Source organism: Coenobita brevimanus, chromosome 26 (genome assembly GCF_032717465.1).
Source record: "Coenobita brevimanus isolate Jiangsu-jjx chromosome 26, ASM3271746v2, whole genome shotgun sequence".
NCBI lineage: Eukaryota > Metazoa > Arthropoda > Malacostraca > Decapoda > Coenobitidae > Coenobita > Coenobita brevimanus.
The window spans coordinates 37,620,162-37,692,250 of record NC_136979.1 but is presented as its reverse complement, the minus strand read 5'-3'; the positions used below and the strand labels follow the sequence as shown (position 1 = coordinate 37,692,250).

Here is a 72,089-nt window from a genome sequence, read left to right as displayed (position 1 = left end):
TAGGGGAGTGTTACAAAATGAAAAATTTGATATATTAATATATATATATATATATATATATATATATTTTTTATATATATATATATATATATATTTTTTTTTTCTATGCGAGGAAGAAGGAACCAAAGGCCATGAGCCCGCAATAACAGTTCCCTGCAAGAGAAAAACAAAATACCAGAGAAAGCCAAATTCAAGATCCGATCATTTTGAGATGCCTGGACACACTGCGTTTGAAAGACTGGAGATCATAGGCAGCAGGAAATACAGACAGAGGGAGACAGTTCCAGAGTTGAACTGTTGCATAAATAAAGGTCTGGGAGTAACGGTTAACTCTTGCATTAGAGAGTTGGACAGAAAAGGGATGAGAGTTTGCTGCCAGACGGGTGTTACGTGCCCGTCGTAGAGGTGGAGGAATGCATGCAGACAGTTCAGAGGAGCAGTGACCATTAAAGTAGCAATAGAAAAGAGATAAAGATGCAACAGTGCGGTGAAGAGACAGAGGTTGAAGGGAGTCAGTAAGAGGAGGAGAGGAAATGAGACGAAAAGCTTTTGACTCCACCCTATTGAGAAGAGCTGTATGTGGGGAGCCTCCCCACACATGAGAGTTGTACTCCACACAGGGGCAGATAAAACCCCTGTATAGAGTCAACAATTGTGCAGGGGTAAAGAAAGAATAGAGTCGGCTTAGCACACCCAATCTCTTGGAAGCAGATTTTACAAGAGATGTAGTATGATCTTTCCAAGATAAGTCCCGAGTAAATGAAACCCCAAGCATGTTGAAGGATGATGCAGGATTAAGCTGAATATTATTAAACATTAGTGGGTGTACCTGTGGAAGATTTTGTCGGGTTGATAGGTGTGAGAACTGAGTCTTTGATGCATTAAAAACAACCAAATTATTTTTACCCCAGTCAGAGATACGAGCCAAGTCAGACATTAGGTGTGCCATAGCCTCATCCCTTGTTTGCTGAAGTAACTGCCAAGATGGGCATTGCGGGAACCAAATGAGGTGAAGGGTGGAGTCATCAGCGTATGAGTGGATAGGGTTAGATGTACAGCTTAGAAGGTCATTGATGATCAAGTAACATACAGTACATTGTTATTTTTCTAATGCTCCTTAGTGAGTTACTTTAATAAACAAATTTTCAAGGCAATGTTCTAATCTGAAAGAAACTATCCAAAGAAAATTTGTTTGTCTTTTTTCTTTTCTTTTCTAATGTGTCCAACTCTGGGTACAGGCTTCACAGCCTGCTCCCTCCCAAAACCCTGCAGTCCTCCTACATACCATACACCTCTACATGTCGGCACTTCGGCACTAACATCCACCATCCATACTGAATACATGCTAGGGCTGTCCCATACAGGACTGATGTACTGGCATTAACAGGGGTATTTTTACGACAAGTCAGCGGATCTGCTGGTAGATCAGTAAAGTCTGATTTAATGAAATTCAAATCCTTAAACTGTTCCCTGCCCCAGCGGGGATTTGAACCTGGGTCCGGTAGGACTGCAGGCCACCTCTCTACCAACTGAGCCACCAACTCCCCCAGTGCACAAGTCTTGCAATAATGACATGGGTAACTTTTCCTTACTATGAATAGAAATAGAACAGATCTTACATTCTGTCTACCATCCAATCCTCTTCTATACCAACAGGAATGCTGGGGTCTGGAAATAGGCTACTTAGTCCAGACACTCAAGTGGCACTATATGAGCAATAGCTCAAACCTTCCTTGGATATAAAATGCATATATCAAGCTTAAACGCATTAACTCACACCACCACCAGGCATCCATTTGGTCAGAATGGTGTCAGTTGAAAGTAGCATTACATCTACTACTACAGCTATGACTTACAAATTAATAAAGTAAATAAATATAGAAAGAAATGCAAACAAACAACCTAAATGTAAACTGTATTCTGCTTTTCAGAAGTAGAACCACCTTCTACAGCTGCAACTGAGAGTCCTGATGCTTTACATGAACCATCTACCGAAGGTTACACAGTAACAGATACTACACATCATGTTGATGGAAAAACAACTGAAGCCCCAACTGATGATGAACAACCCATCACTGAAGCTCCCACTGATGAACAACCCATCGTTGCTGAAGCTCCCACTGATGGCAAACAACCCATCAGTGAAACTCCTACCGATGGTGAAAAACCAATCACCACTGAAGCTCCCACTGATGGTGAACAACTCATCACTGAGGCTCCCACTGATGGTGAACAACTCATCACTGAGGCTCCCACTGATGGTGAACAACCCACCATCACTGAAGCTCCCACCGATAGTGAACAACCCATCATTACTGAAGCTCCTACTGATGATGAACAACCCATTACTGACACTCCTACTGATGGTGAACAACCCATCACTGAAGCTCCCACTGACAGTGAACAACCCATCACTGAAGCTCCCACTGATGGTGAACAACCCATCACTGAAGTTCCAACAGATATTAAAGAACCGATCACTGAAGCTCCAACAGATATTAAAGAACCGATCACTGAAGCTCCAACAGATATTAAAGAACCGATCACTGAAGCTCCAACAGATATTAAAGAACCGATCACTGAAGCTCCAACAGATATTAAAGAACCGATCACTGAAGCTCCAACAGATATTAAAGAACCGATCACTGAAGCTCCAACAGATATTAAAGAACCGATCACTGAAGCTCCAACAGATATTAAAGAACCGATCACTGAAGCTCCAACAGATATTAAAGAACCGATCACTGAAGCTCCAGTTGATGCTGAACAACCAACTGTCACTGAAGCTCCAGCTGATGCTAAACAACCTACTGTCACTGAAGCTCCAACTGATGTTCAACAACCCACTGCCACTGAAGCTCCAGCTGATGGTGAACAACCCATCAGCATTGAAGCTCCAACTGACGGTGAACAACCCATCATCACTGAAGCTCCAACTGATGCTGAACAACCCACCACCGAAGCTCCAACTGATACTGAAGAACCCGTTACTGAAGCTTCAACTGATGATGAACAACCTACTATCACTGAAGCTCCAACTGATGCTGAACAACCCATCATCACTGAAGCTCCAACTGATGCTGAACAACCCATCATCACTGAAGCTCCAACTGATGCTGAACAACCCATCATCACTGAAGCTCCAACTGATGCTGAACAACCCATCATCACTGAAGCTCCAACTGATGCTGAACAACCCATCATCACTGAAGCTCCAACTGATGCTGAACAACCCATCATCACTGAAGCTCCAACTGAAGCTGAACAACCCATCATCACTGAAGCTCCAACTGATGCTGAACAACCCATCATCACTGAGGCTCCAACTGATGCTGAACAACCCATCATCACTGAAGTTCCAACTGATGCTGAACAACCCATCATCACTGAAGCTCCAACTGATGCTGAACAACCCATCATCACTGAAGCTCCAACTGATGCTGAACAACCCATCATCACTGAAGCTCCAACTGATGCTGAACAACCCATCATCACTGAAGCTCCAACTGATGCTGAACAACCCATCATCACTGAAGCTCCAACTGATGCTGAACAACCCATCATCACTGAAGCTCCAACTGATGCTGAACAACCCATCATCACTGAAGCTCCAACTGATGCTGAACAACCCATCATCACTGAAGCTCCAACTGATGCTGAACAACCCATCATCACTGAAGCTCCAACTGATGCTGAACAACCCATCATCACTGAAGCTCCAACTGATGCTGAACAACCCATCATCACTGAAGCTCCAACTGATGCTGAACAACCCATCATCACTGAAGCTCCAACTGATGCTGAACAACCCATCATCACTGAAGCTCCAACTGATGCTGAACAACCCATCATCACTGAAGCTCCAACTGATGCTGAACAACCCATCATCACTGAAGCTCCAACTGATGCTGAACAACCCATCATCACTGAAGCTCCAACTGATACTGAACAACCCATCATCACTGAAGCTCCAACTGATGCTGAACAACCCATCATCACTGAAGCTCCAATTGATGCTGAACAACCCATCATCACTGAAGCTCCAACTGATGCTGAACAACCCATCATCACCGAAGCTCCAACTGATGCTGAACAACCAATCATCACTGAAGCTCCATCTGATGCTGAACAACCCATCATCACTGAAGCTCCAACTGATGCTGAACAACCCATCATCACTGAAGCTCCAACTGATGCTGAACAACCCATCATCACTGAAGTTCCAACTGATGCTGAACAACCAATCATCACTGAAGCTCCAACTGAAGTTGAACAACCCATCACTGATGCCCCAACTGATGGTGAACAACCCATCATCACTGAAGCTCCAACTGATGCTGAACAACCAATCATCACTGAAGCTCCAACTGATGCTGAACAACCAATCATCACTGAAGCTCCAACTGATGTTGAAGAACCCATCACTGAAGCTCCAACTGAGAGTGAACAACCTCTTATTACTGATGCCCCAACTGATGCAGAAGAACCAGTCACTGATATGCCAACACCTGGTGACGAGGAGGATGAGAGTGTGGGTGTCATTGAAGGATGCCTGGTTGATTATAAACTATATAAGGATGGTGATACTGTACCTCCATCTTCACCTTGTGATACATCGTGCCGGTGTTACAATGGCACAGTTTTGTGTCTTCAACCATCTTGTCCTGCACCCCCACCAGCATTCCTTCGCTGTTCTCCCACACCACCCGTAGCCCCATCTTGCTGTCCATCCTATTCCTGCCGTGAGTAGAACCTGTGTTTGGTAAGCGTTATTTTGAAACTATGGGCCATATTCTTAGAAGAGAGTGTAAAAGTACTCAGGCCCTTAATTCTGAATGGTCATTTGTGGAATAGTTGCAAACTTTAAATGTACTGTACTGGACATCAGTAGCCTAACCTTGGACCCTAACACCTCAGAGGGGTAAAATGGGGTTGACCATTACTATTTTGGATATGATTAGCTTCCATATCATGTTAAAGAGCTTACTCTGCTGCACAGTAAAGATTGTAAACACACTTCATTCTCACCCATAAGTTTTGAATACATGTATTGCTATCAGAAGCTAGGGGCTCGACTTCAACATCACTGTTTTAAGAACATGGTTCTAGGTGTGCCATGTAAGGTCACTTACGAGTAAAATAATACACAACTTTCATTTTCATAATCTTGAAGCCTGATAATCATGTGGCCCATAAACAGAACCCCCCCTCTTTTCAGTTTTAAGCTCAAGATATTTCATCCATCCAGCCATCATCCAAACCTAAATTGCCCCATGAGAAGCGTAGGAGCCCGGGGCTAGGCAGTTGGTCCTGACATTTAAGATGAGAGTGACCAGCCTCACTCATCCCTGAGTGGCATTACATGAGCAATCAACCCCAACCATCCCTTGGATATAAACCTTCACCGGTTCAATCCGACTGGAGTGCAATAATTACCCACTAAACTCATTGCATTTATTTGGCCATCCTGTATTTTCATTCCAGAAAAATATTAGTAAAGTATTATGTACATGACCTTTTTCATAACACTGAAACCAGTGTAAATCGTTAAACTACTTCCTGTGTAAATTGTTAAACTACTTGAGGAATTCTTTTGCACAGATAACTGAAATTGCTCTATGTATCTATTGCCAGGCGCCATAATACCGTGATGGGTGGCCATTTGATGTTGAGTTTTTTGTTTTACAGGGAGGGGCACTAACCCTCCACCAACCCACTTGTTGACACGTAGGGAGCTCATATGGTTTGGTTATAGGGTTACCACCCAGAGTTGTAAATGGTTTCTTGGCTTACAGGAAACCATTTGGCTTGTCACTCAATGTAAAGCCACCTGTAAAGGAAAGAAAAGCAATATTTCCAGGCAAATAAGTGGAATTACATTATGCCTACAAAATTCACCAGGGTTAAGTTTCCCAAAATCTAGTAAATACAGTTCAGTAAGCTTATCTATAATGCACTAATTTAGTCGGCAGCACACTGAGTACTTGTATCATGGAAAACTGTACTATGGAAAGTGGAGTCTATGGGGAAAAAAAGAATCTGGTTGGTACCTTTCTCAGTACCATGCTTAATGACCCTTCTAAGCCTGCCCCAACCATCTGCAAATTGGCCCTAAGAATACCATATATATCACTAGGATGTACAACACCGCACTAGTACACATTGTGTAAGTACACTGTTCTTATACCTGTATCTTTGGGTGAGAGAGGAGAAAGAAGATGTGCTGTGGGCCTCTGCACTGTCATGTGCTACACAATGGGAAGCAGAGATGTATGCAGTGGCTGGAAATGCCATATTTGGCCATTTTAGAGCCCAAGTCCTGTATTGTGCCCATTCTACTCACACAGTGCAACCTTTGTGGCTTGACCAACAGCAGTGCATGCTACAGGTGAATGGTGCTAAGGAAACAAGTGTTATGAGTGACCTGACCGCACTGTAACCCATGCATACCATACTTCTTGCAGAGTAGATTCATGGTGCAATTTACTTATAACTGAATAAATGCCATCTGCAGTCATTATATTATACACGATATAAAACGGCCTAAAGCTCTTTCCTTACTTATAACAACTTGAACTGTGGTGCAATTTACTTATAACTGAATAAATGCCATCTGCAGTCATTATATTATACACGATATAAAACGGCCTAAAGCTCTTTCCTTCCTTATAACAACTTGAACTGATGTAAAAACATTTTAAAACATACACAGTACAGTGCAGTATGAATAACATGATGCAGTAATAAGAAATAAATGTACTATACAGTAAAATTATAATGGACAGTAACTTCATCCTTCCCATTCCAAAAATGTACAGGGCAATACACCAGCATAATAATTCACACTTATTCTTGGAAGTAAAGTGGTGACTGTGAATCCATGAACAGTAAATACAACAGATAATACACTGTACCCATAAACTTTGAGGTACAATGTGCTATGCTGTGATTTCTTATTACCTCTGCCAAGGAGGTCATGTTTTCACCTCTGTCCATATGTTTGTTGGTTGGTTGGTTGGTTTGTGAGAAAGATTACACAAAAATTACAGGACGGATTTCCACGAAACTTGGTAGAAGAATGGGCCTTGGCCTAGAATAGACTCCATTATATTTTGGTGTGGATCCGGATAAAGGTGCAGATCCAGGAATTTTTTTTTCACTTTCTTTAACACTGTGAGATAGGATGTTTTTCAACATTTTTGTAAATTTTTCAGTGAATATTGCATGGATCTTGATGAAAAAAATTAGTCATATTTAGGATGTTGGTATCTACAAAAGTGTACAGTTTGGCATGGGTGTTACAACTTGTAGGGTTATGAGTTTGATATTGGATTAGACTTGGTTGAATTAAAAGGAACTGCATGTTGGGCCTTGGCAGGGGTATGTGCCATACTGAGTGCCATTCTGGTTGGTTGTTGTTGTTGTTCTTGCTGAATTTTGGTCATAGTAACCTGACCCAAGACCTGTCAACTGCAGGCAGGCAACTGCCCCTATGAGGTCATCCCAAAAGTTCCCTACGTTGCTGATGTGTCCATGTCGTAGTGTAGCATGTGTTATGCAATGCTCCATAATATGGGTTTTGTTGTGTGGGCCAACTCCACAAGCAGTGCATGTATCATCTCAATTGGTAAAAACTCATGGTGGTTATGTGTTGCATTTCCAGCTGAGGAAGATGATGCCACAACAACAGCCACTCCACTGTGTGAGCATGAGGGCATAATGTACCCTCATGGTGCCTTTGTCCCCTCATCAAGCCCATGTAAAGATTGTCACTGTCTTAATGGGAATCTTGTATGTGCTACACAAGAATGCATCAGTCCTGCCCCTGACTGTGTAGCAGTAGCCACCTCACCTGATGCCTGTTGCCCAACTGCATATGAGTGTGGTAAGCTCTCTCAGCAGTGAAACAGAAATTGTGACTTCTGTGTATATACAGTATTTTGTTCAGGCAGTACAGTATTACATAACTGTAAAATTCAGGCTAAACACCTTCAGCATAGGGACATCATTTTTATTCCTGCTATCTCCTGATGATTTTCTTAGCCAAAGATAAACTTTTTGAAATGTATAGGTTATATATTGCTGCAATCAACTCTTTTACTACCATACTAGGGGATTCTCCTAAGCTGAAAAAAAAAAAGAAAAAAAGTAGGATCATGAACAAAATACATAAAGATGTCAGTTTACTGAAGTGGTTAAGAAAAGTAATGTTCTGTAGCCATCAACTGGCAAGTAATGTTCTGTTGCCATCAATCTGCACTTCCCAGAAAAAAAATTTAAAAAAGGCACTTCCTCGCCTGTATAACTGTATGGACACATTACTCTTTTGTATAGTATGAATACAGCATAAACAAATAATAAGAAGCCTGGAATATCATAACAACTGCTTCTTTTGTTTTTCAGCTGTTGTGACATCCACTACCTCTCCAGTTGATGCTGCAGTGACAAGTGATGCAAAGACTGAGACTTCTGTTACACTACCTGCTACAGAAGCTCCCAGCAAAACAACACTTGATCATGACGTACCCACAGATACTCCAGGCCCAGTCACAGATGCTCCTGGCACATCAACAGATGCTCCCAGTACAGTTACACATGCTCCCAGCCCAGCCACAGATGTTCCAAGCACAGTCTCAGATTCCACTGGCACAGTCACAGATGTTTCTAGTCCAGTCACAGATGCTCCAAGTCCAGCCACAGATGCTCCAAGTCCAGTCACAGATGCTCCAAGCCCAGCCACAGATGCATCCAGTCCAGCCACAGATGCTCCAAGCCCCTCCATAGATACTTCCAGTCCTGCCACAGATGCTCCAAGCCTAGTTACAGAAGCTTCCAGCACAGCCGCAGAAGCTACAGAGACAGCAACTGATACAACAGCTGCAGCCACTGTTTCTTCAACTGCTCATCCAGATATCACTACTAAGAGCACAGTCGAACCTGATGGTTCAACAACAAAGGAAGATGAATATATTACTGAAGCATCTATGGCTACTGATGGACTTGATGAAGTCAGTCATCCTGGGGCAACGCAACCTGCCATGATGACAGAGGCTCCTGATGCTATTATTACAACTGACAAACTTCCACATGCCCCAGTAACAGATGTTCCAGACACACCTGCAGTGACTGAAGGCCCAGACACACCTGCAGTAACTGAAGGCCCAGGCACACCTGCAGTGACTGAAGGCCCAGATACACCTGCATTGACCGAAGGTCCAGACACACCTGCAGTGACCGAAGGTCCAGACACACCTCCTGTGACTGAAGGCCCAGACACTGCCACCATTGTGACTGATGCTCCTGCTGTACCTACCTCCACTTCTGCTCTGCCAAGTCACACAGAGGGTGAGATAACTGAAGCTTCCATTGCCACAGATGGCCTTGATACTACTGAGGAACCCAGTGCTACTGTGCCTTCTGCATTCACAGAAACGCCATCTTCTATGACACACACATCCAAAGTACCTCCAGATGACAGCACACACACAGCCACTGAAGCCACAGATACTGCAGTGTCTACTGAAGTTACAGAGGGAGTAAGTGAAGCCGGTACAACTGTCAAACCAATTACTGATGTACCTCATCATGATGGCATCACAGAGTCTACTTCAGTCACTGCCCAAACCCCTACTTCATCAGAATCAACTATGGCAGTAACAGATTCAAAGGAGGAGACTGAGGATGGCAGTGAAATTTCTAAAGTTACAGGTGATGACTCTGTCACTACAGCAGCTTCCTATTCCACAACAGTTTCACCTGACATTACAACAGCCTCCACTACTACAACCTCCTATGACACCACCACAGTCTCGCCAGATACCACCAGCTCTACTAAAGAAACTTCAGTCACTCCTGCAGAAGAACCAATTAGCAGCACAACAACATCACCATTCCCACCATTCCCCGGAGATGATATTACATCCATCACTACAACTGCAGCACCATGGAAACCTTCCACAACCACTGAAATGTTGTTTGGCCCTGGGGCATGTGTATTTGATGGCAAGGTATACGTTTCTGCACAACAGATACCTCGGAATGATCCCTGTGACTTTTGCTTCTGCTTCCGGGGTGACATCATATGTCTACAGCAATCATGCCCCCCACCAATCCCTGGGTGCTTTGAGGAGCCAATTCCTGGATTCTGCTGCCCTCGTTATGAATGTCTGGTTACCCACACTGTAGTGAACGTAACTACCACCACTACCCCAATTCCCACATATCCACCAGTTCAAGTACAGAAAGAGGTGGTAATGTGCGAGATTGGTGACCGTTACTATCATGAAGGGGAGCTGGTGGATCAGGCATCTGGACCATGCATTGAGTGCAGGTTAGTATACAAGTCTTCTGGTGTTTTACTGGAATAATATAATGTAGATTCATTGGTCTGAATAACTCACAGCTTACTGACATGCAACACTTTAGTAATCTTATTGTGGTTTCCTTGCAACCTAAGCTGTCACACTTCTACCTGAGAAATATTTCTCCATAACTTATGATAATGCAACAAGGAGTATGGTTGTGCCAGTGGTGCATTAGTCAGTATAACCAATCCACAACTGTAGGAACCCGAGTTTAATGCTTGGGCCAGTCAAACAGTTAGTCAAAGTTTGATTCCCCTAGTCCCGGTTCAACGAGCAGTATAACTGGGGACCTGAATGTAAATCAACTACAATGCATCATATTCTAAGAGGAAACTGAGACCTACCAAAATCTGCCTGCCTTAACTGGAATCCACAGAAATAGACTCTTGAGATGGGTGAGTCCAGTCTCACTGAGTGACAGACCAGAGAATACTGTACTGCAAGACAGATCTGACACAAGATATATCTGGGGCTATGCAGATTAGTAAGTGAGGTGATTTGGCATGCTGAGAAAAGGGTGAGGTTGAATGATTATGATGAGTCACAGGTGTAAATGTGGATGGATGTGTGCAGAAGGAAAACTAAGAATTACCACGAGATGAGGTTCTATGGGGAAACCTTGTGTAGGCTATGGCTTTGAGCAGAATAAATGGCTCAAGATCTTGACACATGGATTGTTCCCATATATAAATATTAATCTAAGCCTCCTTCTTCAGATGCGTGCTGATAAACAACATTGTGTTCTGTTACAGGTGCGGACATAATGGCATGATGGAGTGCGAGCCAAAGGACTGCCAAGCTGAGCCCATGATAAGGAAAATTCTCAGTAGTAAATATGGACGGTGAGATACCGGATAGGATAAGGGAACCAAGAGATGAAATATAGCCAAGATTAATGGAGGAGGGATGAGAGATTGTAAAACAAGGAGACTGGAAGGAGAAATGGGGAATGATGCAGTTCCAATTCTGATCCTTATATGCATTTCTCCTCATTACCAAAAATCTCCTTCCTTCATAGTCCTTCCATTTCCCTTAACCCCATGTCATCTGCCCCTCCCCTCATCCTCTCTCCCTCCTCCCTACACCCTCATCCCAGGGTAGCCATGTTAGTTTAGTTTACACAACGCTCAAGCAGTAAGTCTGTGTTAAGGGGTGGTAACATTTATCCAGAAATACAGGCATTTTACAGAAAAAAAAGAACACAACAAAAACAGAGCATTACATATGAATGAAAGATTTGTGAACATCATCATGATACTGCAGAATGGAAATGTGAATGGTTAATGATGGTGAGAGGAGCCTGAGGTGTTGTGCCAAGTGTTATCCCCACCCCATTCCCATATTTTATGTTGTGTAAGCAAGTGCCACCACATCAAGACACTTCCTTCAGTATTACTTGACTTATAAGATACTCTCTGGAAAAAGTATACTTAATCAATTTTTTCTCACCAAGAAAAGTCTCTGCTCAAATACTAACACATCCAGTATACTGTGAGGCATTTTTCCTTTGTGAAAATATCTCAAGCCTTCCATGGCTTTGATCAAGTTACTGGGTTTGTGTGGGCCTGTTTAGGCTTTTTTTTTATTTTTATAGTATTTATTTTTACTCTTATTATTATTATTTTTTTTTTTGCCAATGCTTTTATGGTAGTTCACTTAATTAGTTTTCCCATTTCCTTAAAGCTCTGCTACTGGCATTTTACTGGGCATTTCCTGCTTACAACTGGACATATTATGCGCAGTCTTCTAAATGAAATAATACATTCAACCCTTTGAGTGGGTACAGGGATATAATAAAGTCAAGGGAAATACCAGTACAGTATATATATATATATATATATATATATATATATATATATATATATATATATATATATATATATATATATATATATATATATATATATATATATATATATTTTACAGTTCCCGAGTAAGAGAAATAGTCACTTTTTAATTCCAAATACTTTTTCTCTTACCGGTACCTCTGGAAAACAAGAATCATTCGGTTTCCATGCTAACCGACAGAAACACAGTGGATGCAACAAGAATCAGCTGGTCTGATCAAGCAACTAATAATAATATTGGATGATGATTCTTGCATTTCTCCCTATAATTATGGACTTCTGGATATTATCTAGTGTTCCATGCATATAACAGATGGTGTGTAAAGCTTAAAAAGATATGACATTTTGTCTCATGATTTTCCATTGTCAATAAAGCTATAATACTTAATTATGGTGAAAGGAAATTAAGATACTTGGCACTGAATATAAACAAGCCTTAAAATCTACTGATCCACTCAAAGGGTTAATTAAGCAAACTTAACACTATATCCTTAAACTGTGTAAGCAACTTACATCATTAAGCACTGATGCTCATGAAACAATTTGTAATGTGGCAAGTACAGTAGTGACAAGAATATCTTTTAGGCTAAATACTAATGTGGCATTAAGATTGGCATTCTCCCATAACCCCACCTGAAGATGGCACTTGTGACATATGGAGTACACATTCACAATAAATTGATAACTCACACCTTTGCTTTGCAAGTCAAATGGGAATTGTAAGTTCTGCTTACAAATGAAACTCTTCAGTGCTTCCTCAAACTCACTTTTAATGAAGGTTCATATGTTTTCCATTTTCAAAGTCAAGAAAATGGTATGGAAACAAACTGAATTCTCGCTTGATGCTTAATTATGTGAACCTCAAGTGTTTGAGCATGAACCAGTACTTACAAACACTTTCTAGATAAGTTCTCTCCCATTTCACAATTAAATTATTTAAAAAAAATAGTGTAAGATTCATAGATAAGGTCCCTGTAATCCTAAGTGCTCTTTATATTTCTCTCTAGCGCCTCTTAACTCACACATTTTAGAATGGTTGTTATTAATAAATGCCTTGTAACTGTATTGTAAAATGAGATTAAATGATCAAGAATTACCACAAAAACAAATACAAAAAACTCCAATGATCATGAAATTATTATTGTTCATATGCAGTAATATCACAGGCTGTATGAATCTTGTTTGCAGAAATAATAAAATTTACAGGTAAATTGGGCATTAATAATAAAAGAAAAATACTGGAAGACAACAAAATCTGCAATATTATCCGCAAATCATTAAAGTGGATCAGTTTCTAAAAGAATTACCGTATCTGTTAATCATTCCAGTGCAATACAACACAGTACTGTGTACAGATCACAAAACACATTACAGTACTCAGCTAAAATACAAGAATATTAGCATTCTTTCAATATACAGTACTGTGATGCATAGTAAACATGCATCACTGCTTTATCTGGGAACTGCACCTGCTGAAGAAATTAAAGTATATTACACCATTCCATTAAAGTTCTATTAACACTGGTAAAATTTGAATTTATTGTATATTCGACTTCAGATTTATGGTATGATGGACATACTTCCCCACCAATAATACATTTTTTTTTTTTTTTACATGTTTTCATGTATCTTTGACTGCATGCAGGCATTTGCAATACATTCCTATTTAATTATGGTTTTTCCTCTTCATAGGTGCCAAACCACTTTTATGTATTCTTTTAGTTTGGGCTACCAGTCTCCCACACTGGCTCTTATAACAGGTCACAATTAAACTTTTAACATTTCCATAAAAAACACTGTACAGTAAATGGAGCTGGTTTTTTGTCTGCAGCACAGCAGCAATGCTGATAAGGTGGAAGTGACATAAGTAATCATCACAGAAATGCTGAAAGGGGCAACTTTCATATTTACTGTTTACACACTCATGTTGTCCCCATTTGTGAGCATTTGTAATGTTATTCAATTTCACTAACAACTGCATCAGATAAAATACAAAATTAACTCCAGTGCCTTATGAGAGATCTTGCCCCCTATTTTCTTACTCCCTTCCTTGTCAAATGGGACAGTTTTTTTTTTTGTAATGCCCTATTCTTCCATAGTGACAAAGAAAGGGTAGTAGCTCCAGTATAAGAATTAAGTCTGGCATGTGTAAGACCAACCGTACATTTTACACATATTAGTGCCAGAAGTCTGTGAATAGTACGAGAGGAAGTGTTGACTGCTCTTGGCTGACTTCCTACCCTAGCTAATAACAGGGTAAGGACAGAAGGTCTATGGGACTTATGATGTCTCCAGCCAATGGGCAAGCAACCTGATATGTCAATTACCTAGTCGCTTCCACAGCCGACTGAAAGGCCAAGCGATGCCTTAGGTTTATGGAGATCTGCTGCACAAAGTGTATTTTGTGCGGTGGATAAAAGTATATTGTTAGGAAAGAACTGCCATGGTCAAGTCACTGCCCTGGCCTACAGTGCTGGGAGGACAGAGACTTTGGTATTGTGCAGTTCAGGAGAACCAAGAAGCAGCAGTATTCTTGAAATGTGATCTTTTTTTAGATTAACTTTTTTATCATTATTTATTTTCATAGGGAATTTTTTTTACACACATATTTGTCCCTCAATGTTTTGCCTGTACAGCCCTTGTAACAGTATCTTGTCCAAGCTTTTCATAATTTGTATAAAATGTGAATAAAATAATAAAGCTCAATAAACAGCAGTATTTATCCACTCTTAACTCTAGTTGTTACTGTAGTTAGAATACTGAAAATATTGTATCATACACTACTTTCTGGAGTCTGTTGTTGTATTGTACATTAAGCTCTGTTAAATAATGTACAGTATTAATAATGTACCATAGTGCTCCAGTAGAATCTATCTGCCCTGTAACCTCTGGCTCAGACCATGCACCAAGCAGCATATCACATCTGGAAACCACAAGTTGACCTTGCCACCAAAAACACATAGCCACCAGCAGGCATAAATTTTTATCAATTTTTGCCTAAAGTTGATGTCACTGCACCGTTAGTGACTCTGGAAGATCTAAGAAACGTGTGTATTTACTATTTGTTATAGTCTGAGTCTTAACTTCAACTTACGCTTTTTGCTTCTGTGATTTTCTTTTCTTTTTTTTAACAAAAGATGAAGACAAAAAAAAAAAAAAAAAATCCATTCTTCAGATTAAAGGCATCCTCCATTCATAAGAAATTTGCAACGGTTGGACTTGAACTGCTGTACGCTGGAGTTTGGAGGGAAATTAATATGGGGAAGTGAGTTCCAAAAAGATGTAGATCAGAGCACATGGAAATTCTGATATGCGCATGGAGGGTGTCCCTGCAGCTGTCCTGGCAGGGTGCCCCGAGGCCACTACCACAGCCACTGGTAAGCTGGTGGGCTGGGGGTCCCAGATCCATTGCCTGGACCTGGGGTTGTGCAGTGAGTGGGACCTGTGCTGTGTCTGTCCCCATTAATTAATACTGAAGATGACAAAACAAAAAAGGTTTCAAAGCAAGCCTGAGGACAGTAAATCACCCATGGGGATGAGGGTGGGTTCATGGAATGTGGGAAGTTTGAGGGGAAGAGCAGGGGAAGTTGCTGAGGCATTCAGTAGGAGGTGGGTGGATGTGGCGTGTTTGCAGGAAGTCCGGTACAGGGGTGGATCAGCCAGAAAGATTGTTGGGAAGGACTGTTGCTATAAGTTGTTTTGGCAGGGGGGGACAGACGGATATGGAGGTGTTGGTGTGATGGTTGCGGAGAAATGGGTGGAATATGTTATGAATGTTTGAGAGTAAGCGATAGGATATTGGTAGTGAAAATTCTGTTGGGAAGAAAGATAGCTGTGATTATGTCGGCATATGCTCCACAGGCAGGATTGGATGAATCAGAGAAAGGTAGATTTTGGGATGATTTAATATGTGTAGTGGGTGGTATGCGGGATGATGAGATAGTGATTTTGGGAGGGGACTTAAATGGTCATGTAGGTGAAGCAGCACAAGGTGATGAAGGAGTGCATGGGGGATGTGCATATGGTCTAAGGAATGCAGAAGGGGAAAGGATACTCGAGTTTGGGGAGGCAACGGACATGATTGTGTGCAACACATATTTTAGGAAAAGAGACAGTAGGTTAATCACATATGAGTCTGGGGGAAATAGCAGTCAGATAGATTATTTTCTGGTTAGGAGGGCCGATAGGAGGTTAGTAAGGGATGTTAAAGTTATAGGAAGTGAGGAGTGTGTGCAGCAGCACAAACTATTGATTTGTGATATGGTGCTTAAAGAACAAGTGATGAAAAAGAGGACTTATGTACCTAGGAGGAAAATATGGAAGCTGAAAAACCAAGTAGTAAGGGATGCCTTCTATAGCGAGTTGAGGAGAGTGGTGGCTGAACAGGGAGCTGTAGACAGAGGCGTTAATGAACAGTACAGAGCCCTCAAGAACAATTTCTTGAGAGTTACTGATGTAACATGCGGCTGGACAAGAGGACCACCAAGACATAAAGTAACTTGGTGGTGGGATGAGGGTGTAGAAGCTGCAATTAAGGAGAAAAGAAGGCTTTTCCGGGAATGGAAGAAGGGTGGTAGCAAAGAGGAATATTTGGCTGCCAAGCGTAGGGCTAGGAGAGAGGTATACAGGGCAAAGTCTGAGTCACAGAGACAATTACTTGATAACCTAAATCATGGGGAAAGGAAGAATATATTTAGGGTGGCAGGTCAGGTGAAGAGGGATAATCGGGATATCATAGGTGAGCAGTGTGTGAAGAATGATGAAGGAAGGGTAGTGGTGAACAGTGAGGATATTAAAGATGCATGGAGAGAGCATTATAACTGGTTGTTGAATGAGGAGTTTGATTGGGACAGGGAAGGTTTGGAGCCAGCAGATCCAGTGTCTGGCCCTTGGCCTTTGATTGATACTGCTACTGTGAGTGAGGCAATAGGCAGGATGAGGGTGGGGAAGGCAGCAGGTGTGTCTGGGTTGACTGCCGAAATGTTGAAGGCCTCAGGCGATATAGGGGTGAGTTTAGTCACTGACCTGATAAATAGGATTATTTATGAGTGTGTTGTCCCAGATGATTGGCTGAAGAGTGTTTTTGTAAATGTGTATAAAGGGAAGGGTGATGCCCTGGAAAGAGGAAATTATAGAGGTATAAAGCTTTTAGATCAGATAATGAAGGTAATGGAGAGAGTTTTAGAAGGTATGATTAGAGAAAGAGTGAATATTGATGAGATGCAGTTTGAGTTTATGCCAGGTAGGGGGACCACTGATGCCATATTCATTGTTCGACAGCTTCAGGAAAAATATATTGGTAGGAGAAGGGATCTTTATTTTGTTTTTGTTGATTTGGAAAAGGCCTTTGACAGAGTCCCTAGAGAGGTGGTGAAGTGGGCAATGAGAAAGCTTGGCTTGGAGGAGTGGCTGGTTAGGGTGGTTATGGCCATGTATGTGGGTGCTCACACCCAGGTGAGAGTGAATGGAGATTTGAGTGATGAGTTTTCCATGAATGTTGGTGTGCATCAGGGGTCAGTCTTGAGTCCCATGTTGTTTATCATGGTACTTGAAGCCCTTTCACGTGACTTTAGAAACGGACTCCCGTGGGAGTTGTTGTATGCTGATGATTTGGTGTTGATTGCAGAGAATGAAAGGGAGGCGGAGGAAAGGTTTAGGAAGTGGAGAGATGGTATGGGGCAAAAGGGTTTAAGGGTAAATGCAGATAAAACAAAAGTGATGATAGATAGGGTTGGTGGCGGTGCTGTCAAAGACGAGGGAGAATGGCCATGTGCAGTTTGCCACAAGGGCGTGGGAAGTAATTCCATCTTGTGCAGTGTGTGTGATAAATGGGTGCATAAGAGATGTAGTGGTATCAGAGGTAGACTGCGAGATAATGCTGATTTTATGTGTACGGCGTGCCGGGGTGAGCAGGTGGAGATCGTCAGAGGTGAAAAGATTGAACTTGCTGGTGAATCTCTTGAGTGTGTGGAAGAGTTTTGTTATTTGGGAGACATGTTGTGTGCTGGAGGTGGGGCTGGAGCTAGCTCTGTGGCTAGGGTGAGAAGTGGTTGGAAGAAGTTCAGGAAGCTCTTGCCTCTCCTGACATTGAGAGGGCTCTCCCTACGTGCTAAGGGGTCTTTGTATGCAGCATGTGTTAGGAGTGTAATGCTGTATGGCAGTGAGACCTGGGCAGTGAAGGAGGAAGACATTCGCCGGCTCAGACGTACAGAAATGACAATGATTAGGTGGACATGCAGTGCGTCCCTGCGTCCAAGGCCTGGAGTGGCTGGGTTTACAATGGAAGAGTTGAGAGGTAGGATGGGACTGGAGTGTATTGGTGTTGTGATGAGGAGAGGTAGATTGAGGTGGTTTGGACATGTGGAGAGGATGGGGGATGATAATTGGGTGAGGAAGGTGAGAAGTGTTAATATTGGGGGTGGGGTTATGAGGGGTAGACCGAGAAAGACATGGGACGAGGTCATTAAGTGTGACCTTAGGGTTAAGGGACTGAACAGGGAGGCTGCAATGAATCGTGCAGCGTGGAGAGCCGCCATTAGGTGACCAAGGCCGACACATGCAAGCATGTTGGAGCCTTTAAAAACGAAAACGAAGTTCTGCAATATGTGCACTACCAGATGCCCATGTAGCACAAGGGGAGACATGGAGAGGTGGTACAATGGATACAACTTGGTCTGGGCATTTGCCATAAAAGTACTGTATCTGCAAAATAATGAAAGGGAGATAACATTCCACTTTACTTGTAGTGGGGACGGGGATAGTTCACTTGTAATTTTTGAGTAATTAATTACAGTATTATTAAAGGCTTGCTTTGTTCTTTATTCTGTCCAGTTGTTACTGTGCAACCTCTCCACATTTAGTCCACAAAGGTGAGCAATATTCAAACTGAGAACACCCTTGACTCTAGAACATTATAGCTAACTGCTCATCAGTGAAGAAGTTATGGGTTTTGTACAATAATCCAAGAATCTTTGAGGCAATTTTAGCAAGTGATATAGCATGAAAGGTCTAACTGAGGACACTGTTAGGCAAAACACAGAGAATCTCAATACTTTTACAGAGGAATATTGTTTGTATTGATGGCAATATAGGAATTAGCCAAGATATGTCCACTAGTAAATTGGATATATAGTATTTGGTTTTCCTAGCATTAAATGAAACCATGTTATTTTGTCCCCATTTAAAGATCTTAACTATGGTACGTCTTGATTTAAGGAGACTATCTATCTATCTATCTATAGCCCGACGCCCTAATCCCGCAAAGGGTGGCCGCAGACAAAACCCCTTCAAGTCACTCTGTCACCCACCGTTTGACTACCCTCCCCCAGCTCACCTCCCCCTCCCTCATATACCCCTCAATTCCATCCCTCCACCTCATCCTCAGTCTACCCCTCCCTCTCCCTCCCTCCACCTCACCTACATACACCCTCTTAGTCAGTCTTTCATTCTCCATTCTCTCTACATGTCCAAACCACCTCAGTGTATTTCTCCTAATTTTCCCAACCACATCCACATCCACCCCACAACGTTCCTTCACTTCTTCATTCGTCAACCTGTCCCTCCATGTCACTCCACATGCTCCTCTCAAGCAACTCATTTCCACTGCTCTCACTCTTGACTTGTTCCCCTCTTGCAAGGTCCATGCCTCGCTTCCATACATCAGGGTAGGGATCACAATACTATCATGCAGTGACTTCTTAACTTCCATACTCACCTCCTTATTTCTCATCACTGCTTTCAGTGAGCCAACAACCTTCCTTCCCTGCTGTACCCTTTCAAGCACTTCATCCCCCAAAGTTCCATCCTTACTCATCACACTACCCAAGTACTTGAATGCACTCACATTCTCTGTATCCTCACCATCCAGCCTCACTGTACATTCTGTGACTTCATTCCTCTCAAACACCATAACTTTTCTTTTGTTTACATTAACTTTCAGCTTCCTCCTCCTACACACTGTCCCAAATTCATTCACCAATCCTTGCAACTCCCATTCATCTTCACTCAACAATACTGTATCATCAGCAAACAGCAACACCGGAATCTTCCAAATCTCACCCTCATTCATTAGAGCCACTCCCACATCCATTGCCCTACCTTGCACCTCCTTTACAACCCCATCCATGTGCTGAATTGAGAGTTAAAGATATAGAAGTTTTTGAACAGGTAGCTAGATGTAAAGAAGCTGTGAAGTGTTCAGTCATCTGCACATGAGTGAATGGGATAAAGGGTGACAAACAAGAGATCATTAATATGAACGAGGAACAGGGTTGGAGCCAGGGTTGATCCTTGAGGCACACCAGCATTAATCATGTGGAAATTGGAATATACGTCATCTACCTTTGCTCATATCTTTCCATTGCTGAGATAATATGAGATCAGTGAGACAAAAAGATGATATGCTGTAGCAAGAGAGTTTGGATAAAAGGGAAGTACCAAATGTTGTTAAAAGCTTCAGAAATATCAAGCGCTACTGCATGGGTTTCTCTAGGTTTTCAACCGAGTGATGGGTTGTATGAGTATTAAGACTGACAATATCAACAGTGGATCTTTCATGGCAAAAACGATACTGTCTCTCACTAATCATGTTGCTGGAAAGGAGGCATACAGAGCAAAATCTGAATCTCAGAGACATTTACTGAAAAACCAAAATAGCACTGAAAGGAAGGATATGGTATTTCAGGTGGCAACTCAGCTGAAGAGGGAAAACAGGGATATCACAGTTGAGCAGTGTGTGAAGAATGATGAAAGAAAGCTAGTGGTGGACAGTGTGCATAATAAAGACCCTGGAGAGAGTGTTACAATATACAGTAACCGGCTACTGAATGAGGAGTGTGACTTGAACGGGGAAGGAGTTAGCAGATCCAGTGTTTGATCCTTAGCCTCTGATTGATGCTGCCACTATGAGCAGGGCAATAGGAAGAATGCAGTTGGAGTAGGCAGCACGTGTGTCTGGGCTGACTGCTGAAATGTTGAAGACCACAGGAGGTATAGGTGTGAGCCTAGTTACTGATTTGATAAATTCAATTATATATGAGTGTGTTGTCCCAGATGACTAGTGAAGAGTGTGACTGTAAATGTGTATAATGGGAAAGAAAAAATTATAAAGGCTTAAAACTTTTGGACCAGTCAGTGAAGGTAATGGAGTGTGATCTAGAAGGCATGACAAGGGAAAGAGTGAATACTGATAAGATGCAGTTTGAGTTTATGCGGGCAAAGGAACCACTAATGTCATATTCATTATCTGCCAGCTTCAGGAAATATATATAGAAAAGAAATGGGGACTGTACTTTGTTGATTTCGAGAAGGCTTTTGACAGAGTCCCTAGGGGGGTACTGAAGTGGGCAATGAGAAAGCTTGGGATCATGGAGTGGCTGGTTAGAGGGGTCATGGCTATGTAGGCTTATGTGGGTGCTCTCATTCAGGTGAGAGAGAATGGAGGTTTGAATGATAAGTTTTCCATGAATGTTGGCATGCATCAGGGGTCAGTATTGTTTGTCAAGGTGCCTGAGTCTCTTTCAAATGACTTCAGAAATGGACTCCCATAGATGCTGTACACTGATGATGTTGACTGTAGAGAACGAAAGGGAGGTGGAGGAAAGATTTAGTATGTGAAGAAACAGAATGGGGCACATGGGTTTGAGGGTAAATGGGGATAAAACAAATGCGATGATATCTAGGGCTGGTGGTGGTACTGTCAATGCAAAGGGAGGAGAAGCATTATTATAGGATGAAACACTGAAGGCCAACATAAAATGTCATCACCATGAGCCAGTGTGCTGTAATTAGTGCTTGTATGGTTTGTGCATCACAGTTCCAAGTGACTATTTGAGTTTTAACAAATAAAAACTGGGAGAAATGTGTGAACAGTAATTTAAAAGCATCCAGCCCTCCAATGTCTAATCACCTGTAGTGTGTAGTTGCAAAGTAACCCCACTCTGTCTGGTCAAACAGACCCATCATCCACAGGAGTGCAATCATCCCTGCAGGGCCATCCTGAGTGGTGCACTGATGTTCCTTTGCAATGGACAGTGGGAAGAGTATGGAGGTTTGGTTTCTGGATGTTACATTTGCATCCCCCACCCAGTTAACGGAAGAATCACAGTAGGCTATGTATCACCCATTTGTTTTTGGTTACATGGTTACTACCTTGCACAGTAAATGGTTTCCTGGGTCAGCTACTGTACAGGAAACCATTAGGCTTGTCGCACAGTGCAGTCACCTATGGAAGTAAGCAGTACTAAACTGTGAATGGATAAGGGTCACTTCCACCTACCATTAGGCTATGGTACTTAGTGAGTGTGTGTGTATTTACCTAATTGTGATATACACGAAATGAGCTATGCTCATGGGGTCCCGTGTCTGCCACCTGTAAAGAAAAGTAATAAGAAGTGACAGGAAAGATGGGAAAAATAGGAAGAGAGGAAGGCAGGTACATAAAAAGAACGATAAAGGCTAAGGCAGAAGTAGGCAGCACTACATCAAGTAAGTGGATGATGGTCGCCACCACCTACCACTACGTGTACATAAAATACCCGCCGCCGCCAGACCATCCACCCCGCCACCCCCCACCCCACCACCAAGCTGCTACCACACCACCACCCCAGGAGGACACCACGCCGGGGCTATTGACCCGGAACAAGAGGGTCACCGGGACACTACTGTCCTGAGTCCCTCTTCCCCGCAACACTCCCAACACCAGGTAAGCGGGAAGAGACAACAACCTTGCGAGCAGGGCAGCCATCACCAGAATCGGGGTTGGACTGAACTAGAGTCAGTCCCAGGTGACACCGCGTTCATGGCCAATGTACGTGATGGGGAAGGAGCGGCCACTGTACACCCTTCAGTTACCTCCCGAAGGGCAGGCAGGCCCAAGGCTACAGCCAAACTACGTACCAGGGTAGACAGACCCACGGTTACGGCCTCTGTACGTACCGGAGAGGGCGCGGCCTCTGTGCACCCCTCTCCTGCCTTTCTCTCCTACGGGAGCAACACCGCGTTCACGGCCACTGTACGTGTCGGGGAAGGAGCAGCCACTGTACACTCTTCAGTTGCTTCTCAAAGGACGGGCAGGCTCACGGCTACGGCCGAAGTACATACCAGGGTAGATAGACCCACGGCTATGGCCTCTGTATGTACCGGAGAGGGCGCAGCCTCTGTGCACCCCTCTCCTGCTTTTCTCCCCTATGGGAGCAACATCGCGTTCACGGCCACTGTACGTGACGGGGAAGGAGCGGCCACTGTATGCCCTTCAGTTGCTTCCCTAAGGGTGGGCAAGCTCACAGCTACGGCCAAAGTATGTACCAGGGGAGATAGACCCACGGCTACAGCCTCTGTACATACCGGAGAAGGTGCTGCCTCTGTGCACCCCTCTCCTGCCTTTCCCTCCTACGGGAGCAACACCGCGTTCACAGCCACTGCACGTCACGGGGAAGGAGCGGCCACTGTACACCCTTCAGTTGCTTCCCAAAGGGCGGATAGACCCACGGCTACAGCCGCTGTACGTACCAGGGTAGATAGACCCACGGATACGGCCTCTGTACGTACTGGAGAGGGCGCGGACTCCGTGTACCCTTCTCCTGCCTTTTCCTCCTTCGGGAGCAGCACCGCCAGCATGGCCACTGTACGTGCGGGGGAAGGAGTGACCACTGTATGCCCTTCAGCTGCGGGCTCTAGGAGTCACGAAACTGCACTCACGGCCACTGTACATGATGGGGAAGGAGCGGCCACTGAACCCCCTTCATTTGTGGTTCCAAAGGCCCTCCCGACGCAGGAAGTCCCTTGTGCGGCCGATCCTTTTCCTCTCGGCTGCGTGGGCCGCCCTTTGTCCCCTTCCAGGAGTGTTTCCCCGGAGGTGCTGCCAGAGTGGTGGCGTGGCCCAATCCAGGCCATACCACCTACCCCTGGGAGATCCCTGCCCCTGCCGGACACCCGACGGAGATGGTGACGCAGCTCACCCCTGTCGGCGCCTCCCCCTACAGGCGGCTGCAGCCCCAGGACCCCCAGGCCTGACCAGCAGCCCCCAGGGCCGGGCAACCCAGGCTCTCTCTCCCCGGAGCCAGAGGCGACAGGCCCGCCTCCTACAGCTGTTTGGCCCCAGTCCCCGAGGGCCACCTCTCAGGTCGAGGCCCCCTGACCGGAGGGCCTCCCTGCACCCCACCGACAAGGCTACAGTACGAGGGCCTCCTCCCAGGTCGAGGCCCCCAGACAGGAGGGCCTCCCTGCACTTCACCGATGACCGAGACCCGGGCAGTGACTCCCCTGGGGGCAGTGCATTGCCCCCTGCAGGAAGGCTCCCCGTAGGGCCTCCCCCTCACGCCCGGACACCGTAGCAGATTATACCTAAGAACCATGGGTAAATAGTGACATTAACGCCTCTTGTGTCGTGAACAGTCGAGACGGGAATATAACAGTGACCAGTGACAAAGTAAGGGCCAGAACAATACAAGTGACAGTGTTACCAATAACCTACTAAGGCCCGATACCCAGCAGAATAGGAAATGTCCTAAATCCGACAAAAGAACTTATAGAAATCGTGGACCAAGACCAGGGTGCGCGGGAGAATCAAAAGACTGTGAATAAGTGTCGTCGCGACTAAGTGACTCCAACAAGTGTTGCGACCCGCACCCTATCCATTTATAGTAATATTCACCCCACTAACTCTTGGCCCTGTCCACCCTTAGTGCATCGGACTCAATATATATAATACCAATTCTGCCTACAAACGAAAAAAAAAAAAAAATACACACACCACAAAGCCAGTCAGGTGACAGGACGTGTGTGCTGGGCAATCCCCAGGTCCTGTCCTCCCCACTTACTATTTTTTAATCAGCCCATACCCCACTGACCGGGCTAATGTATGGCCCGGCCTGCACTATATGTGCAGGAAATCTTCAAACGAACGAACTATAAACGAAATACAGGTATCACGATATTGTAATTTATTATCTAAGTGTAAATGAAGAATACTGTGTCTTAAGTGTAACTGTAAACCTTGGTGTTAAAGGCTAACTCAGTGTCCCTGTCCACAGCATATCCAATACCTCTGTTTTGTATTGTAACGGTGTAGGAATTAAGACAATAGATGTGTTAAGGTGTACTGCCTGGTTTTTATGTCCTGTTCCTTTGTGGGTGCTTTACTTCCGGTCCGGAAAGAGGACCCAGCTCAGTCGCTGGTGTTCTTAGGACGAGAGGTCGGACTACAAACACCCAGCATAACATTACACATCATGGGCTTAAATCTGGGCGAGGAGGTTAGGGACGAGGGGATCCCTACTACTAGATATATCACTCCCCCCCCCCCTCCCGAATTTAAGTAAAATGCAAAGTTAAACCTACACCCTCAGGATACCGTATCATCTTTACGTTGGAAATTCAATTAAAAAAAGAAAACTGAAAGTGCAGGAAATACTAAACTGTTGCAAAATATAAGTTGATGCGGTTCGATGAAGAGGTTTCGGTTCGGCTGCTAGTTTTCTTGTCATCGTGCTAACTAACCTGGCATTTCTACAAACAGTTGTATCAATTCACTATTCTTGGGGTTGGTCTTATCTTTTCTACATTTGAACATTTTTTTCTTCTCTCTGAAGTCGTATCTCCCCCCCCCCCCGTAATCGGAATATATCTAAGCCAATGGTACAGATTTACCTTGTCAGTTATACACATTCTCCCCTCATAAGGCTGTTTCCATTTTCTGATCTCTTCCCATCTCCTCTCATGCACATTCCCAGTTTTCCTCCACTTTTCCTCGCAGTTCTCAGTGACACTCATATTCCACTGCTGGTCAAGAACTGGATTAAGATACCAAATTTGTATGGATATTCATGACGTTTAATTGGTATGATCTATATGATCTATGTGCTCTGAAATGTTTCGAACTTTTTAGGATTATGCAAAAGATTATACTTCAGTATGTTGCATGTGGATGGTGGAAAAGTCTGCTTACCTGTTCATGTAAACTATGCACAGTGCTGGCAAATTTTTGCCTCCTCTGGGTTAGGTTTGGCAATGCGTGAAATGCTGTAGTCTGAAAGCCGTATTGATGCTTCTAACTTTCTATTCATGAACAAGACGCGGACTAATACACAGAATTCATGAAGGTGCCCTTACCTTGATCGGGGTACGTTAGCATACTTGTAAAATTTGTGAATTTGATAGCTCGTTTTCCAACATCCTAAAAACGCACACACACGTACTTTTAAGTTTTAGAACAGTCGTTTGTAAGTAGGCTTACTCCTACATTAAAGGTAAAGAAGAGCGATTTTCACATTTCGAATTACTTAGCACCATTTTCAAGGTTCCCGCCAAGGACTGCCTACTTACACACCAGAAAGTAGTTCTCCGCCACGTTGTTTATGTCACATTCATACCAAGTCAGTCCATATTCGGCAAGAATTTGGTCTTAGTCGCGCATAACGTGATGATGCCTTCAAATGCTGGGTTCGTTAAGGGGCTGAAGTCAGTTTTCACCGAGATAGTGTAGGTTGCAGGTTGCAGCACGTTGCACATAACCCTATAACCTGACAATTCCCTGACTGTTGGTGAGGATGACTGATAAATATGGTGTTTATGGCAAAATAATGTGGTAGTGTGATAGGTTTACAAAAAACAAGAAAAACAAAAGAGAATTACCCAAAACTTTGGGGTCGCATCCATATACAAGTTCCCCCTTAATCCGTTGTTAGTGATATCGGAGCCTGAAAATACAAGGATATGACGTCACATATAAGCCCCGCCTTCCTGCGTGCGGATATAATTTTAGACTCTGAATTAGGTTTCACGCATTACCTTACTAACCAGCCAAAATTAATGTAGACGAGACAGTATATGACTAAATTTTAAATATAGCCTGCAGTGTACGCATTTTACGAGAAGATAACTGAACATAATCCACATCTGCATATGAAAATACGTAGCAAAATCCTTAACTTCCGTATAGTTACTGCATCACAATCATTGCAACTTATTCACCCACAAATAGGCCACTTGGGATTTGAGGGAGAATCCAGACGTAAGACTTGAGCACAGAATTATAACTTTTCAACCAAATGCTTACGGAGCTCATACTGTATATTAGAAAATAATGCTAGCGTGCCATATGCAGGAACACGTTCATAAAATACCTTATTAGAGACTATTTCTGTATCAAGGTTTAAACCGTCATGAAAGAGGTGACCTCACGAAAATATGGACCATAAGAAAGAGTTTTTGTTGTTTTGAAGCTAATATCGATGGTCATAGTCTTTTCACCCCATTAATTAGTATGCAGCAGGGTTTGTGAGATGGGTTACAGCCGAACACTAATTCAAGTAATTTTATTCTCTATCGCTTCTGGAGCAGGGGTGAGTGTTTGACAGTTTAGATGATAATGGAAAGGTCTTCCATCATAACTGAATCCATGCGCAGAGGCTGAAATATTCATTGATAAACCGTCGATTATATGAGGTCCCGAGATTACATGTTCAGAAACTAAAACAATGGTCTAATGATTATTTGGTGTGGATGTGGATGTGATAGGAAACGTTAGAAGAAACACTCTGAGGTGGTTTGGCCATGTGGAGAGGATGGAGGGCGAGAGACTGACAAGGAGAGTGTGAGTAAAGTGGAGAGGGGAGGGGGAGGCCAAGGATGAGTTGGAGGGATGGAGTGGAGAGGGATATGAGAGAGGATGGGTGGGGGTAGGGCAGTGAAATGGCGGGGGACAGGGCGACATGGAGACGATTTGCTTGTGCCCACCCCTTATGGGATTAAGGCGTCTGGCAATAGATACAGATAGACTATCAAAATCTCTTTTCTACAAAGTCTGATATTAGTCTATATTATTGTTCGGCTATTAGGTAAACTGTGTATCCCTTTGTCCTCGGGGAGCTTCCCATTAGTCAGTATAAAAATGAGGATACATCCCCTAGGATTGGGTTATATCGAGAAAGTTTCTTAACCCTCAAATCTCGGACGGGTTTCCAGAGGCGAGTAAAATATCTATCGCTGGCCAGAGAAAAATGAAAGGTCACCTTATTTTATTTTATTTCATTTTTACTCAATGTAGTGCTGCTCTCTGGTGTCCACCCTTTCCTCTCCCCCATCCTTCTTTCCTTCCATCCCCCTCTGTTTTTCTTTCCTTCATTCTTTCCTCCTCCTGCCTGTGGGTGACTCTACACTGAATGACAAACCAAATGGCTTCCTGTACACCAGGAAACCATGTACTACGCTGAGTGGTAACCATATAACCAAATTTCGGCGCCTGGTAGTTTAGTGGGTAAGTACGGCGCTCCAATCGGATTGAGCGGGTGAAGATTTCTATCCAAGGGGTGGTTGGGGCTTATTGCTCACGTAATGCCCCTCAGGGATGAGTGAGGCTGGTCACTTTCATCTTAAATGTCAGGACCAACTTGACCAGCCCCGGGCTCCTACGCTTCTAATGGAGCAACGTAGGATTGGATGATGAATGAAAAAAAAAATGAATGAAACAGAAAATGTACGTGATTTCTAAAGATAATAGCAAACATTACTGATCTGTTGGAGTAACAAATATATAATGGCGTAGTACCAAAGCTTTCTGTTCACAGTTCCCTTCCTTCATTTCCCCATCCCACTTTCTTCTGTTCTCCTTCCTTTCTCACCTTCCCCCTTCTACTGTCTCCCTTCCCCTGCCTTCTCTCTCTCTCTCTCTCTCTCTCTCTCTCTCTCTCTCTCTCTCTCATTTTACTTGTTTCAAAATGGAATACACCTTGGTTTGCCACGTTTTATCAATATAACCATAAAATGAGTAGTCCCTATAGGCCGGGGTAACAGCGATTTTCCGAGCTCTTGACATGAAGTACTAGTTAAATGTAATTGCCAACCCCTGTCCTAGATGAACTGGCTAAAAATTCTTTCCCTTCGTGAGGAGCTCAAACGAAGGATTTTTACTTTCAGCAGCAGTAGAAATCATTGCAACTTCAAAAAAGAAAAAAGTATAGATAATTATGTACAGCTATATGTCTAGATCAGAATTCAATAGTATGGGAAAGTAATCCAGACAGCTATGCAGTGCTATTTGCTTAAGTCAGAACTGTATGGTGTGGAAAAGTTATCCACACAGCTATGGAAGGCTATGTGTGTAGGTCAAATTTCGGCTTTATAGAAAAGTTACCCAGAGCAGCTGTGAGGCTACGTGTGAAGGTTACAATTCTTTGACAGATAAGGTGACCAAGACAGCTATACAGAACAGTGCCAAGGTCAGAATTCAGTGGTATCCAGTACCAAATCCGGTAAGCTACTCTGTAGGAGTTTAGGGTCGATTTCTAGAGAGGTTAAAAGAAGTCTCAAGTCATAACGACTCATAACCAAATTACTAAATTCCCTTTCCACTGAAATGATTCTGCTACGACATTTATGTAAGGAATTTACTGCATGTATTAGGTTTAAAACATTTTGTTGTTGTTGTTGTTCTAGGGAAACATTGGTCTCCAGAAAATAGGTGAAGGGGGTGTACACCTCCTTTCCCCCTCTCGAAATCCGTGCCTGCTTATTAAAGTATGTATGAAAGTATGTAATTAAAAGGGCCTCTAAGCAGAATTAGCCTCATATCCCAAGCATTCTTATTCCACCAGATAATAGGGGTAGATTGGGACTAAGAAAAAAATGATTGTCCGCCTTAAGCGCTTCATTGTCAGAGCAACTTCAGTATTCTGTTCCAGCTAACAACAGACGATTATATTAAGCTTAGTAAATCATACCAACCTGTGTGTTAAGAATATCAGTTACCCTCTCATGGTCACTTATTTTCTAGCGGTCTTGCCGGACGATTTTATTCATCTGAGCATAACAGAAGCCTGCACCATTAAGCCTCTCCCGTTGGGGTTTCTCCAGTGTTTTACAAACCTGAGAGTCATCAGGCAGCAGTCTAACACTCCTCCACCACCACCACCTCCTCCTCTTCCTTCTTCTTCTTCATCATCATCTCCTCCTCCTCCTCTTCTTTTTCTACCTCCCCTTCCTCCTCCTCTTCTTCTAGGGGACAAACACCACCCTTTCTCTCGACAGTTATGGATAAACAAAAACAAGCCTCTCGCAAATAGAAGCTCTTATTTTAATTTCTTAACACAATATTATCTCAGGCAATGTACAAATAGTCATCATAATATACAGTATACATTTACAAAAGCACTCGCAGGCTGGGGAATGTTGCGACCTCGGAAGGTGCGAATTGTAGACAGCATGGACTTCCTAGCACCTTCTCCTTACCTATTTACAGTATTTGCCTGTTACACCCTTTCTCCACTTGTAAGAACCTAGGGCAAACATTGTTGATACAGAATATATATATATATATATATATATATATATATATATATATATATATATATATATATATATATATATATATATATAGAGATATATATATATATATATATATATATATATATATATATATATATATATATATATAGCACAGAACAGAGTATCATGGTATAATATATTTGATAACTCGCCAGGAAGAAAATGCTGCGAACCCTCCAATTCTACTCAATACGGCCCTGCTTTTATCAGCAGCCCGCATTCGTGTTGGGGTAGGAAGCTCCCTATCACCTCTTCCTAAGCGATTCATTGTTCTTAAAATTACGCCTAAACTGCCCCTCCCAGAGGGCGCATTCTTTATTTTGTTCTTTATATCTCTAGACGCTTTCATTCAGTTTTGAAAAGATTTTTGGAACAACGGGGTTAGATTTTGTTTTTTACTCGCCGCACCACTACAAAATGAGCAGTAATAATAATAATAATAATAATAATAATATACACGAAAACATCAAGGTATAACAGGCAAGATAAATCATAAAAAAAAGGGAATGCTAAGGAGTCTCTAACGCCTACAACACGACCCCAATAGAGAAAGAGTGACTTGCGCTTACTTAATCTATAATACAATACTTGAGCAGCACGTAGAATATATATCTGTAATCTATCCATCAGTCACTTCACAAACACACATGATTTCTTCCTTTTATTTCCGTGGCCATGAATTTAGCGCTGAAACGAAATAAGGATGAAAAATAAACCCAAAGTATTCCAATTTTTTCCTTATTAATTCCGTGGCCCACAGCTTTGTTGCTGCAAAATCCTTCAGTGTCTACCATAACGCACTCACTTCCTTTTTTTCTTTTAACTCTTAGCTAGGACGACGTTTTTAAGTTTATTTCACTACCAAATAATCTTATTTATTCAAAAGAAAAACCTCCAGTAGAGATGGGGGATAAGCAATATTTATATCTTCTTTACATTATTTTGGATTTTAGTCTTGCTATCCCCAAATTCTCTTATTCGGCTTGGGAAATTATTACGCATAAAATTGCGTGGTCCGACTACTGTAAACTTCAACAAAAATACATCGTCCTCAGTATGTCAGTTTCATTTAAAAATATTTTAAAAAGGGAAAAAATCTATACAACAACTATTATAATGAGAAAAGCTGACATAACAATCTCGGAAGGAACTGCAGTAAAGAAAAAAAAAATTTCGGCAGTTTACTGGAAAAAAAAAAAAAAAAATACTAAGGACTTGCTGTACACCACATTTTTTAAGACTAAACAGAGTCTCACTCCCCTGTAGCGGTAGAAACACATCCAATCCAGTGTACAGTATAGTTTTTCGGTCTTTCTATACATTAACCACCATTGCACAATGGCCTATATTTTCATTAGATCTATTGCCACAATACTTTACTCAGATAATGAAACACCCATAATAATGACAATACGTTTGGGATAAAGAAATACCGTCGGTACTGAAATATGATTCAGTAAAAAAAAAAAATCAGTCAAGGACAATATGATCCCTACGTGTCAAGTGGGGTTGGTGGAGGATTAGTGCCCCTCCCTGTAAAACAATTAACTCTAAGCCCTTGGCCACCTCGTTTGGGATACATGGCGTCTGGCAATGAATGGATGAATAATCTGGTTAGTACTTGGATGGGTGACCGCCTGGGAACACCAGATGCTGTTGGCATCCCTACGTGTCAAGTGGGGTTGGTGGAGGATTAGTGCCCCTCCCTGTAAAACAATTAACTCTAAGCCCTTGGCCACCCCATTTGGGATACATGGCGTCTGGCAATGGATGGATGGATAAACAACCACCATTAAGGACTACATGGTTCAGTAAAAACAATCGCCGTAAAGGACAATACATTTCAGTAAAAGTTATTTCCATTCACGACACAACTTTCAGTAAAATATCTCTCATCAGAAATAATTGACTATTATATACGCGATGCGGTATGCTTTATTTTTATCAATTTCTGAGGTGCCACTAAGACAAAAGACAAAAACAACCTGGAAGTGATCAGACAGATGACCATTCTTCCGTGTCCAGCTTCATCACATGAGCCTCTTGGTAATATTTACAACTACGAAACATTAGTGGCCATAACACTGAACAATACATAAATGATTAATCAAAGCGACAACATATATTAACAACAGAAGACAGCCTAAAGCTCACCATGAAAATGCGAACTCTTCAGCCGAACCGAAATCACATTCTCCTGGTACTCGTTTTGCTCTTCCGTGGTTCGCCAATTGTACAGTCTAAAGAAGAGTGAATGGAAAAACAAAAAAATCCAAATCTTAATAAAAATTATTTCGTGGAGTAGTAATTCTGAAATTATGACATACAATCAGTCATCGAGCATTTGCGTTGTACTTTAAGTGCTCAAGTACTGTTTTTCCTTCATCGATTCTCATTTCGACTGTACAACATTCGGGTCGTATCCTCATCAGCATAGGGAGCTATAGCACATCTTTCTACTAGTTTATTTATTTATTTTTTTGGCAAGCTAAAAAAAAAATCTGTTGTAGATTTTTACAGTCTATATCACACAACTGGTCAACTCTGGAACTGTCTTCCTCAATCTGTCTTTCCTTTTGCCTGTGGTCCCCATGCTTCTCGAAATAAGCAGAGTTTGATTTTGGCTCTCGTGTCCAACATTCTCAGGGAGTGACAACTTTTGGTAGGTTTCCTGCCAATGGTTCTTAAGATGTAGCCTAACATACAAAGTAAAACGCTGAAGAAGACGTGCTGGAAAGCCACTTAAGCCGACGAGCACACGACCCTACGTTGTCGTTAAGCCGTGACGTTATGGGATACGCCAACAGGAAGGCGGGACTAGACACAATACCCTTGAGTCTCTCTCGTCTCGTAAATACTCCAATCACAGATAATTATTCTTTTGTGTATATATACACACGGCTATTTACATGACAATTCTGAATTGTTTTGTTGTACCGGGTATATATGAATTTGAAATAATTAATCCATATTATTTTGTGTATGAGTGAGATAATCTGTCATGGAACTAATGAGCCTAATTTGTTTTAAATAATTTTCCGATAATTTCAATAGGTATTGCTCTATGAGGCAAAAGCAAATGACAAAAGACTGACAAATTTGGCACCTTAATATTAAGCAGACCAGAATGGAATAAAAAAAATAAATGCACAAGAAAATAAAATAACTTATGTACATTGATAATTTTGGTCTTGATAATAATGCAGAGTGGTGACGATGATGATGATAGTGAATACTGATAATGAGGGTGATGTGAGGTACACGTCTTGGAGGAAATAACACGATCTTTAGGAAGGGAAGAGGGGATCATGAAGCAATAATTTATACACCCGGAGAACAGAAATACAAAGAAAAAAATCCAGAGAAAAGAATGCAACAAGAATAACAGGGAAAAGATAAAGGAAAAATTCACATAATCGGAGTACCTAAAGCTGGAAAATTAATGCACATTTACTTCTAAGCGGAGGCTAACGCCCTACGAACGCTACCCTAAAGGACACCAAACGATTTTATTCTGCACAACGATGCCTCCCGTTGCTGAAGGGTTAAGGAGACAGAGATAAAATCCGGAAAAAAGGGAGAAATCAAAACACCCAGAAACAGAGAGCTATGGTAATACTAATGATGACACACACACAAAAAAAAAAAAAAAAAAAAGACAAATGGAAAAAAGAAAAAAAGCAATGCGAAGAGACTACAGGTACTGAATTCATGGAGAAATTGTGAGAGGAAGAGAAGTGGAGGAATTTATACATCAGGATGGAGAGTTACGACTAAAAGAAAAGTTCTTAAACTAAAGGCAAATGCAAATGGAATAAACTGGAAGAAGCAACGTGATGAGAACACAGGCACAATCTACTTAAAAAAAAAAAAAAAAAAAAAAAAAAAAAAAAGGAGGTAGGGAAGAATCTGAAGTTAACTGGGCGGTTTAGGCCCTTGAGGTACTTCTGTTCTTCTTTAACATTAATTAGTTTGTTTTATTATTTTGTGTCTACCTCTTTGTACTTTGATAATAATCACTTCTCAGTATTCTTCCTTACTTTGCCTGTCCTTTTCTCTCTCCCTCTTCCTTGTCTCACTTTCGCTGTTCTTTGCTCTTCACTTTTTTTTTCTCTCCTCACTCTTCTTTCATCCTTCTCTTTTCATTGCTTTCCTCCATTTCTGTTTTCATTTCTTCTCTTCTTCACCACTTCTCCATTCTCTTGTCTTCTTCCAAAGTTTACTTCTATCTCCCCCGATTTTCTCTTCTTCTTCCGCTTCTCCCTCTTCTCTCTCCTTCATCCATATCTTGTTCTTCTTCCTCCTCCACTTCATCCTACTCTTCTAGATCCTCCTCTTGCTCTTCCTCTTCCTCCTCCATTTCTAGATCCTCTTGTTCTTCTTCCTCTTCCTCCTCCCTCTCACCCTCTAGTCCTGACAGGAGCCCCCCAGTCCTCCTTGATCATATCAGCCGCCTTCTCTCCGATCATAATGGCAGGCGCGTTGGTGTTGCCCGTCGTCACCATGGGCATTATCGAGGCATCCACCACGCGCAGGCCTCGCACGCTCCGCATTCTGTATGAGGGAACAGCGCTTTAAAATGTGAAACTGAAATTAACTAATTTGCCATATCGTGTGAGATAACAGTAGGTCAGAAATTATATCAATCTAGGGTGGATACAGAATATAGAACAGGATAAAAAAAGGCCATTATTCTACCTTGGTCAAACTGGACCAAACCCCTAATTCTCTCTCTCGCTGTGTGTGTGTGTGTGTGTGTGTGTGTGTATATATATATATATATATATATATATATATATATATATATATCCCACTGGCACCCAGTGTCCTCGATATAGGACGAAACTGGGCATTTTCAAAATTGAATAAAGAAGGGAACCCCCAGGTAGGGACCTATTAGCTTCGCGACTATGAGCCAACAGGCGAAGGGCGGTATGCCAAGCACCCTTCCAGCAAAATCCCTGGTACATGAGTTCCAGGACTCAATGGGATATATATATATATATATATATATATATATATATATATATATATATATATATATATATATATATATATATATATATATATATATACAGTATATCCCAGGTGAAGAGAGTAAGACAGGGTGGCAGTGAAGTTAGTAGGGGAGTGAAAGATACAAATGGTAGATTACTAGTGGAGAAGGGAGAAAAAGTGAGCAGATGGAGAGAACATTTTAAGGAATTGTTGAACATAAAGAATGGAAGTAATGCGAGTATAAGTGGCTGGGAAATGGCTGGGAGAAGGAGGGAGGTGAGAAGACTGGAAGAAATCAGTAGGAGAGAAGTTGTGGAAGCAATGAAGAAAGTTAAATTGGGGAAAGCCCCAGGAATTGATGGAGTGTGTGGTGAAATGCTGAAGCATGGGGGAGAGATAGTAGTAGAATGGATGTGGAAGATGTGCAGATTGGCCTGGGAGGAAGGTAGTGTCCCGGAGGATTGGAAGTCAGGTATAATTATTCCCTTGTACAAAGGAAAAGGGGGAAAAAGAAGTGTGTGGTAATCATAGGGGCATTTGTCTTCTTAGTGTAACAGGAAAAGTGTATGGTAGGATACTTATTGACAGAGTTAGGGAAATAACAGAGGAATTAGTTGGAGAAGAACAGGGAGGCTTTAGGAAGGGAAGAGGTTGTGTAGATCAGATATTCATTCTTAGATCTTTAGTGAAAAAGTTTCGAGAGAGGGGAAAGAAGTTGTATGCGGCCTTCATGGATTTGGAGAAAGCATATGACAGGGTGGATAGACAAGAATTGTGGAAAGTATTAAGAATATATGGAGTAGATGGGAAGTTGCTGAATGCTGTGAAGAGTATGTATGATGATGCTAAGGCTGCAGTGAGTGTGGATGGTAAACTAAGTGAATTTTTTTCTTTGAAGGTTGGGTTGAAACAAGGATGTGTCATGTCTCCATGGTTGTTCAATCTGTACATGGATGGGGTAATAAAAGAGATACAAGGTAGGGCAGTGGATGTTGGAATGGCCCTAGTGAGAGAGGGTAGTGTTTGGAAACTTCCTATACTGTTGTTGGCAGATGATACTGTGTTGTTGAGTGAAGACGAAGGGGAGCTGCAAGGCTTGGTGGATGAGTTTGGGAGAGTGTGTAAGAAACGGAATCTAAAGGTGAATGTAGGGAAGAGTAAAGTGATGGCCTTTGAGTGAGGGGAAGTCAGTGAATGTACAGTGAGGTTGGATGGTGAGGAAATGGAAAATGTGAGTATGTTTAAGTACTTGGGGAGTGTGATGAGTAAGGATGGAAGTTTGGAGGGTGAAGTGCTTGAAAGGGTACAACAAGGAAGAACGGTTGCTGGTTCCTTGCAAGCAGTGATAAGAAACAGGGAAGTAAGCATGGAAGTGAAAAAGTTACTACATGACAGTATTGTGATACCAACTCTAACGTATGGAAGTGAAGCTTGGACGTTGTTGGAAGGACACAAGTCAAGAGTGAAAGCAGTGGAAATGAGTTATTTAAGAGAAGCCTGTGGAGTCACACGGAGAGACAGGCTGACAAATGAGGATATAAAGGAGCGTTGTAATGTGGATGTGGATATGATAGGAAGCGTTAGGTGGAACACACTGAGGTGGTTTGGCCATGTGGAGAGGATGGAGGGTCAGAGACTGACGAGGAGAGCGTATGTGAATGAGGTGGAGGGGGGGAGAGGGAGGGGGAGGCCAAGGATGAGATGGAGGGATGGAATGGAGAGGTATATGAGAGAGGGGGGTGAGTTGGGAACAGGGCAGTGAAATGACGGGAGACAGGGTGACGTGGAGGCGATTTGTTTGTGGCCACCCCGTACGGGATTAAGGCATCTGGATATATATATATATATATATATATATATATATTCATATTTATATTTATATATACAGTATATATATCAACCAATCTCCCCCTTCTTCCCCCAACTCACTTCAAGGTATGATCCACTACACTATAAGGATCGGATGCAGGCCCCATCTTGCAAGTGCCTGACGGGTGGTAGGTGGTGCCGGTAAGTGATCTGGCGTAACATTCCAGGTAGGCGTCGCTCATGGTGGGGTAGTGCTCACAGCCAGGCAGCGGCTTGTCGTAGAATCGGGCACCGAAGTCGTCTCGAAGCGCAGGCATCGACCCCACCTGAAGGGCGAACTTCATGCCTACCGAAGTGGGATAAATAAACAAATAAATAAGTAAATAAATAAATAAATCTGTGACAGCTAATCCCATACTACCCACTTCGAGGTGCAGGGTTCCGATGCTAGACTAGCGTAGTTCAATTCACTTACGAGTAGATGACTAGCCTACTTCCCTTGAGGCCACTGCATGATCGAGAAACCTCCAGCCACCTCTAGGGACCTAACCTGTGCGAGGTCGTCTCTCCAACTGGGACGTTCTGACCACTAAATCACCAATAATATACCTTCAAAAAATCCTCACACAGCTTTCCTTTCTACGCTTATCAACGCATCCACCACATTACTCACTCTCGGTCCACTTCAGGCTCAACTGGTCCCACGTTATATATCATCCCTCTACTAGTCCACACCACATTATTCCACCACTCTGACACACACACACACACACACACACACACACACACACACACACAAAACCACCACCACCATCACCCCGCCACCCACACACACTGATCTCCATTATCTAAATAGGGATCAGTGTAGCCTTTTCTCACTTGCCCTTATCGATGGCCTCCGCGTTGCCTAAAGGACGGTGTGGCTGGCACGAGGTTTGTTATCTGCAGCTCAGTTTCTAATGGCTCTCATTCATTTGCTGCTTCACACACACACTTTTTTTGGGGGGTTAGCATCGGACTTCTCCACTAAGGACAGTTAAGTGAAAGTCGAACTGATGCAATGATTATCGTATGTTTGTGTGTCTGTGTATATTTGAATATCATCGGAATGAACCATCCACCCATACTCATCCACACTCATCTGCACGCATCTAAACCCACCTACACCTCCACCCACTAATTCACCTTCTATTAATGTCTTTACGCCACCCAGGTGATCAAACGTATTGGTAACCTGGGACTGTTTAATGGGAAGGGAGCTGGTGCCATTATTCCTATCCCCATCATCCCACACCCACACAAATTTCATTCACGTCCATCTTCATCCATTTACACCCAGAGGAAGTTACCATACCCATCTACACCCACACCTATCTACACCCTCTGCCAAATCCATCTACACCCAAACCCAAACCCATCTACACCCTCTCCTACAGCCCTCAGCCTTCTAAACCCTCCACCCACCCACTCACCTCAGAAAAGCGTCTTCATATAGTCGGGGTGATCGAAAAAGTTGGTGTGTTTCGTGTTGTAATACAGGAATACTGACTTTACCCACACCCATCTATACTTTACCTATGCTCCTACGTTCACCCACACCCACTTACACCCACCTGAACCAAACCCATTCTTACACCCACCTGAACCACACCCATTCTTACACCCACCTGAACCACATCCACGCCGACCTACATTCCCACTCACCTCTAACAAACGCCTTTATATCGTCGGGGTGGTCGAAGAAGTTTACGTGAATCTTTGGCGCATCGAAGGGGTTGGCTGACCTAAGGGAGATGGTGCCCCTGCTCTTGGGTCGGCAGAGGAAGGGGCCCATGGAGAACCCCTCAATGCCACCCAGCTGACGGAAGTATTCTTGGTACAGCTGAGGGAGGAAGGAAGGTGGTGAGGGATTGGACGAGGAGGAAAACCGTGGGGAGGGAGGGAGGAGGAAGGGAAGGAGGTGGTGAAAGAAGAGAGTGTACGATTGCCAGAGGAGTTTGGCGAGAGAACAGCTGACAGAGAGAGAGAGAGAGGGGGGGGGGAGAAGAAGAAATGTGTTAAGATATTAAAGTATCCTACTGATTAGTGTACCAAGAACGGAAGGAAGGGAATAATTTGGTAGGTGAGGAAAGGAGAAAGGACTATGAAGAAAGTGAAAGATAAAAAGCAAATTTAAATAAGCGCTCAATAAATACAGAGAGGGCAGAAGGGCTGTCGTAACCCGAGCCTCGCTAATGTCAGCCATTTTCAATAAAAAACAAGAAGCCGAAAAAAGGAGAATGTAAACGTAATGATGAAACAAACGGTAAGTAGATCAGTGAGTGAAAAACAAGGATCCTGAACTGGTTCTTGTTAGCTAGAACACAAGCAAACCTGAATGAAAAAACAATAAACCGAAAAAAACATGAATGTAAAGATAATGATGGAGCCAGAAAAATAACCAAAGAGGTTTGAAAAACAGGAGTCTGAACTGGTTCTTGCAAGCTGAAGCACATAGCAAAATCATGAAGAAAAAACAAAGTGAAAAAGGGGAAAAAAAAAAGGATTAAAAAATAAAAAGCTCATAAGTGAACGGGAACTGTTTGTGAAAAAAAAAAAAAGGGAAAACTGAAATATCGGTGACGAAGAAATAATGGTGAAATGGATTTAAACAAAAAAGGAAAGGAAAAGAAAAACTTACAGCATCCAATACATTACCAATCCTTGTAGGAGCAGGAAGGCCCGGAGCTAGGAGGACCTGAGGCTAGGCTACCGCAGTCTAGATCATTTAAACTTAGGATACTTACTATCTTACGTCCCTGGAAGAACCTTCAGCAACTTTTTGGACTGCTCACACCGTGCCTGGTTATCGGTGCCCAGTACAAGTGAGGTGATGAAACGATAATCATTGTGTATGGCGAAGTGTGTGAGAGACAGGAGAACAATAGATGGGTAAATCAACAGGCAGACAGATATACTGTACATACATAAAGAAAGCAACCGAAATAACATCCCATCCTCTCGCATACCTGGTTATCGATGCCCAGTACATGTGAGGTGATGAGACCAAAGTCGTTGCCTATAGTGAAGGGAGTGAACCCAATCTGCACCTCTGGCCAATAGGGGTCGCCTTCACCGGATAGGGGCCACGCGTACCCCTCGATGGAGATGGTTCCTGTCAGACGACCTGGGAGAAGAGAAGGGGGGAAATTAAGAACAAGGAGGGGAAACTGAAGATGGGGAGGGGAACAACGACAGACATGCTGGAATGAACTCTGCGATGGTCGGGACAACTCTGTTGTTGTTTCACCGTAACCTGGCCCAGATTTTCATCCTTTTTGCGGTTTATTTAACATATTTATCTCAGTGGCAAAACAGATCAAACTAAAGCTCTATATCATTTCCATAGCATTTCTCGGCGACTGTCAACTTATTGTAGTGTTAATCTTCAGACCAAGTTAAAGTAAAAAGATTATAGTAGTCTATTCTTGTTAACGCTAGACAATCATTCAGCTGGGTGATTCATACGAACATGAAAGTTACAAAAATGGTACCACTGACACTCATGGTTGGAATTTTTTTTTCCCCTCGCCACCGGAAAGTCTCCAAAGTACGGAAATTGATGATGATGATTATGATGATGAAATGTGTTACAATAATTATGCAATTCGTGATCTGAGTGCCAAACACTAAAAGAAAAATTGTATGTCAAGCTATAATCATTGCTTTGACTAATTTCTGTACGTTTATTTTGTCGTTCATTTCTATACTAATTTTTCGTTGTCATTATTTTTTATTCAGTTATTTTCTAATTTCCTTCGTCACGTAATTCTGATACCATTTCCTTAATAATAACTCACTGTGTATTTCATTTTCTATTCACTGTTTAAGCGGTTTTCCTTTCTCTGCTTGCTAACTTCATTTATTTATTTATGGGTTCATTCATTCATACTCTCATTCATTCATTCATTCGTTCATTTATTCATTCATTCATTCATACATTCAATTATCTATTTTCACTCGTGATTTAGATTCGTTCATGTGTTTTGCACATCAAATTAAGAGTGGCGTGTTGTCACTTTTTGGTTTCTCTCTTCCTCTTTTCTATTTTCGTCTTTTATTCTTTCACTTTCTCTTCCTCTTCTTCTTCTGATCATATCTTTCCCTTTCTCTTTTCCCTCTCTCCTTCCTTCCTCTCATTATTATAATTTTTTCCCTTTCTATTCTTCTTATATTCTTCTCTCCGTCTTTGTTCTTCTTTCTTCTTGCTTACATCGCGTTCTCACAGTGCACATTTCATAGCATCCTTCCTTTTTTTTTTATCCTTGCATTTCTTCAGCCTTTCATTTCATTCTTCCTTTCTTCATTTTCCAACCTTACATTATCCATACTTTCATTTCCGCTTGCAGTCAATCATTCTACTTTAATTTTTCTAATTCTTCACATTCCTCCTCCTTCACCGTCCTCGTCGTAGTCGTTGTCTTCTTCAATAAGCATATAATTCCTTCCGTCTTTCACTTTTTATTTATGCCCCATGCCCATTATTCAGTATTTTCTTCCTTACCTTAAGTTTTGTATATTTCTTACCTTCATTTAAAACTTCATTTCCCTTCCCCACAGGCTCTCCAATTCGCATACATTTTTTTTTTTTAATTCCTTTTCGATTGTTTCACTACGATAACGTCTTCTATACTTCATTCTTCCTAAATTAGACGGTTTCAAGGTAAGGATGATTGCGAAATTGAGGGGTTAATTACAGCCTTCGTTAACCTCTCTGGAGTAAAATCGTCTGGAGGCAGCAGGAATTAAAGAAAAAGTCACCGTACTGAAAGCGTTTGAAATTACGTCCATTAAGTCTTAAACATGACATCTTTTATTTTTTCCATTTCGCTTCAACCAGACGATTTAATTCATCTTAATGGATTAGATAACGTTTCCCAATCTCGCCCTTTCACTCAGCTTTTCTCTTGCTTCCCGACTGTTTTATTTTTCACCCGACCTTTCGCTAATTCCCTCCCTTTCTTCACAGTTCCCACTGCCAATGAACGATAATCAGAGAACGTAAGTGATTAACGAGAAAATAACATTGATTTATCTGTCATTCATGTCAAATTCTCCCCGTGCATGACCAAATCACTTCGCGGATTTCAGTTTCTCGTGACTCTTAATCTGGAGGTTCATTTCTTACACTTCTTTTTGTTTGTGTTTATTAGTTGTGTGATTAAAATGCATCGATATGTTAATTACTTTTCAAACTCAAATGTGTTCTCCAGTTTCTTTTCGTGCTGTGGTTAATTTTGTTTAGCTCTAATTTCGCGAAATTTAAGTACATTTTAAGGTTTATGTGTTTATTTTACTGCACCTATTATTTTTTATTACAGGAAAAGCTATAGCGAAAGCAGCTGATATGACAAGAATGTGAGTTTTCTCCAGTCTGACCACCTTCTGTACACCCACGATTCACACGGCCGCCCAATGGTCAAGAGAGGGTGACGTCACTGATATCCTTCCCTCCTATTGGTGCTGGGGCATGGCGTCACTTTGAATCGCGCTCTTATTGGTTCAGACAGCGTGTTGTCATCGTTGCATCATCGTTGGTCTATATTCTTTTCGCCGAAGGGGTCATATTATAACTAGTTTTGGAGATTTCGTAACACATTTGCCTTACCGATTTATTCTCTACATAACAACTCAGTAGCCCCTTGTATGTTACTGAAGCATAAGTCTATATTACAAGTCCATAAATAACATACAAGAGTCTAATGTGTAATGAGCAAAATGAATCGCTTAAAAAAAGGTGATACGGTCTCCTATGTCACTTAGAACGCAACCTAAGGAGCCCCCAAACACATCCTCCTCGTCAGTTTATTTCTGGACTTGAGTTGCTATTATTATGTTGCATATTATTTTTCGAATATTTATATACTACTACCATCAGACGATTTTATGTAAGTTTGGATAGATTTTTCGAATTAGAGAGGATAGGTATGGCCTTCATTAACCCCTTCACTGCCAGATGCTTTTCCTAAGATGAATAAAATCGTCTGGAAGTATCAGGATTAAAATACCACATCGAACTGAAGTGATTAAGGAAGATTGTTAGAAAGTCTGGTCAGGTCACTCTAATACGCCCTCTCACCTTCTCATTGGTCAAGGGGAGTGTGACGTCATTGGTCAAGGCGTTGTGACGTCACTGCTACACGCCCCGCTGAGCTATGTGCCGATTAGTTTCTCGTTGGTTTTCCGATGCTACCGTTTGTTTCACTTCCTCGTTTAGTGCCGAATGTTGTTTTAAGATCATGTTCATTCTGGATTTTGCTGTGATTATTAATTTTTTATTGTCTTTATCACCAGTATAATCCTTGTGCTTTGTTTTGTCGGTTGTTTTACTTCATTTACTTTCACGTTTCACCGTTTTATACATCAGAATGTTGCTTACAAGACCATGTTCATTCTGGATTTTGCTGTGTTTACCCTGCTATGTTGGAGTCTATTGTTTATGTGTTTGCTTCCTGTTTGCTGCTTGGCTGAGATGCTGTTTGATTGAATAGCTGGATATATGGTGTGTCAGTCGAACATTAGAATTCCTCAGAGATCATTATACAAAGGATTTCAAGAAATGGATAGGAATGAACCAGTTATCTAGAGGAATTCCAAATACTAATAAAATGAGATAGACAAACCGGCGGTGTAAGTGAGTAGAGGCGACAGAATGATGAAAAATTCAGAGGCAAATGAATGATAAAATAAACAGACCGAGACATACGCAGAACCTTCTTGAAATGCCTAAATCAAAACCAGGATAAAGTACTTACCACCACTACCAGAACACACACACAGGGACTTAGCTACTTTCAGTTATACTGTAATTGCAAATGAAACCCAGTAAGATTTAGTGCCTCTCATTAACCCCCCCACACACACACACACGAAGATAAAGTTGTCGATCAAATAACCAATCGTGCTCTCTCTCTCTCTCTCTCTCTCTCTCTCTCTCTCTCCCTTACACACTGAGGAGAGTGAAAGCTTAGTGGTCGTTGAGAAGCCATCCAGCCACCCAGCCATCCAGCCACTCAGACATCTTGCTCCGTCCATACAGCCAAGCAACCTTCTAACCACTCAGACACCCAGCCAAACAGCCATCTAGCCACTCAGCCAGCCAGCCAAACACTCAAACATCCATCCACTGAGCCATCTACCTACTTAATTATCCAGCCACTCAGCTACTCAGCCAGCCAATCACACAGCCTCTCTCTCTCTCTCTCTCTCTCTCTCTCTTCCAGCAGCTCAGCCAACCAGTTCGTCATCCTCTAGTCAGTCATCTGTCACTCCTCCTTTCTTTCTTCCATTCATCTATCCATCAATCCAGCCAGCCAAGTATCCATTCATTCATTCACTCATTCATCTGTCCAATTATTCATCATTCAACCATGCATCCACTGAACCATCTATCAATTCATCCATTTGTCCATCCGTCAATCCAACCACAATACCATCCATCCATACTTTTATCAATCCATCTATTCATCCATATATTCATCCATTCATCCATTTGTCTATCCGTCCATCCATCCACCCATTCATCCATCCAACCATTTATCCATCCATCTGTCTATCCACCCACTTACCCAGTCAATCTGTTATTCTATTTGCACGCCGTCATACCTCTTACTTATCCATCCATCCACTAGGCCGCTAACCCCCCTAAACACACCTGATCATCCGTCTATCCACCCAGACACCTCTCCACATTCCACACCTGCCACTCATTCCACCCGCTTAACCACCTACCTGCCACCCATTCCACCCGCTTAACCACCTACCTGCCGCCCATTCCACCCACTTAACCACTTACCTACCTGCCTACTTGTTTATCTACCCGTCTACCTACCTGTCCACTTAGTCACTTATCTACTCTCTCTCCACGTGCACCTGCATATATGTCCACCAACCCACGTGCTTATGTCTTCCACCTGTTGACACAGCCTCTTTACAAAGCCTTCTGTCCACCTAACTACGTACTGTATCTACTTTTTTTCATCTATTCACATACACCTACCTAACTACTTACTGTAATCCAACCCATCCTCAGTCTATTCAACATACCTCTACTTCACCTATCTATCCATCTACCCATGTATCTACTCATCCTACCTGTCTGCCTACCTACCCACTCACTTACCACTCCTGTCTACCTGATAAAGGGTTTCCACTCACGTCCCACACTCATTCTCACTCATATTCACTCTGTCTCATTAATATTCTTTCTTAATTCACACTCATGTACACTCCTCACTCATATCCACTCAGACACACACTCATCTTCATCTACTCACACTCATGTTTACTCGTCTCTAATATTCACACACACAGACACAGACACAGACACAGACACAGACACACACATTAATTTAAACTTACGTTCACACATTGTTATTAAACAAACGAGAGATAATCCTAACTGTCAAAGAGTTTAAGACCACAGAAATCATGCTTAATACACTGTACACTTCTGGTCAATTATACTTTTACTTGACTAGGGATCTGAACCGATGGAGCGAAATACCGACGCTTCAAGTCCGCCTAAATAATGATTATTTATTTTGGATTCCGCCAGGTTCTAAAGCAGATTCAAGACAGTAAAGAAATAATTAATCTCAACTCGTACCTCACTCACACTACCTCACTCTGTCTAACACTCTCACTCACCTTCACACTCGACCGACCACTCCCACACAGGAGCCTACCTACTGGTGAACAATTAGCACAGATTAGAAAGTAAGTTATAATGCAGAATGCGTCCATACGACAACACAAACTATATCTCACACTTACACACTCACTCAAATACTCAACTTCATTCGACCACACCCAGGAGTGCATCTACTTCTGACTAATTGGCACAAATGAGAAAGTATGATATAGTGCAGAATCCGTCTTTGCGATCACACACATGGCTGCGCTCACCTTCACTAACTCACCCTGGCACGTGTTTCTGTCTGTTAAAGGAGGCTGTCTTGCACTTCGTTGCAAACACACTTCCGTAAACGTCAAGTTAATAGCAATTCTCTTTATGTGTTATTTGTGAGACTGCGTCCGTGTTAACAAGAAGCAGACACCATACAGAATATTAGGTTGTAGTGTGTTTAGGTTACAGACACCATACAAATGATTCAGGTGTGGTATGGAAGATTTAGGTGCAGTACCTTTAGGCAACAGACACCAAACAGAATACAGTATTACTGTGTGGTATACAAAATAAATCGCCGAGAAAGGAGTGCTAGAGGGACTCCTAAGCCCACCAGACCGCGCCCCCCCCCTCCTCATTTCACTAACCAACCCCTCTCTCTCAGCGACGTGAAGGGGCGGAAGGCTGACATGGTGGCTGTGTTCGCGTCGTCTTAAGGGAGATAAAGTCGAATACCCTGTATGGCCTATGCTTAACCTCAGCAGTCCGACGACGCATGATTTTATTCTTGCTACATTCAAGCGATTTTATTCAACTTAGGAGAGCCACCTAGTTGTGACTGGGCTATATGAAGGCTGTATATGGCCCTCCTTTACGAAACGTCACTCCTCAGCTGAATAAAATCGCCTCGAGATAGCAAGACTTAAAAAATGTCACCTGATTGATGTGGTTAAAACATAAATCGCGAAGGAGAAGGTACACCTTTAAGAAAAATTATGGAACGCTTATTACATGATATTAGATATGATACGCCTGTACACCATTATGCAGATTGCAATCAGCAATATTATAGTCAGCCTTGTTCTTATTTGCGTCACGTTTCAAAATTTATCCTAAGAAAATGAGGCCCTTACTTTCCTTTCGCAGTTTAATAGAATAAATCACCTGTGCCTCTCTTAACCACCGAAAGACTTTAGGCCTTGGCAGTTTGGATTTTTCCTAGTTAAGTAACATCGTGTAGTGGTGCCCTGAATAAAAAGCTAAAGCGTGCCCTTATCAACAAAACCGTTAAGTGACATCATATCCAATCCTTTCTTGCCAGGATTTTTTTCTCACCAGAAGCAAATCGAAGGGAATAAGTCCGAATTGAATATCTAAGCCCATCCATAGCAACAACAAGCTTAACTACCGTACTTTAGGGCCTCATTACACACGGTGGGTCAGCCAAACGATCGGTGCTGCATACTAAATTGGGGAGTAATGGGCGTGAAGAGGATGGAGGAGGGTCATTGGCTATGGTACTGTGTGGGTAATGGCCGCCGTCACACCTAGAGAGGGAGGAGAGGCAAGATGGAGGAGGGTATGGTGGATGGAGAGGAGGATATGGAAGAAGAGGAGGGATGGGGGGAAAAGGAGTAGGAAAAAGAGGAAAGAGGGAAAGAAGGAGGGAGAGGAGAAAGCATGGTGAAGGAGGGTGGAGAAAGAAAAGTAGAGAGAGAGAGAGAGAGAGGAAGTGATGGAAGAGGTTCTGAAAAGTAAGAAAGGAAACGAAGACATGACCAAGCGTAAACGAGCGAATGAAATGGAACAAAAGTGAGAAACGAGGATATAAAGGACGGTAGGACAATTAAAACAATGAAAGAGAAAAGCAAAAGAGGAGGGAAAGTACAAAAAAGAAAGAAAGAACAGGAGTAAAGACAGAGATAAAAGAGTGCAAAAGAAAAAACGAGGACTAAAGAGGTGGAAATAAAATAAAAGGCAAAAGAGGGAGGAAAGAAACTGGCATATAAGGAAGAGATGGCTGAGGAAGTGAGAGGGAACGAGACAGGGGGGAGAAAATGGTGGAAGTGGACTGTAAATGATAGAGGAAAGCCATGTACGATGTTGGAGAGAGAAAAAGAGAATAAAAGATAAGGAAGGCCAAAAGCAAGTAGGATGAAAGAAAGGGGTGAAAGGAAAAGAGAAAGGATGGTAGGAGAAAGCAGCGACAGGAGGTACTATAAAATGAACTAAGAGATGGAGAGAAAATGAGAAGTGATAAAAGGGTGAGATGAAAGTAGTGACAAGAAACAGGAAAGACAGCCATGCAAAACAAAAACGGAAAAAATATCAAAAGAACAGTACAGAAGAAAGGAAACGGAAAGGAGCAAGTCAGTGAGAAGAAAAAAAAAAATGAGATGGACGAGAGAATTAAAAGGAAAGGAAGAAATGTGCAAAATAATGGGAATCGGAAAGTTTGGGAGATATATCTAAAAAAAAAAGAAAATTCGGAAAAAGGAAGAGAAAGAGGAAGAAAGAAGGGAAGGAGAGACGGCACAAGGGAAGAATCAGAAAAGGAATGCGAAAAGAAACGATGAAAGAGAAAGCTGAGACGTGAAAAAAGGAAAAGTGAAACGAAGAAAGGCGAGAGTACGTGAAGTGGAGCGAGTGGGATAATTGGTGGCTGAGTATTCGAGAGAGAGAGAGAGAGAGAGAGAGAGAGAGAGAGAGATTTACCTAAGGTGAGAGGTCAGGTGTTATCAAGGAACCTGTCAACACGGTGATGTGTGTGTGTGTGTGTGTGTGTGTGTGTGTGTGTGTGTGTGTGTGTGTGTGTGTGTGTGGTCCTGCCTCCTCGTGTGAGTATATGTGTGTGCATGCGTGCGTTGCTTGTGTGTGCGTGCGTGTATACTCGTGTGTGTGCTAATTAATGTGATAACTTGTGTTACTTTATACACTGCGGGTGATGCAGCAGGAAGTACTGTTTTAAAATAAACAGAAAATCAGGCAAAGGAGATGACCGCCAAGACACCAAAATGGGCAATCTCTACAGAATTTTCAATCATAATAAGAGAAAGTATATTGGGAACAGGTATCATCAGTGACCATGGACTGCTGAAATTACCTAACTTCCTTGAGAACGAGATCTGCTTCCTAGAGATATTACATTTATCTAGCAAGAAACCAAGACAAAATTCTCGTTCTCGTACTTTTGAGGTCAATGGTCGTGGTTTTTAATGTCAGTGTCATCATGATAAATTTCTATCTATCTAATGCCTGAAGCCTTAATCCCGTAAGGGGTGGCAACAGACAAATCGCCTCCAGGTCGCCCTGTCCTCTGCCATTTGGTTGCCATCCTTCCAACTCACACTCTTCTATTTCATATATCTCTCCACTCCATCCCTCCATCTCATCGTTGTCCTCCCTCTCCTCCTCCCCCTCTCCACCTCACTCACATACACTCTTCTAGTCAGTCTCTCAAGCTGAAGATTATTATGCAAACCCAACTTCGGACTTAAATAGGATGCTCCCTAATCTCGCTAAACTCAGCACCAACCAACTTGTTCGCAAAGCCGCTCCCTCTTAACCATCATCCAAGACTCACGGAAATTCAGTGTGAAATTTACGAATAAACATGAACATAATGTGCGATAAAGACCATCATTTTATCATTAGAAAAAAAACTACCTCAGCCAATCGGAAGCGACTGTTAAAGGAAGTTATGTGGCAGGAAGTAAAGAGAACAGATTACAGTAAAGGAGAGCCCCAGCCATCAAGAACTATCCCCACCCTTCTGTAGTGTGGAGGGCACGAGACGGCTTATGTGTGGGTGGAAGTATTTTGCTTTCGTTTTCACAGCACTCCTCCGATCACTTTCTGCTTGAATTCTCCCCCCTCCACCTCCCACCCCCACCTCCCTACGCCCCACCACGTCACACGCAACAAACCAACAATGACTGTGTCGTGACAGACGCATAAAAGCAACTGTGTTTTTTTTTATATTTCTACAGCCTCCCTCTCTCTCTTTCTGTGTGTGTGTGTGTGTGTGTGTGTGTGTGTGTGTGTGTGTGTGTGTGTGTGTGTGTGTGTGTGTGTGTGTGTGTGTGTGTGTGTGTGTGTGTGTGTGTGTGTGTGTGTGTGCGTGCGTGCGTGCGTGCGTGCGCGCTTGCTTGCTTGCTTCAGTGGTCAGCCTCAGGTCCAGGAATGCCATGAAGACTGTCCCATGTTTTTTTTTTTTTTTTTTTTTTACTCCTTCAGCATAGTCCTTTTTTTTTATTTTTTTTTATTCTACCTGTCCCCAGTCGACTTTACTTAATTCAGGGTGAGACACCTACTGAAGAATAATGCCGACTATTTTCATCGCCTTTACCTTGAGGGACTGTTCTTAACCCCTTCACTCTGATGATTTAATTTTACCACCAGACAACTTCCTTAACTTCGACAGACCGCAAGGTGACAAGGGGTTAACGAAGGCTGTATATCTAATTCTCTAGTTTAAAAAGTCTCCCCTAAGTTAAATAAAGTAGTTTGGAGAGAGAGAGAGAGAGAGAGAGAGACAGAGAGAGAGAGAGAGAGAGAGAGAATCAAACTTTAAAAAATTATCAAGCAGTGTCAAAATTACGTCAAGAAATACGTCCTCGCACTGATGGGGCTGGCAAAACGATGCACAATGGTCCAGTCACGTTCCCATCCCGTCTTGCACGAACATGATTTACAGCACGCCTGTAAGAAATGGCGCCTCATTTACAACACCTGAATCATGCACGTAAACATCAAAATCTGGTGGCTTCTTTCGGATTTTTTTTTCCTTACTCTCTTCCTCGACTTGCTTCCTATTTGGTTTTTCTTCCCTGTAAATAATCATTATTCTTCCTCCTCCTTATCATCATCCTCATCCATATCCTCCTCTTCCTTATCATCATCATCATCATCATCGTTAGTCTCCTGCTATTAATCCTCCTCCTCCTCCTTATCATCATTGTCATCATCGACAACAACATACAGTAAGATATTCTTCAATTAATAAATGTGGTAGTTTTAAGAAAACATGTATTATCTGCGTTTTTTATAGTAACCTACAAATACAGGTTCCTTCATATACTAGGCCCCCCGTGAAAGTCGGGTGTTGTGGAGACGGCTAAGTCACCGTTACAGCTGTATACCGTGCATCATTTCCTACTTCCCGTAACCCTTGTCATGTTTTAAAATGTTTGTTTCGATTAATTCCATAAGGCAGCCATAATGTGTGCATTGCTTTGATACCACCTGCTGAGTTCCAAGGAAGGAGCAATATACGGACCACCCTGCACAGCTCTACATAACCGCCTACCTTTTGCGACACAAGCTTCTCCTAAACCACAGAAGGAAAGTATAGCTGGATATTCTATCTTCTCTGACCTCATAATTACACATACAGATTAAAGAGCCTTTCTTGCTCTAAATCTCCTCGTCCCAAGTCACTGAATGAATCAATTGTGGCAGTCAGTTTGTACACACCTGACATGGTCGAAGAACTGTACCCCAAACTGAAACAAGGTTATGACAATGAGTGTGATGTTTCAGTGGCAGTGGAGGAGGTAGTATAAGAAGCAACTACACTGGCAGACGGTGTGTAGTGATCTCCTTACGTAACTATCCTCTACGCACCAATAACAATCCTCTCGCTGCTCCTACTAGTCCTCATCCTGCCATCTGCAGTGAAAGGGTTCATAACCGTGGGCAAGTCCTAAAACATTTACCGTCTCTGTTCCGCATGTAGTCCATGGCGATGACGGGATTAATGGTGTCCAGGATGTTGAAGGCAGACCCGTTGTTGATCGTCCACGCCAGCCCCGTCAGGTAAGGGTGGTCGTTCAGGTTATACCCCACACCAGGAACGTCAGCCAACACCTTGATCTGAGGCAGAAGGGGTGAGTAGGGTTAGAGAGTGGAAGAAATGCTCTTCTTCCTCATTTTATCATCCTACTTTGGGGGGATAGGGAGGGAGTTGTGAAACAATTGTATAGCCAGCCAGGTTATACCGGTATCACTTAGTAAACCCGTACCTTTCCAGCATTGGGTGTGGGGAGTGAGACAGAAATGAATGGGTGTGAAAGGTGTGAGAGTAGCAGGGAAGAGTGGGTGAATGTGAATAAAAGGGTAGTGGTGGTGGGAGGGGGGTGCATGCAGTCAAGAATGGAAAGATGTATGCTGTGTATGCATCACAGCAGCACGCAACTGACAAAAGTTGGCAGCTCTACTATACACATTCAAGCTGTGGTTTATGGTTCAGGACAGAGAGAGAGAGAGAGAGAGAGAGAGAGAGAGAAGGATTTTAAAGTCCCCTCATTTTTTAGGGATATCTGATAGTCCTCCCGTTTTCTGTTCAGCGGCGCCCATAAACTTCTACAGGGGCGACTAAAAAAACATTATATCAGTACGTTATGGCCACACGGAAGCATCAAATGACTCAGAGTGAAAGCTTCCTGCCCTATAAAACTTATCTGACGAGAGAGAGAGAGAGAGAGAGAGAGAGAGAGAGAGAGAGAGAGAAGCCACGTGTATCCTGTGAAACCTTGGCGAGAAAACTACAATGAAGAGAATTTAGAGTAGGCTGGAAACCTGGCCGTCTTATCAGCGAGTTTTTTTTTTTTTTTAATTTGGCTTTCACAATTTTTTTTTTTCAAGTGAGAACTCCGAGTAATGGGGTTAATGGGCTGATGGAGAGCTTTATGAATGGCCTGGAAACTACAGAAAAGAAATTGGGGTGCCTTACATATCTACAGCAGGAGTAAAAGAAGGGAACTGAAAACATATAGGACAGGTTACGGAGATAAAAGAAAACGAGAGAAAGAAAGAAAGTAAGAAAGGAAGAAGCAGCCAACAGAGTATGTAAATAATAATAATAATAATAAAAAATAAACTGCGATAAAATGGCTTACCCCGTGCGAGCGAAGATGGTCGGCCGGTCCGACTCCCGACAGCATGAGGATCTGTGGGGAACCTATGGCACCAGCGGACAGTATCACCTCCCGCCTCGCATACACGTTCTTCATCTGTGAGATCAGGCGTTTCAGGAGTGGCGAAGGGAAAGGTTGGTGGGGAGGGAAGGAAAGAGGCACAGAAGGCGAGTAGTACTTAATTTACAGAGTATGTTGATGGTGGGATCATCATTTACGAGCGTTAAAATCATTCTTGAGTGAGCTGTTACTGAAGAATGACTCCTCTCTACTACGGTCTACAGAAAAAATGTTGATAGCAATCGCAGAATCCACAGTACTACCTATACTGCTACTGACGATTCCTATCATTAAAGCTAAAAGATTTAAGGAAATCCAAAATATTTGCTTAAAATACTAGTACTACTACTACAGGTACTATACTAGCAGTAGTAGTAGTAGTAGTAACAATAATAATAATAATAATTCCCTCTCCAAAGGGGGAATCGCACCAGCCGCGAGCCAATACATACCTAGCGCGGCTCAGAATATGATCTCAACGTTGACCTACTTTAGCCAATTTCGAACTCGTCCGAGATTTTCATCCCTACTACACACCTGTAAACTTTTATGATGATATCTTGAGCGGTTGCGAAGTTATCGTGCTAACAGACACACACACAGACAGACAAACTGAAAACAATACAAGCTTCGCTATAGTGACTGGTAATAAGTGCATTCCTAGCCTCCATACAGTAATTCCTAAGCTACATTTGCAGGCCTGTCCCCATCACCAGCCACTCCACGCCCACCCACCTTTCTGCGGTGGCTGAAGCGGACACCCACTGCTCTCATGCTCTCGTCGAACAGCACCTGCGGACGGACAGATTTCAGATTAAAGGACACGGGAACACAGACTCAATCACTGACGGAAACACAGACACGAAACAAAAACGCGGTAAAATAACACTAATTGTACTTGAAGATGAGGGATGGGCTGGCAGCTTACTTTGTTTGTTTTTTAGTTTGTTTGTTTAATAGTAATTAACTATTTTTATGGTTTACCCATGCATGACGTTAAAAATGCCGGGAATTCATGGCATCACACGAGAGAACGTTACCTATTTCGTACAGATATTTTCAAGAAGAGGGACAACAGTGCAAATATTACCTCTCACCGAATGACAAGCCTGAAATACCCCACACGTTTAGAGTAACATGCCCGTTCATTACGAAGTCATGAGTTATCAACTGGAGTTGTCCCGATTCCTCGTGACTAACTGAACACTTGGGGGGGGGGGAATCAAAGGCATATAACACTATGAGAAATTCGAGATTGCAAACCTCCGCCAAGGCGGAGTGTGTGGTAGATCTTATAGAGATGTTGTGATGTTGTCTTGTAACTTCTGTGCTAGCATTGTAGGCATTGTTTATCGAGTTAGTGACAAAAATTTTGAAACTCCCACTATCCCGCAATGGTAGAGAATCATTTTAAAAATTCCTGGATCCCGATGATGATACGGATCTCCACCAAAATCTAATAGATTGTTCTTTGGGTCATACTCTACCCCTCCAGAACATTTCAGCAAAATCTGTTCATAACTTTTAACAGACAAACAAACAAACCAATGAGGTAACAACAACAGCAGACAACAATCGAAGATATGACTATAAAGGTCTGCAGGTCACTACTTTTCCTCCCCCTCCTCTCTCTCTCTCTCTCTCTCTTCATGTACCTTTGTGACGTGGGCGTTGGGAAGGATGTGTAGGTTTGGTCTGGAGGATGCTGGCTTAACGTAGGCGTCAGCAGTGGACCACCGTACGCCGTTACGAGCAGAGAAGTCCACTACGGAGAAACCTGGGGGAGGGGGGGGAGAAGTGTGCTAAGGTCAGAGGATATCACAGTATGCTATAATTTGAACATATCTCCTAGTCAGAATAATCTGAAATGCAGACTAGAAGCTGGAAAAAAATGTTATACATGACTGAAGAGATTAATGAAGGGTGCTTCCAAGACTGTTTTTTTTTTTCCTGGTTATTCATTAGTGTGTTATACATGTATTACTTCATTGTTTCCGTCATTTTAAGCAACCACAGGTCTCTGCTTTTATCCTGGCAGTCTACATCTTGTGATTTTATTCTCCTCTCAGCTGTGACAAGGTTACCACGATAATACCTAGGGGTTTATTGCGTTCTGAAACCAGGCACATTATCTTGGTGAAGAACAAGAACTGAAAACCAATGAAGATGCAAAGGTTCACACAGCAAAATGACGATGCACATTAAAAAAGACTTGGAACTCGCAAGGAAGAGAGGATGGGGAGAGTGGACAGATTATTGCACCAGCACAACGAGCCTCAACACCCATGGCGATAATTGCACAACCACACCGTCACACCCACACAACAACATTCCACCACATATAAACAGATACAAATAACAGATCCAACGCTTACATCACTACTCACGCAATCAACAACTTTGGCCCTAACCCCCTACCGAGGACCAAACCCACCACATAGACAAATAGAAACCACAGCATGATAGGTGATAAAGTGGATTCAGGCATAACAACCATCTCTACTCTCTTGAAAACACAGGCTAGATAACCTGTAGAAACAAGTATAAAATGTGAAGTTGCAGTCCACACCATCCAGTACTCAACGTCACACAGTCCGGCATTCACACAACTGACACATTAATGCAACTCAAGAGCGATATTTCGTGGACCACCTAGGCAGGGTCGGTCGGCTGTTTGTTGCTGCAGATTTTGTCATTCAGAGCGGATCATGGAGCTGTCCAAGAAGAAGAAGAAGAAGAAGAAGAAACAACAACAACAACAACCAGAGGAGGGGAGTTGAGGGGGGGATCCTGATTCTTGTATGGAAACTCGAGACGGAAAAGCAATGGAGAAATTTGAGGTTAAACATATCAATATTTGCCGGATCTCTCATAGCTTTCTCTGCCTCAGGACTGTCCATCGATTTTTTTTTTTTTTTTTACTTTTTCGTTGTCGGGCCTCAACCAGTATCGTCTCGGAATATACAACCTGGTTTTTATTTTGTTTAATGGCCTGAATATCAGCTGGTTTTGTCACTCTCTCTTCCGCTCCCCCCCCCCCACCCTCCCTTGCAGCGTATGGGGTGGGAGGAAAAGACGAGGAGAGAGAAGAGAGGAAGAGGAAGGGATGGAGAAAGGGTAGGGAAGGAGACGGGGAGAAAGAAATGGATGAAAGGGGAGGTATGGAGGTGGAGAGAGTTAAGGAACGGGAAGAGAAGGAGAAGGGAGTCAAGGAAGGGGAGAACGAAGGGAAGGAGAAAGGCGAAATGGAAGAAGAGAGAGAAGAGAAGGGTGATCTAGGTAGGGAGGAAAGGGAAGGTAAGAGGTAGGAAAAGAAGGGAAGGGGAGATGGGAAAAGGTGAAAGGAGGGGAGGAAAGAGAGAAAATGAAATGAAAAGGGAAGAAGGGAATGGAGGGAAGCAAAAGAGAGGAGTGAAGAGGGAAGTTGGGAAATATGGAAGGAAAAAGGGTGGGAATGGATAAAGGCAGGAAGGGAAGTACGAGGAAGAGCAACAGGAGGGACGGAGGAATAGAGAATAGGGAAGGGAGAAGGGAGGGATGGGAGAGAACTTGTATAACCAGGAAAATTGTGTATAATACTGGCCACCTTCAACCAACCTCTACTACCCATTCCTTTCCCCCTTCCCCATCTCTCTGCCCACGCCTCCCTCCCCTGCCTATTCTCCCCTCCCCATTCCTTTCCCATTTCCCTGCCCATACGTCTCTCCTCCCCACCTCCTCCCCTTTCCCCTGCCCATCTCTCTCCCCACCCAACTCCTCCAGCTCATTTTCTCATCCTCTACCCACTCCATCCTCTCCCTGGTCACTCCCTTCATTTTGCCACCTCTGCCCATCTCTCTCCGTCCTCTCCACCCTAACCCCCTCCCTCTACCTATTCCCTTCAGGCCCACTTTCCCACTACTCCCCTCCCACCCACTCCCTCTCTCTGGCACGCTCCACCATTCTACTTCAATTCACTCCCTTACATAACTTCCTCCTCGGTCTTCTTTCCTGCCCTTTTCTTCACTCTTACTCCCCTCGCTCTTCCAGACTTCCCCATCTTCAATTCCTTTCCCTAGTTACCCTTACCTTCTGCTTAATCCCCTTTCCAGTCCTACTACCTCTCCCTAATCCTCTTCCCCCTCCCCCACTCATCATCATCATCATCATCACCATCATCATTCTCATTCTCATCATCGTCGTCACCATCATCTAAATTATTATTCCCACTCAAAAGAAGGGGGGTAAGAAAAGATTCAGATACTTAAGAAAAATTAATGCATAAACATGGGAGAACTATCAACAGCATGCTCAGTGGAGTGAACCACAAAGACTGACGCATCATTCAAGCCTCGGGGAATCCTGCCTTCACCTAACTAACTAACTAACTAACTACTGTTTATATATATATATATATATATATATATATATATATATATATATATATATATATATATATGTAAAACATTATAAAAAATATCCATCCATCCACCCATCCACCATCCAACCATTACTGTAAAGAGAAGGATCAGAGGGCGAACAGAAACTATGTCTATGAATGTACAGCTGACCACATATGACCTTGGGACATTGTGTGACGTGGAGGTCTGGCTACAATTTCCGACGTCCATGCATAACAGTTACTTAGACACTACAGCTAATATTTGACACCTCAGTTCATTCATGTCAGTGCCACCTACAAACATGTGATTATTCTCTCCGACAATGAGAGTATGTTTTCACCCCTGTTTGTTTGTTTGTTAGTTAGTTTCTTGTCTGTTAGCAGGATTACTCAAAAACTAAAAGAGAGATTTGGACCAAATACGGTGGGTAAATTGCCTATGTCCCTGGGAACAACTGATTAACTTTTGGGACAGATCCGGATCGTATTTCAGATTCTGGATCCGGAAAACACTTTTTGCGAAACCCTAATCAGTGATTAGAAACCCGAACCGATTATGAAGAGTGGTTTCGAAATTACGTTGCCCTTGTCGGGGATGTGCTCCACTGAGAGCCCCTCTACTGTTAGGGATGTGAGGTGTACTAAATGCTAGATCTCTGCCACACACTGATGCTGTCCCAGGTTTGTGTCCTAGTTTATCCATGGCAAATCTGTCAATCCATGCATCTACGTTATCTATCTATCCGTATGTATATCAAGCTATCTAACTACCTATCTACCTACCTACCTATCTACTTAACTGTGTATATCTATCCATTTGATCTGGGTATATCTGAATTTATCTCTATATATTCATATATCTCTGTATGTATCTGTCTATCTATTGGTCCATTTATATACCTATCTATCTGTCTGTTTAACTGTCTGTCCATCTATCCATCTACCTTTCCTTCTGTCTATCTATGCATGAATACACTCCCCTCCTCCCCGCTACACGTACCGATCTGGTCCGGGTCACAGGGGTCCACCACGCGATACCCCAGCTGCTGCCCCGCCTTTAGGAAGCCTTCGATGACAGGCGTCCGCCACCGCTTGTTCTCCACTACTACAGGACCGCCATACCCGTGGATCGACTCTGGCGGGGTAGGAGGCAATACACCTGGATTATATAGAGCTGAAATACGTAGTCATAGATATACAGACCGCACAGACTTTACGGTCCTTGGTTAAGAGATTACTTTTTTCACTAATCCCTTCAGCCTAAACAACGGGATTATATACAGCTGATATAGTTACACAAACACGCAGACCTCACAGACTTTAAGGTCCTTAGGTAAGAGATTCAGCTTTTTTATTAATCCCTTTAGCACAAATAACGGAATTACATATAGCTGAAATACAGTTACACAAATACACAGACGTCATAGAATTTGCAGTCTGCAGTAATTACACAGATACATAGACCTCACAGACTTTGTGGTCCCTAGTAAGAGATTCAACCCTACTATTGCTCCCTTAAACAGGAGGACATACATTATATTTAACGCATGGATAACGTCAGACGATTTTATCCAGTTTAAGAACGACCCCATCAAGCTGAAGGGACCTAAGAGAAGGATTCGAGGTCGTGTTCTCGAGGGCTTAGAAGGCTCCCTTGCACATCTTCATTAACAGTATATTCCTGAATCATCACATTAATATTTCCTGATTATCTTGAATAGTATTTGTGCAATTAATGTATAGCCTAAAAATATATATAACAATATGCATGAGACAGCCTTCAGTGCAGAGGAACCAGAGACCAAGTTACCACAATCCAAAACAACTAACAGTAAGTGATTGACCTACGCCTTTGTGGTACGGCATGAACGAAAATCCTCCAACCGCCTGGACTGGAACCTGCACGTGGTATAGGTGCATGGTAGCCTCTTGACAACCAGGTGTAATATATAAAATAAATCTCCAAGGAAGGGGCGCTAGAGAAAGTCTTCTTTAATTCGTTCGCACCTAGAACTGTGTTTAAATTGACTGATGGGTGTCGTAGTGCAGGGGAATGTCCGGGATCTATGCTCGTCAGTCACTCAGTAGGGATCGTTCAAAGTCCACGACCCAGAATCAAAGCCCGGATTATGAGAGAAAAAAAAAAAAATCCGGCTCTTGTTTATGGAAGCAACGCCTTCAAACATCACGACAATGTGATTTCAGTTTAATACTCCCTGTTTATGCTAGATAAAACGCCTCCTAAATCCAAAAATAAACGGTAATAATTTAAATAAGATAAAACAGCAGGTAAGAGGTCAGTGCTTCCCAACTCAGCGAGAATGCGGTCACAGTTACGCAAGGTCAATGAAATGCGTGTCAGTGGGGCTCCCAGTAACCTTATGCCACGCCAGACCACCCGGGGACCGCACGAAACCCGACCCTCTCGCCTGACCTGTCCTGACAGCCTAACCCACAGATGATCTAATTAAACAGGTTGCACAGGAGAAAAAATGTGTTATATTACAAAGTGGAGAAATAGGTGCTGCAAGGAGAACAGAACTCATTATAACCCATTCACCACGATAAACAATTTTTGAGCTGAATAAAATCGTCTTGGGCGGCAAGCATAAAACAGAGAAATCATCAGTGAAGTTAGTGGGGGTTGTTTCTAACCCCTTCACTACACGAGGTCATCCCTAAACCTAATGTATATTGTCGAACGGAAGGAAGACGTCATCGTAGTGAAAAGGGCAATTAGGACACTTGTCACTGCAGGGGAAAACTTTAAAAAGTCAAACATGAGGACAGACAGACAAAGTATCCTATGATTAGTCCCGTCTTGCTGTGCAAGTAACGTAGTCAATAAATCCACACTTCCTCATGCTGTCCTTTCTCACCGTCCCCCAACTGAACTTATCGTCACTTTCTGAGCAGTTCCCAAGCAACCTGAATCCCGCGTATCACATGCAAACAGCCCCACCTGTACTGTAAAGCTCCGTGTACCGTAGCAGTTCCATTCAGTCTAGTGTCGCTGCCGCCCCTCAGTCACTACGTGTGGGCGTCTTGCATGCCGTCTGGTCTGTGGTGAAGCTCGTGCCTCTAGAAGTACTCCACAGTCATCAGTGTCTGTCTGGACTGCTTGTTACCAGTCCTCCCTTGTTAGCCTATTAACTCTTGTGGGACGGGAAGCCACCCTCAAACCTCTCAAGATGCAAGATATCTATTTTGTCAGGCTACTACAGACGATTTTATTCAGCTTGCAGTGGCTTCTCAGTCTTCTATTGGTAAAATGCAGTCTCCAACAATTCTTTCAGAAGGTGACATTTTAATGGCTTTATTTTGGCTACCACCAGGCGGTTTAATTCAGCTTAGGAGTGGCTTCTCTTTGGCTAAGTGTGAAGCTGAATCCGCGAGTTGAATAAAATTGCTTGACAATGGCAAGAACATAAATTAAGACCTCTCACATCCTGAAAGGGCAATTTAATTTAATGTTAAGCCTTTTCAAGGCACCCAAATTCTCGGCAGCTCCCTCCATCTATCCCTACTCCCCACAAGCACTCTCACTCACTGGTCTTGCTGGTGGTCTTGCCTCTGTAGTCTTCCAGCTTCTTGAAGTATTTGACCACGTGTTTGTAGGACCACCCGGGGTTGCCCATCGCCTCCCAGTTGTCGAAGTCCCGCCTGTTGCCTCGAACCCAGAACATGGAGTTGATGACCGAACTGCCACCTACCGCACGCCCTCGGGGGTAAGGTATGCGCTGCGGGAATGAATGAAGGAGAGCGGTGAGAAGCAGGGTACAGAACGGCAGACGGGAGGAGGAGGGCGGTGAGGAGCAGGGAATAACATGCAAGGGGCGGTGAGCAATGGGGGACGGGAGAGGAGAGGAATGAGTAGTAAGACAAGAAATACGGCACCTGCACTAAGGGTTAAAACACACAATTGTACCTACATTTCGTTGCATAAGCAAAATAGAGGCATACAGCAGACAACAAAATAGTAAATGTGAGAAATGAACAAAACCAGTATGTGCCTTACGTCATTAGCAAATCCCTGGAAACATTTTTTCTCCGGCTCTGTGAAGTACTTCCAATCAGCGTCACCGTGTAGCAGGAGTTGGTTGAAGCCCGGCACAAGACTCTCAGGGGGCGGCCTCCCCCCCGCCTCTATCAGCAACACCTTCCACTCAGGTATCTCTGATAATCTCGCCGCTAATGCCGCACCCGCTGATCCGGCACCAACTGTACCAGAGACGAACACGAAAGCTTATTGTAGATTAATGCCTATCGACTACACGAGGGTCATTAGGGCAGACAATCAGTTTTTATTACGTCCTTATCCTACATATAGGGCAGACAATCAGTTTTTATTACGTCCTTATCCTACATAGACTACAACACTAACAGTCAAATTTTCAACTCAGGTTCTTAATTGAGTTCACCGTACGGCCCAGGGTGAGATAGGGTTGGGCTGAGGATAAACAGGGGTTGGGGAGGTTAGAGAGTAGAGAGAGGTTAGACAAAATGAGGGAAGTTAGACAGAAGGGGGGGGAGGTTAGACAGGATGTAAGAAAGTTAGACTGTGTGGGGTAGGGTAAGTAGGGTGAAGGGAGGTTAGAAAGAGTGGGGGAAGTTAGATTATGGGGACGATGTAGTCTTGCCTACTTATTTCTAATGTAGGCTAAATCTACACTGAGTGACAAGTCTAATGGTTTCCTGTAACCAAGAAAACCGTTTATCATGCTAGGAGGTAACCATATACAGTAACTAAATAAGGGCGTGATGTGGACCCTACTATGGTTTCCCTTTTAACTGAAGATGTGCAAATGTGGCGTTCACCCAGGAACCAAAGCTCAACACACTTCCCTCCCGCGCCACGCTCTGGCGAGGCGCCGTCTACCGCAAGCGAACATAGTTTGCTACACGAAACGGCCCTGCAAGGAAGGATGCTTGCCTGCGATTGATGGGTTTGCTGTGCCTGACAGACCAGGGTTATTCTACTACTACTACAACTACTACTACTTTACTACTACTATTACAGCACCTAGATTTGAACTCATACTAGGTAGTGAACAGTTTGACCAAACTAGTTCCAAAGTTGTGTACTTGTAGCTGAATACCATTAGGAAAGAATTTTAGCTCCTTTGTTCTAACCTGACGAATATCCCTAAACCCTGCACCTATACTGATAGAGAAGCGTAGTAAGAGTCCTGCCGCAAAACTAAGACTCATCGAATTTTCAGGCAACCGCGACTTAGCATTCAAGTCGCGGAAGAGACCCAGTTCCGTCAGGTGAAAAGAACTAACTATAATGACAGTGTATATAACATGGCTTACCGACGATGAAGTCATACTGCGTCTGTAGCCTGTATGAATCGTCGTAGGTGTGATGACCGGCCTCCCTCAGCACCACCACCGTCATCAACCTCAGCAGCTGCACTGGGATGGCACGCACGATCTGAAGGTGGGCGTCCATTTTCCCTTACACACACACGCCCCTCACTTTACTTAACCTCTCACTTTATTAACTTTACGCACACCTCTTACTTTACTCGGTTCAGCCCTTTTTCTGTGCTATAATTCCTTCGCACAGTCTCGCGCTTTACTTGACTCAAACGCCTTTTCCTGTTTTGTTACTCGTTTCTGTTCTCTCACTCAGGGCCTTTCCTATTTAACTACTATTTCCTGACTTTGCCACAGTCTACAAAAAATTTGCTTCCTGTTTCGATTCTGTTCCTGACTTGCTAAATTTTGGCCACCTTCCCTTTTTATATTTTGTTTCTGACTCGCACAACTTCACTTTCCTTCCTTTCCTGTTTTTCCACTGTTTCATAAAACTTTATTTAATCCTTTTCTCCCTTCCTTCCTTTCCATGTTTCAGCTGTCTAACACAATTTTATCCACTGCCTTTCCTATTCTGCAACTACTTCATAATATTTCTTCACTCCTTTTCCGATTCTGCAGGACCCAATCTCTCTCACTCGTCCTCCTTCACCGTTGACTCTAGTACTGTTTTCTTACAACTTCACTCACTGCCTTTACGACTGCGCTGGGTCGAAACTCTCACTCCTTTACCTTGACAAACTTATCTGGCCTCAACAGTTGTCTTCCAGTTAGGCATTCACAGCCTGGTCGTAAAAGTTCTTGCTGTTCTTGAGTCCTGGCTGGGTGGACTGGATGCTTTTACGGTCATCTGAGGTTATTTATCTCCAGAGAATTTCTTGTACTGGGTAGTATATCTGAAACGTTGATCATTTATACGACCGCAACGTTTCCTCTACAGGAGCATTTATCTGAAAAACTGAATATTAATGCAGAATTCTTTCGCTGATTTGTGGGCACTTGAGCATTGCATTCAGGCCAAGGTAATATTGATAAGGCGAGAGAAATCTTGATATATTAAATGGTCAGAAACTTTCTCAAATATTCCTTTTGCTTCTAGGGACGCACATGATCATTTGACTCAGGCTAACACAGGACAGTTTTATTCATGATCGGTTCTGAGCGGGTTATGTGGTGTTGCTTGGAGGGCCTGATCTCGCTGTCCTCGCTGCCTCGGCCTCACTGCTGCCTCTGTGGGAGAAAGGAAGTCAATAAATACCCACCACCAAGACAAAACAGCTGGACAAAAAAGAGGAAGATATCGCAAGACCTGGTACACGAAAGTTGCATGCTAAAAACTAAGCGTGACTTGGTTTTCCTTGACAGCTTATTAATGTAACCTTCCCCAGTATTGGCGTACATTTATTTTTTTAAATAAAATGATGGAATACGATAAAATACAATAAGTAAGGATATTTGTCGAGGGCACACCTAACATCCTTGGATATCTCTCTCTCTAATGAAACAGGGTCTGGAGGGTGAGGAGAGAGCTGTGTGCTTACTATTCTGTTCCTATATTCCTGTAATTATTAAACTACTGTAATCAGAAAGTATGTCATTCATATAAAGGTCCAACCATAGAGAAAGAACCGAAAGGAAAGTATAGTCTTCTACTAGTACAACTGCCGGATCACCTAGAAAGGATCGTAAAATGTGTGGGATCGGTAACTCTATGTAACTCTCTCTTCGTACTGACTGCACCCTGGCACTCTCGAACGAGGCCGGAAGAGTGGCGACATCCCAAACAGGCAACTAAGGTCAAGGAGGAACGCCCAAAACGGAGACACAAACTTCCTGAACATTTTTCGTATCTATACGTTTCCTCTCATTAATTTTACTATATATATATATATATATATATATATATATATATATATATATATATATATACATATATATATACATACATACATACATACATATATATATATATATATATATATATATATATATATATGTATGTATATACATACATACATATATATATATATATATATATATATATATATATATATATATATATATATATATATATATATATAAAGAGAGAGAGAGAGAGAGCAACTGTACTGTGCATATACTTGCATAATGGATACAGTGAAAACAACACATTATTTCTATTTTTTCCTATGGACGGACGTAGGAAGTTAAGGCTAAACTCAAATAATTTTATTCACCTTAGAGATATCCTTGTTGTCAATGGGTTACAAGAAAAATCTCACCTTTCCTCTTCATAGATCCACTTTAGAATTCTTTTTTGGTTACCTCCAGTCAATTTATATACATGAACGAAATACCATAGTTGTGTTACCTTAAGTGGCCCAGATTTTCGTCCTTTTGCAGCCTGTATCAAGTAGCTCAATGACAGAAAAAGAGAAAGGTGAGGCTCAACATCCTTTCCATAGTATATTTTCATGGCTAGCGCCATATTCTACTGTTACGTATCATTACTATTCGGCATTGAAGATGCAGAGATGGCAGTTTTGGGCCAAATTAGATTAAAAACAGTTTAGTAGTCAGAGGGGTAACTTTCACATAATGGAACCCTGGCATAATTTTGGTTCAACACACTTGACAATGTCAAATGATAACTTCTGTTTTCGTTTATTTCTTTAGTCAGTTTGTTTTTATCTCACAAAGAGCCTTGATTCGTTTCAGCTCAACTGACGGCCAGGCGTAGCCACATTTTAGGATTAATCTGAAGAGTAATTAAGCAGACTCATTCTTGTCTCACAGCTAGGGCTCGCTGAAATGAGTTAGTACAGAACTTGTGTGACTAGGCCAGTTCCATTAGATGAAAACAAAATTGCTAAAGAGTATGTGGTGTCTAAAGGGATACTGCTCTTCCTGGTTAATGTGAATTAAGCAGTCAGACAGATGACTGTTAGATTTATTACGAAAGAAAAAATAATAATTTCTTCTGAAGGAGTTAATGATCAATAATATTATTTTCTCTAACGGTGAGGAGCTGGAAAGCACGTGAGGACAAGGTGAACAGGTGTGTGGGGGTGAGGAAGAAGGGAAGATGAGGAAAGGGTAAAGTGAGGAAGGAGGGGAGTGGGGGGAGTGAGGGTGTTTGTTGCTGTCTCGTAGGTCATTTTGATATATCTATCTCTTCATCTGTGTTCTGCTTCCTTGGACTATATTAGCAACTTTCACATTTTTTCTATAACTGCTGTCTTGTATATTCTCTCTCTCTCTCTCTCTCTCTCTCTCTCTCTCTCTGGTAGTGTGGGAACGTTTTGCTTTTTCTTTGGTTCCTTGGCGTATCGTCCTCTCCGTGTGTGTTCTGTTTCCGTGTACTTCGTTAGCTGTCTTCCTTTCAGTTTCTTTTCCTATAATTACTGTCTTCTATATCACCTCTCTCTCTCTCTCTCTCTCTCTCTCTCATATTGTGCTGCCAGCCTTGCCTCATAGTTTTCTCCCGGTGTTGGACAATAACCCTTCACTCCGATGACTCATTTTGCTTATTTTATTCTTGCTATTTTCTGACGATTATATTTAATTTAGAATCGAATTATAATGGGGGAGAGAGAGAGAGAGAGAGAGAGAGAGAGAGAGAGAATATTTCGCTTCCATCAGTCAAGCTCTCCCAAATGAACATGGTAACGATTCTGGCCTTTGGTTCCTTCTTCCTTGCATTAAAAGAAAAAAATATCCGAGTGACATGTCCATACCTCTTTTACCATACCATACCACATATCAGTGTCACTCCTTCCCTTCCACATCACCCGTGTATCTCTCACTCTCTACCTTCCTACTTTCTCTTCATTGGTAAAGCTCTCTCACATTAACAGCGCCACACTCCTCCTGCAATGACATGATAGCGCCTACGATCAAGGTCCAAGTCGGGCGAAAACTGTTGCCTAATTTCAGTACTATTCTTCCATACCTGTTGACTTACCCAAACGCACTGGTATATCCCTCAATCAACCAGCTTTGCCACTCTCTCACTGTAGTTTATCTTCATGCCCTGTGTCCTTCAGTCAAATTCATTTCAAATCTACATAGTCACATTCTTCGCACGGACACACAAGCGTCTCTTTACTTCCATTAGCATTGTTGTATCTCTAACAGACAACATTTGTACTCTCTCTCTCTCTCTCTCTGCTTACCCTACCGCAGCTGAATCTCTCTCACAGCCAGCCTTCCTACTCTCTCTCTCTCTCCTTTCCTTTCCTCCACTTTCACCCTGTCTTCTTCGTCCTTGACCAGCCATCTCTGCCCATCCTTCTCCAATCTCCCCCCCCCCTCTCTCTCTCTCCTCTTCCATTCTTTCCTTCATCCCTTCTTTTTTCTGTCCTTCCTTTCTTCCATCTCTCCTCCTCCATTTGTTCTTCCTTCTCGCTTCCCTCACCAATTTGCTTCTCCCTCCCCTTCCTTTACCCCTCTCCCCTTCCAATACTATTCTTCTCTCCCACCCCTCTCATTCTTCCCTTATTCTTCCCTTCTTTCTCCATTCCACTCCCCCATCCTTCCCAGTACTACCTCCCTTTGACCCCATTCCATCCTTCTTCCTCTTCCATTCCTCCCTTCCTTCTCCTCAATTTCTCCCTTCCTCCTGCTCTATTTCTCTCTTCTTTCTCCTCCATTCCTTCAAACATTCTCCATTGCTCGACCTTCTCACCCTCTCTCTTCTTCCCTTCCTCCCTCATGCCAGTCTTATCCCTCCTTCCTTTCGTCCTCCCCTCCCGGATCCTCACCCCTCTTGATATCCTCCTCCTTCAGAACTGGACCTGTGCTATTTCCTTCATCACATCGCTATTTCCTTCTCCTCTATCTGACCTTTCCCCAGCTCTCTCTCCTCCCTCTCCTCCCGCATTCTCTCCTTCTACATACCTACTTATTTTCATACCGGTAGCAATCGCAGACCCTTTCAAAACTTTCACCACCTCTCCTGTCTTCATCTACTTAATCTTTATCGTCTTCCCCAGCTGGGATAGATAAAAAGAAGGGAATTTATAGACTCTTCTTGCGCCTTCCATACATAAATTTTCTTCATACTGCTCAAACACAGACATTTTCTAGGTCAGGATATAAGAAACCTAATATTTTCTTTTCGGTGTCCAGGTAGATACGCGCATAGCACATGAATTTCGCGGGACAAATAGATCTTGGACCCACTGACTACCAAGTTAACAGAAAATTATATATTGTATATTTTACTTCAAGTTATTTGCGGAAGAAACAGAACGGAGAACTGTTGACACTCCCTTTCCTCTCTTTAATGTACAACACATAGTTCTTTACTGAGATAAGTTAGGACTGCCGAGGATTGAGTATACCTCTGAAGCAACACCATAAGGTAATGCAAGGAAAGATGCTGTTTGATGGAAAACTGCAGTAATCTATTATTATTACATGTACTACAGCTGCTCCTGATGCCACTATCACTATTGCTACTACTACTACTACCGATACAATAGAATAGTAGAAATAATAATAATAATAATAATAATAATAATAATAATTATTATTATTATTATTATTATTATTATTATTATTATTATTATTATATTATTATTATCATTATCTTTATTATTACTGCTACAACAAAAAGAATTACTACTGCTACTACTACTATTACTACTACTACTGTTGTTGTTTTTGTTGCTGTTATATTTGTTGTTAAATGGAAAACTACATTCTTCACGTAGCTAGTTTTATTGTTCTTTAAAATTAGGGGAATAAAACGCACGCTACATAGTTTATGAAAACACGGAAAAATTCCTGCGAGATAAAAGTCACTGTGGATTTCCCGAAAAATCCCAATGTTTAACCCCCTTCTCTCTCTCTCTCTCTCTCCTGACGACACCCAATACCTATTTTTTTCTGACTTTCTCTATCCTGTCATTTTCCCTTTCATCTGTTTCATGCTTTACCTGGTATCTTATACTATCTCACTTTCAACTTTTTTCTTCTTTATATTTATACAATTCTCTTCCCATCTGCTCCTCCTCCACCTCTAATATTCCTTCCTTTGTCTTTTTTATGCTTCTGCATCTCTCTCTCTCTCTCTCTCTCTCTCTCTCTCTCTCTCTCTCTCTCTCTCTCTCTCTCTCTCTCTCACACTCTCCTGTGCTACACAATCTATTATTTTCTCCCTTCCCTTTTTATTCTTTTTCTCTATTTTCGTTACTTTACTTTTTCCTGTTTTTCTTTCTTCCCTTACCTCTCCCTTCTCCCCCCTTTCTCTCTCAACCTACCAAAGATACGACGAGAAAAAACTGATGAAGAAAAACGTGAAAAATGATAATAAGAAATGAACTACTAATAAGGCAATAAAACATAGTCTAGTAAAAAGTAAAGAAAGAAAGAAAAAAAAGAAAAGGCCATAGCATCATACGGGATCATTTGGATTTTAAAAATATAATTATGATGAGTCAGTACAAGAGAAAAGTAACAACCTCAACACAGAAACAAAGGCGACAAGAATCCTAGCTCTCGTCAGACTATTTCATTACGTTTCTTGTCCGTAAAAGTTTTTAAAAATGCCTCTACCAATTCCCTGTCGTTACTAGAAACCTTTACTATTTAATCGGTACTGGAGAGTTGCGCCTTCACGTGTTGGCATCGATATGATTGGGGAATTCCACTGCCCAGTTATACAAACGTCCCTCAACTCCCTCTCTATTTACAGAAAGAAGGACTGCAGAAGGAGGACAATTTCAGCCAGCATTCCCATGGTTCACATATCAGATGGATTTAGGGCTATAATTGCTATTGCTGATTATTCCTTGCTACTACTAGACGATTTCCATCAGTTTAATGTGGCCTCTCATCTTGCAACAATAAAAGTGGCATACAGTGTAAATCCCCTCGTTCATCTCTACGCAGGTGCTGCCACAACACTCAACATGCATGCAATACCACCGGACTGGTTTGGATACAAGAGGACACAAGCATGCAAGGCTCCTCAGGGTGGTGCATGGCGTGTGTGTTGTGTTGTGTTTGTGCAACCCACACAAAAAACATCCATACCCACCTGACCTGACTCTCAATATTAATAACATCTCAGTGCTTAGCTGTTCTGTCTGCACAGCTCTTCTCTTGCTACCCCATTTCCACTCTGTTGCTCAGCTCTTCTCTCATTTTGCTCCTCTATTCCCTCATTTTGCTCCTCCATTCTCTCCTTATGCTCATCCTTTCTTTACTTTTGCTCCTTCATTTTCACCTTTTGCTCAGTTCTTCTCTCCTTGTGCTCATCCATTCTCTCTTTTTCCTCAACTCTTCCCTACTTTTCAACGACTGGCTGCTTAGCTATTTTACTCTTTTTGTTCTTTCTTACTCATCGCTTAAGCATTTTTTTGTCCCTTTGCTAAACCATTTTCCCATTTGCTCTGCTTCTCCTTAACTGGCTCTCGTCTCCTCTTCCGCAGCTCTCTCTCTCTCTCCCTCTCTCTCTCATAATATATATATATATATATATATATATATATGCTCTATTCCTCACCCATTACCTCATTGCACCTTTATTTCCTTATAAGGACCCTATTCCCCTTCCGATCCTTCCATTTTGTTCCAACTTTTCTTTCATTTCCATTCAGTCTAGCCTCATCTAACTTTTTATTCCTTTGATCCATTAATAATTCACTTTCTTCAATTTTTTCTTCGTAATTTTTTAAAAACTTTTTTCCCACTGATTTCAGTTAGATCTCATTTCTCAATTATTTCTTCCATTATAACCTGAGTCCTCTTTCTTTCTTTCAATACACTACCCTCTCCTTTCCTTCACTGTGAGTCCACTTTTTTATTCACTGTATCTGCATCTTACTTTTTTTTTTTTTTTCATCCTTTTCAGTTTTGCACCATTTCCCTTTCATTTCCTTCATCTTGACCTCATTTTCATTCCACCTCCACTCGCTCACCCATTTCGCTACTCCTGCCAACTCACTAACTTTATGGTCTGCTTTTACCAGTTTTAGTCGCAGTCTGAAATGGAAAAACTACGCATGCTTTTTGCAATTTCAACGCAAAAGCAGGAAAAACACCCCTCCTGACCTGCTGCTTTCACCGCAATCCGGCCACTTTGCAACTTCTTTTCTGCAATTTTCCCCTTGAACTGCTCTTTATAACTCCCCGTCGTGAGCTGCCCCCACCTTTCAACGACTGGCTGCTGTCTATACCCACCTTTCCATCGCATTTCGGAAGCAGTTCAACCCATATCACGTAGCGTTACTTTTTCTAGCTTAACACTCCTGATAACGGGGCGAGATATTTTGGAACATTTATTTTTGTCTTTTTCACTATTTACCTTTCTTGAACCATTAAAGGAAAAAACAAATCATAAAAACATTCTCTCGTTACTCTTTCTGACTTAACATTCATGATACACGAGACGAGGAATTTTGAATCACTGTTCTATTTCAGTATACACTTTTCCTCTATCAGTCAAATGCAGTTCATGTCAGACTGGGCAGAGCCATGAGAAAAATCACTCTTCTTCACTGACACTATTAAATACATGACAAGGAAGTCTGCAGTGTGTGTGTGTGTGTGTGTGTGTGTGTGTGTGTGTCCTATTACACTATAAGGTACTCGGGACTGAGGCGACAAGTATGCCAGTCCCAGGAAGCTTGGTACAGGGTGACCCACTAAAGCAGTACAGAGTTTGTTTCTGATCCACACAAATGGTACCGCTTATTTTGTGTTATACTGTATTATTTATCAAATCAGTACATCCTTCAGCCAGAGTATGCCATGTCTGTTATATTCCTGTAATCTCCTGACAAAATAATTCAGCTTAAGATAAGATTTTTGGACTGAAGGAGTTACATGTGGGACAGCCTTCATTAACTGTTTACTTCTAGAGGGCCCTCCTTTTGCTGAATTAATTTGTCTGGTGGTGGCAAGATGGAGTTGAAACAGATGAATTTTGGTCTCAGGGGAATTAAATTAAATGGTTAGTTACAAAATTCCACAAACTCTAATCCTAATGATCTTTAATCTTGAATCAGGTATATATCGTCGCTTTAAGCACAGGTTCCTCATAAATCCACCTTTCTTCCACTACCTATATATAAGTCAACTCGAATAACAGTTAATTCCTTGCATGAAAAATATCTTGGGTCACGAATAAAACTAAAATGCGGGAAATCTCCGTTCATTTTTTACGCGGTTTAATTATGATGCAAGCCATGTCTCGATAGAAATTTTTCATCCAATGACTTTTTCTCTCTGTTGGCTTTTTTTGGGATTGATATTATTATTATTATTATTATTATTATTATTATTATTTTTATTACCATTATTATTATTATTATTATTTTTATTACCATTATTATTATTATTATTATTATTATTATTATTATCATTTGCAGAACATCAACTTTCGACTCGTTCTTTCTGCATAAAACAGTTATT

At 42.3% G+C, this 72,089-nt stretch overlaps 1 protein-coding gene across 1 annotated transcript; it reads right to left on the bottom strand.

The window, feature by feature from the left end:
* Positions 1-20,681: 20,681 nt before the first annotated feature.
* LOC145394012 (glucose dehydrogenase [FAD, quinone]-like) lies at positions 20,682-62,820 on the bottom strand. The gene is made up of 13 exons (XM_080267982.1): positions 62,682-62,820; positions 61,384-61,586; positions 60,916-61,105; positions 58,366-58,500; positions 54,640-54,761; positions 53,720-53,776; positions 52,907-53,020; positions 51,725-51,881; positions 40,348-40,505; positions 39,044-39,221; positions 37,460-37,685; positions 34,937-35,086; positions 20,682-20,802 (listed from the first exon to the last, which is right to left on the bottom strand). Exons 1-13 carry the CDS (start codon positions 62,818-62,820, stop codon positions 20,682-20,684), a joined length of 1,950 nt encoding a protein of 649 aa, XP_080124108.1.
* Positions 62,821-72,089: the final 9,269 nt, after the last annotated feature.

Coding starts and splice junctions, on each gene's coding strand:
- LOC145394012 (XM_080267982.1), bottom strand. CDS start 62,820: ATGGACGCCCACCTTCAGATCGTGCGTGCCATCCCAGTGCAGCTGCTG. Junction 61,587..62,681: donor GCAGTATGACTTCATCGTCG/GTAAGCCATGTT, acceptor TCTCTGGTACAG/TTGGTGCCGGATCAGCGGGT. Junction 40,506..51,724: donor CTACATGCGGAACAGAGACG/GTAAATGTTTTA, acceptor CTCTTCTCCCAG/GTCGTCTGACAGGAACCATC.